This window comes from Adelges cooleyi, unplaced genomic scaffold, assembly GCF_023614345.1.
Source record: "Adelges cooleyi isolate 19-005CV unplaced genomic scaffold, UGA_ACOO_1.1 ACOO_flye_CR_arks_rails_tigmint_CR_PRNA_51, whole genome shotgun sequence".
NCBI lineage: Eukaryota > Metazoa > Arthropoda > Insecta > Hemiptera > Adelgidae > Adelges > Adelges cooleyi.
The window spans coordinates 443,804-515,892 of NW_026096199.1; the positions used below are offsets into that span (position 1 = coordinate 443,804).

Sequence of the window (72,089 nt, forward strand, 5' to 3'; positions counted from 1 at the left end):
TTCACGTTCAAACGGAAATTTAATTTTTTGAATTACATTACAAACATCTAATTTTAGAAAACCAATTTTCTGTGTATAATATTCCTGAATCGTTGTTCCGCAAACACAACAGCTGATTTAATCCATTACAGTTTTGTATATTTTGTCCATTTAAGAATTTTCCAATTAAAACCTAGTACTTGCCGTTGCCTGATTATGCATGTAAATTATTTTACAACAGATTAAGTGGCGGTCGCCACAATGGAAACCACTGAAAACTCGTTGCGAGAAATACCGAAGTATAACGTTTGATTGAAAAGTTAATTTTCAAGAAAATCTGCACGTCCGGTAAACTTTCCAATCACACAAACTTCGGTCACGTTCGTTTGGGAACCGAATGGAAACTTATGTCCGAAGAACCAGCTGTAATGTGTTACAAAACAACAGCTGAGTTAATGTTAAATGTGAGAAAATTTTAAGTGGCGAAAATTAAAAATGGTATAATTAAATTTTACTCGAGAGAAAAAGTGAGGATTTTAAGACACTCCCAGTTTAATACCGTTTGGGTAAGTTAAGCGATCGTTGTGCATTAATCGGTAAGTTATTCTAATACTATTGGCCCTGAGGATCCCGGACGGTATTCCGGCAAAATACACTTTGAAACGTTAAGTAGAAAATGTGTCCTGAACACAAAGGGGCCGATGCTAAAGCCGTCGGTAATTTATTTTCAGGAATTTCGGTATATAAAACCGCTAAAATGAAGTGCGTTGCAGCACCGCTGTGTGACCTTAACGATATTCTGTAGGTATTCTTTATTTTTTTCGCAATCATATTTTACCTCAGACACTGAACCGGGGCAGGGCCAAAATGTTAGCTCTATATCTAAGCTTGTCGACTTTGTATACTCTTCGGTCCTACCCCTCCACTACCCCTGACCACTCGGCCACGGTTCTACCGGGTTTTCGGGGCAATCGGCACTGATTCGTCCTGTGTCCACGATTATTACAGTAAACGCCAACCTCGGGGGATACGAACTTTGTCAAATATTCATCCCGTATCGGCCCCAAGGGTGTCCCGAGTCAAGAGTTACAACCGTAGTTGGCCGGCCAATCCTTTCCCGGTCCTATTGTTTTTTGGCTGTGCTTGTGTTTTTTCATTTTCCACCGGAAAGTAATAATATAGTTTAGAACAAAACACACACCTGTGTGCGCAGTCAAGGGCCCCCAAACAATTTGCTTACACTCGAAACTATGTCAGATTTATTTTGCTGGTCGTACCCGTGTTCATTGTTAGTACTTTTGCCATGTCCTTATCTAAAAACATAACAATATTTACTTTTGACTTCCAAAGTAAATCCTACCAATAAAATCTTCAATATACTTAATCACCAAAAAAAAAATGTTAACCATTCAACAAGATGCTAAGCTAAATTTGTTCAAAATATTTAATGTTTGCAAACAATTTCCCGCTAAAAAATTGAAATTTATTTTGTATCATTTTTGTTTTTTGACCAAACAAATTTGATGTCATCTTTTGGGTTAAAAATATCTTGATATTAGCAGACGGGAATTGATGGCGGAAAAAAATGGTTTTTTTTTACCAAAAACGACGATGTAATATTTCAAAAAAAAATGTTTATATTATTCATCATATTAATGAATATAAAAACGAGATGAAAGTAGATGAACGTAGATGGCAGATTTCTTTTTTCAGTTGTAATCCTTAACGATTAATTCTCATCAATAATTTTTATACCTACCGCCAAAGATTTTAAGCCCTGCGGCCGAGGTCTGTTGTTGTAATAATGCTAATAATAACGATATTTTATTAAACCTAATATATTTATCTGACAGACTTGAGTTTATTTTGTATTTTTTGTATTATGACGACGGTAACCGCGGTACCTCAGAACCTCACTAATAAGAATGAGAGTGAGGGAAGTCTTGGAAAATTATTAGATTTATTATCGCCTTAGTTATAATATAACATATTTTGTCCATATATTTTATTTTGCCCCCAAAACCTTTGTCACCTATTTATTAGGTCTATTACTTTTCCGGTAATCCGAGTCGTCCGTTTAATCCCCATTGTTTTGCCCTCTGTTTCCACTATAAAATTATTATTTATTATCATCATTATTACTATAAGCCATAACGGTTCATCTTATAGTACAATAGTAGGGCATTTTTTGTTATTTAGCCCGTATTTGGTAATGCCAGGGTTTTGATTGATTCGAATCGCCGTTCTTTTTGCAATTTCAGTTGTATTTTAGCTAGTGTAACATTCAAGTGGCTTAGGGTATACTTTTTTTTATTAATAATGTCGTTGAACTATATTCGACCTTAACGATAAAATATATTCTACTACAAATTTAATGTGGTGTATGCAATATACAAAAAAAAAAATAACAAGCATTAAGTACCTATTATTATTTCGGCGGAACCTTGTAAATTGCCTACACCGCAATTACATTTAATTTAAGAAATTAACAACAAAATGAGTACCTATTAAAAACATTGATCACTTGAGAAAATAATATTTAGGTATTATGTGTGGAACTAACTAAATTTTTTTAGTCAATTACTAATCAATTTGTCGTCTAATGTTCGTGTTAGACGTTATAAACTTAATTATTTGAACGCTGCAAGGAGGAACACAACATTTCATTTTTTTTTTTGCCCCAACTTTTATCGTTTTTGTACAAACACTTATGTTTCTACTTTGAACGGTACGAACATTAAGATTAACCCGGTTGAAGTCAACACATACACTAACTGGTTAGGTTCTGGCAAAAGTAAAATATTATTGCCATGTTTAATTTCGGCATAATTGCTTTATATTGTCGACGTCGAGACCTCCGTCGGTTTCTCGTAACAATTTGTAATATTATTATTTTAATAACCGCCCTTGGTGTCTTACGACCGAGTAGCAACTTATTTTCTACCGACAAAAGGTAAACATTGGCATCGATTGTTCGAAATTGTTATTGCGGTTAGGTATCCGGGCTCGTATTTGCTGAAATAACAAACCATTTACAATAATACGGAAAAATACCCACCGGCCATTTTAATCGTGAACTATATTATTATCATTATTAATATAGAAGTTTTTCTCCTTGCCACCAGCCCTAAACACCAGCCGAGCCCAACAACGCCGTGTGTACACACTACCAGTGTTCGTTTCTCAAGATTAACTATTGGTTGTAAATATAAAACGACTAACTTTTACCTAAGATTCCATCTAACGACTCCACAACCATTTCATAAGTCACCTTTAAATTATTTTGATTCTTTAATTTTACTAAACAACCAAGCATACTTTACTATTGTAACTCTCTATCTCAACCACAAGCTACGCTTTAACTATATATTTTGAGTCAAGTTCCTTTTGGATAAACCTACGTGAATGATAGCTTTTCAATAGCAACCAATTATTAATTAATAAACGATAGTCAATCAAATATCAATTAACCAAAACCATTGTACCTACACTTTTTGAAATTGTTATTTTGTACTTGTATTAAGTTGAAGTTGAAGTTAAAACTATAATTTTAGTCATAAAAGAAAAACGAACTCTTTCCAGATTTTTGTTCTTTTCAAAAGGAAAAAGTTCCTACACAAGTTACTACTTCCGGGAATCCGTTCATTTTGGAATTTACTCATTCTCAGTATTTCCGGAATTTCCGGGTTATAAAGAAATGTTACAATACTTTAAGAAGTCGTATAAGATGCTGTTCGGCGAACGTTTTTCTTTTCCCGGTACTGATCGCACAAAGATATCGGTTAAACGGTTGAAAAACGTTTTAAAGGAAATTTCGGCTAAAATTGCATTTAGGACTTCGGGCACATAAAACCCAAAACATACACACATCGTTATAAATGCTATCACATCAAAATTAAAAAACAGTTTCTAATTTATTTAGCAACCACTAAGAATTTCAATGCCAACAAATGTGTTTTCACCGACTCGTCCGTTTACTAGTTATTTTTTTTTTAATAATACCGGTATAGGAAAATAACAAAAAAATTGGCTCAGCTCCAGGTCGACTGATGTACATGTTTTTTTAATTGAAAACAAATTACCACATCGAAACGGATTGAATATTTGTAATCTAAATCCAATCATCATGGGTTTTTTTTTTATAAAAAAACTAACCACACGGCTCGAAAAGTCTAATCCGATTGCCGTCGCACCGTAAACAATATATTTTATCACATATTTTGATCTGGTAGTAAACATTATTCAGAGTACTTTACGACTTTGCTTATATTATTTCAATATTTAAAACCACCCAATAATGACTTGAGTATCGTTTTTGTATATTTTACATAATGAGTAATATGATATTAGATTAAAACAGTTTGTTTGTTTATTTTAAATAGAGAAAAATAGCGAGAAAAAAATAATCTGCATAGCAATAACAACAGTTACTGTAATATCAATAATTATGAACTATCGGCTTTTCCACCCCCAACCCCATCCTCATTCCGATTCACTTTTTTCGGTTATGTGCCAGAGCTAAGACATGAAAATGTCAAAAACTATAAACTATAGCCTCTCCAAAAAGGAAGATTTCGAAATTGCAATTATTTTAAGAGGTACCGATCTCGTGTTATCTTGAATGATAACTAGTCTTAAGATTTTGTTTGTTAAAAAATACAAAACGTAAAAAATGCTACACACTAGTAGAGTGAGCTGATAATATTTGTCTGATCATTCGACCGACCGTTTGAAATAATTGTCGCCAATTCATGACTTACTCGAACGGGGAAAGAATAGCGTTATTATTTTTGCTTGGCAATTTTCGATGCAAGCGTGCACGTTTATCTTCTACGTGCGGGTATTCGCGGCAACCGGCCGACCGCTTGTGTTGAATACTAAGTGCCTAATGGTAAAAATAATATGCAAATAATAATTGAATTATCTCCATACTGGCGCCGGCCGTGTGACGATTGAATTCGACGAGTGACAGGAACAGAAATTAAAAGGTAATACCATTGGCAAACCGTTCAAAAACAACACTAACAACCGTTGATATATTTTTTTTTTAATAATATACCATAATATTTTCATAGGAATGCCACAGCTCCAGCCACTCTACTGGCTCGATCCCACGCGCAAATTGAAACAAATTAGCGTGGCAAACTTGATTTAGCATAAAAAAAAATTGGGGAAATCGTGTTAGAACTCGAATGACGATATAATATATTTATATATAATAATTTACAATACAATTAACTCTGCAATTACCCCAAGAAACCAATATGATATAATACATTTATGTAAAGTTAAAATAATGATGACATAACAACATAATGAACAACTGGAATATGTTGTATTCACAACGTTCAAATTAGAACTGAAAAATAAATTCAATAATTTAAGAGGTCATATTTCTATAAATTGTTTTAGGTCAAATATTATGAATACACTAAAATATTAGCTAGAAACTTGATATGATCACTAGCCACCTTAGATACTAGCTTGTTACTGCTTGTTAATATACTATTTCATTATCTATAACTTCACCACTACTCTAAATTTTTTCGGTACTTCAAAGAGACATGAAAATGTTCTTTCGTGGTTGCTGACTCGACTGAAAAATGATTTTTCTTTTAACTAGGCAGACTGGTTTTGGTCCTACCGTTTTGCGTCACATTAAAACTACTATAGCCTCTCCCGGGCCTATACCGGTTTTATGTCGAAACAACGGGGGGGGGGATGGATCTTGAAGTAATAGTTTCCGATTCCGACTCAGAAATTTTGGTTTACGTATTATTTTTTAAGGGTACTATTCGGTTTCAGTCTCTGAATTATAATGAGGTGTTGCATCTTAAGCGACGATAATACCATTGAATGTAACACATTACCGGTTGTCTTTATTGTTATAATTTATCAATAGGGTTTTATTTAACGACAAAGGAATTATTTATGTTACACGTGCAACGGTTTTTTTATTTCAATCCAATTCGGTCTTGCAGTCCCTTGGGAATATCCCCTGTTCTCTCTGTTCATCCCAATCATTCACCCACGAGTTTGGGCACATTCTCGTGTAGGTTTTCCTGAATATTTCGCAGCTAGGTTCCTCTTCGCCCAACAGATGCCGGCATCTGTGATAGTCTATGTAGTGATTGTAACAATAGCGTGTGGTATGGACGTTCGGAAATCTCGGGTCGGGCCGATTTTCCTCCATCGCTTTTTTGATCATATCATCTTCATCAGGGTTAGCCATTTCAACCGCCTTGCTCGGAGCAAATACAACAGCTGCTAAATGACAAAAAATACAGATAACAACGAACGACAAATAGCGATTTAATTGAATATATTAGGTATTATGTCTAAGACATCGGAGACTTGGGATAAATCAATATTTGAATTGAACGCGTTTTACATTTCTATGGCAATATATTTGTAAAAAAACGTTTCTATAATATATGTTTATAAGCCAACTCGATTCTTCAAACCTGTGTTTGGTACACAGGGCGATCCATATAACATAAGACACTCATTTTGAAAAAAAATGTCTTCCTTTACTTGTAGGTACATATTTTAATATTTAACTATTTGAATAAATACCTAAACAAAATCACCCATTTATTTCAATGCAGTTTTGGATAATTACTAATAAAGTTTTAGTAACTTTAAAGTGCTGGGTTTAAAATTTTGGATGGGAGGTGCAGTGCGGTAGTATTATATAAGCGGACACAAATAATACTACACTCCCCCCTTTTACCCGTCTTAAATTTTAAACTTTAATAGCTTAAAAAGTAATTATTCAAAGCTGGTTATTGGCTAGTAGACGTTTTAAGGAAATTATTTGTAGTTTTTAAAGTTAATAAAATATACAACTATAGTTGCCATTTCGGAGTTCGAAGAATTTTGTAAAAAATGTGAAATTTTTAACGAATAAGCCGAAGTTATCTTCGCCTGTGAGCGCAAACGAAAATGGACGCGACACCTGAATGTATTGAAATAATAATGAATTTCCGACGAACCTCGACTAGAGCGATGGCAGAGCTTTGTTCCGGCTGACGTTTGAATAGATCAACTCGGTTGACGGTGGCGGCGCCGTTGAAGGGCCAAAAACCTTTTGGGAAAAAGGGTTTACTCCCGTTGGAAACGACAGGAGCTCGGGCTATTAGTTTTGGGAAAAATGACAAGGACCGCCGGCGCAACAAGAAGAAGAATGAGGAAAATTAAACACCGACACGGAGTACTCCAGGTCGTCGCCACCACTTTTCCCGTCCGCTGAGAATAACGGTTTCAATTTAAGAGCGGCGTAATGAACGAGGTCTGGGCAAGTGCACACACACACACACAGACAGACTAAACGGCACAGATCGACCGGACGGGGCAGTGGGGTAGACGGTCGCAGTGTCCGCACCCTACCCGGCTCCTGTGCAACTCACTCTCTCTCTTTCTGTCGAGGCAGAGAAATGGGGTAAAATAATACTTCATCCCCCGACGACGTTTTCTAATTGCATTATGCCAGGCGAATCTCGAAAAGACGAGATTTTGTACATTTTTTACACCCCCCCCACCACTGCCCTTTGCCCACGACTCGGAAAATACAACCTTTGTTGTTTATCTCTTCACTTTCAGTGCCGGGAAACACTCATAACGATAAATTGCTAGTCGCCCTTGCAGTGCGAACGTTCGTCGGAATATAGATTTCGCATGTAAATCATTACAGGTACACAAATCCATGAAATACACCAGGAGAGCAAGATTTAGTACCACTAATGCCTAACAGAAGATAGGGCTGAGAAAGACACGTATAAGGGTGCAGGATCAAATGATCCGAGAACTGACGAAAATGGATACCGAAGATTTGGTCTCCAAAAGCTAGGACGCCCAACACAAATACCTATGGATAAACCTTAGAAGGACCTAAACGTGTTGGAAAAAAACGATGGCGAAGAAGTAGTGACTGATAACCTAAATAAAAAAAAAAATCACTTATTTATTTACTATTATGAAAAATAATATTAAAACCTTCTAACGTAATATTATAATAAAAATTGTCCCAGAAATTACAGCGTCAGCAAAACATTGCGATCACTGGCACATACGGGTGTGTGCGTGTATATGTGTATATATCGTCTCGGGTACCGTCTGAGATTGTACATGTTACATTATTGTTCTCCGTTAAAATCATGATCATCACTTTTAAATACGTTGTTTTAAATTTCTGTTCTAACGGCCAACGAATCGTATTATAATATTTTATAATCGTGTCAAATTTAAATAATAATATGAAGTGCGAGTCGGGGATTGGTGTCCAAGGATTGTCAGAAAATAAGACTCGGACATGTCCATGATTCATTTCTGACAACGCAATAACAGAAAAAGGCATTGCCTTACAATCGAACGTTTATAATTACGGGATAGCAGTTAGTTTGAAATTATAAAACCTGCAACGGCAGTTGTCTGCCTCCAAGGAAATATGTTTTTTTTTTTTTTTCTAGATGTATTCCTAGTAATCACACCGTGAGAAATGTGAATTACAATTTATATTTATATTTTTAAAGACGCTACCTAACAGAAGTAAATAATTTATATATTCGCGCATAATATAATTATATATATGATTCCCTCAAAAAAAAAAAATTATACTTTTACAAAAGAAAAATAGAAATTTATTTTTCCTTTTCCTTATACTGCCTCTTGGAATTTCCATCAAGAGACAGAAGAAAACAGAGGAATTGGAGTTTCAACATAATTTTGAGTTCCTAGGTTATGGTCAAAGTTACCTATGTTATGTTGCTGGTTAGTAATAAATGGTCTGCTAGTATAATTGGGTCTCTGTCTATTGATAATACCCTTTCTAGATTGATCATTAAAAGTAGAACTATTACAGTTATATTCAAACTTCCTATTTCTAGTTCCATTATAATAATTATGGGTTGTCCTATTTTTCCCATTGAATAGAGCCCTAGAATGATTATTATTTAACCCACGGGGGTGTCTATAATATTTATAATAATTAAAGTTACCCAACTTAATATTCTTATTAGCGCTATGATTACTATGCACACAATTCTTAAAATTCCTTTTACCTTTATTAATCCTAGTATTCTGGCTAATCCTACTATTTTTATTATTCACATTCTTATTAGCTATATAATAACCATTGTTGTTATTATCTTCAACCCTATTTATATTAATTCGATTACCATCATTTTTAAAAAAATCGATGTGTATTTCCTTATTATTCACGTTAAGTTGTATTTTTGACTTAACAAAGTTAACTACGCCCTTATATTTAATTAGAAAATCAACTCCAAGAAGACTATTACAATTCAAATTTCGTACGACCGCGCATTGTATTTCTACAGGAATATTATTAAAATATACTTTAACAGTTGACCTGCCAACTAAATCTAATTTTGAACCATTGGCTGTATATAATTTTGTCTCCCCGTAAGAACTAATTACATGATTTTTGGGAAGCATATTTTCGTTAATAACGCTAGTAGTCGCGCCTGAGTCAACAGTAAAATGATGTGATACATTACCTAAAACACCTATGATTACTGGGTTATTCCCTTTATAGTTTTCATTATTAATGACACAACTACCTATGTTTTCTACTCGGGGTGGAGTATTATAATTTTTTCTCTCTTGTCTATCATTATTCCTAAAACGCGCGTTGTAATTGTTTTCACTATGGTTATCAAAATCGTCTTCCTCACTACTACCATAATCAGAATTACTCCTAGGTCTATTTCGTCCATATCTGCTATCGGATGCGGCGTCGTCATTATGATAACTTCTATTATTATTATCGCGCTTGTTAAAATGTTTACCTTCACCGTTATTATTAGATCTCCTGCCATTATTTCTATAACTATTAAAATGTCTTCTAAAATTACCATTACTTTTAAACGGTCTATTATTCATGTTAGCTTTAAGTTCCTCAAGCTCTTCTCTTAAACTTCTTACTTCATCACTAATATCGTTATCTTTGCTAACTTTAAGTACCTCAATCTCTCTTTTCAAGAACTCAATCTCCTTTGCAGGGTTCTTACGAATCGCCTTAGCAACTTCATACGCCTTTACATTTTTCGTTATTTTCTCTACTGACGAATTATCTAATGTATATATTTTCCAATAAACATCCTCTGGTAATCCCTTCAATACTAATTTCGTAATCTCCTCTTCACTCATTGTATCGTTCACTCGACTGCATTCGGTAACTACATTCAGAATATACTCCTGTAAACTTTCTTCCTCCCGTTTTTCTCTCTTATTCAAATTTTCTCTCAAATGTATACGTTGCTCCTCTGAATTATAATACTCTAAAAATTCCTTTTTCAAATCTGCCCATTTTAAATCTGCGCTTTTAGATTCTATTCTTTTATACAACTTTTTCGCTTGTTCTCTTAAATATAGCGGAAACATTATTAGCCTTTGCGCCTCACTCCAGTCGTTTGCAGCCGATATCCTATCGTAAGTTTCTAGGTAATCATCAATATCTTCGGTCAATCGACTGGAAAAGCATTGTGAAGTGATATTCATAATTAATTTTTAATTGAATAAAAAAATAACGTATTTTAAGTTAAATAAAATCTACTTTAAAATTCCAGAGCAATTTGTACCGTAAAATAAAACACCTTAACACAAACTGAGAGCGAATTAAATAATCAGTGCAGTTTTATAGGGTCGTGGCCGTAGCTTATTCCCTTGCAAAATGGGTTCTCCCCCAAGGTAAAAAATAAAACTAACGGCAATCGGCGCCTCCACCAAGTTGTAACGGACCTACTTGTCTAGCTGGCTAGACTAGGCAAAGTGGCCGTCGATAAGGCTAAAATAGACGGATCCCCACGGGAAAACGGTTGGCTAGGCCGTTGTCTACGTCTAATTGGCCTTAAAGTCTCCCTTATTAACTTAATATATCGCCCGAGGAGCTAGAACGGGCGGTCACACTGTTAAATAATCTAACTCTCAGCTGCAGGCTACAAGATGTTTTATTCTAAATTAGGGTTTCTAAATAAAATACAAAATTATACAATATATATATATATATATATATACACTCTGACCTGGGTTGGACGATGAAATGGTTGGTCAAAGCGGAGTTGAAACGGACGCACACAAAAGATAGTCGGATGGGCGGCTTGTAGTAAAACGACAAAAATATAGAGCGCAAGGTCGAGGATATTGGCGGTCCGTGATGGTAAAGTCAACTGGTTAATTAGATGATATGCGACGTGCATTGTCCTGTGTGTGCGACCGTTCCCCTACCTATAGTCGGGGGTGCTGTGTCAGTAGGTTTGGGACGCGAAGTAACGGTCAGGTGAAATATGATCGTTACACTAGTATGACTAGGTAGTTCCCAATGGGTATTAATATTTTATGCACGCTAGCAGGCATATAATACCAAGGGTACCTACAGTTAAACAAATAACCTTGCAGTATCCAATATGTATTGATCAAATGTCTTTATATTAATATTATAACCACTTGCGATTGCAGATAAAACTGTCTCACAACGTTTTATTAAAGATCAATGTAGACTCGTTATTTCTGTGTTTTTGAAAAATCTCCTAGCGGTGTTCCTATCATTTATGTGGCCCATCCCGGTTTTTCAAGAATTCATTAGTTTTGGTAAAAAATAAATAATATTTATTAATATTTACCTTACCAAACAACATCGTCTAGTAATTTTAATACAGGACGGAACCGATCCTGAATATATTTTTTTTAGCAAATTGTATTGTATGCCCAGGTGATTTAACCTTTGTAAAAAACAAAATATTAAGTATAATTTTTAGAAATACCAAATTGTTTTTATCAAACCTATCGAAATTTATCCATGTTTTGAATTCCAAGCGATAAGAAACGTTAAGTAGCATTCAAAAAACCGAATCCAAGTATGGAGTGTAGGCAATCCAAACGTGAATGTATCCTTTTTAACGTCGTATGTTTTCACCTGGTCAATATTGTTCAAATGTTTAGGTGATGATCTACAAATAAAACATTTTTGACTTGACGAACTTGTCAGCATAACTTTGTATTAATATTAGTATTAGGATAAAATAGAATAATTATATAATTACTAAAATCTACTTTGCCATCGACCATGGTAAACATTAAACTATGTGAAACAAAAAACTATTTTTTAATTATTATACTTGTCGGAGTCACCTGTTTTATTTGTTCCTCGATAGCATTGAATTATATTTATGTTGTTTCTTTTTGAAACTCAAACTTAATAGGTCGAAAAAACGAGTTGATGATTAATTATTTTTCCAAATTACATTTTTATTATTATTAAAATATAATATAATATAATTATTATTTAATTATATTTGTCATATTAACACTTTGCAATTAGTGAAGTTAAAAATTGTTGAAAAGGAACAATGTAAAAAAGAAAGAGATTAGTGTTTGTACAAGGCACGTCTGTACTAGAATTATTATATTTTTGTTTCTACATAGGTTGGCCACTGCTGCCATCGCATCCCCCCATTATATAATATTTTTAAATTTTCTGTACATTTTCTTCTAATTTAATTCATAAATTAAAAATAATCTTTTGGTCGTATGATCTTGCATTTTGACCTCACGAGTTTCTGTAATAATGCAATTGTCCGGATACATTTCTTTTTGGCCGATGTAATAATATCATATGTGACATATATATTGGCATTTCTTATCTTCGCAGACAACCGATTATTGATATATTGTTGTTTTGTAAAATTATTATCAACAAAAAAAGCTAATGCTTCGTCCGCAATATAAGTAATGGGTTTTATGTCATTAGACTTTTTATACGTAATATTGTTCGCACGTTTGGGTGATACACTGTAGCTTCCTTAAATAGTTGGACTACACTGTAGTAAAAGAGATATTAATTCGGGATAATGTTAATCCAATATTACTCGTTAGTGTTTTTATTTTGAGCCGTTTAGTTATTTCTGTACATTTGTGAAATGGTAGAGAGCGTCGACCTGTTTTTAAAACGGAATCTTTGGATTCATTTGAAGGCATTTGAAATTCTATGTCAAGCCACTTGGAATACAATCTGTTAAACTTATTTATATTACGACGAGATTTAAACCATTTTTTCGATAATGCCACCGTAAAATAAAAAATCTCACGATTTACTAAATTTATAAATGATGTGGACCAATTTAAACCGAAGAATCTTTGTTGGATAAACGTAAACATTTCTTGCATTAACCGTGGCTATAGACTGTAAAAAAACTGTATTCCATAGTCAAAAAAATTCTCGATTCAATATAGGTGTGCGTACAGACACTTCGTTAACCAAAAAAAAAGTAAAATAATGTTTTATAAATACCAATTTTAAAGTTGTTAACCAGGCTCGAACCACGCCTAGAAGAAAATTATAACTTCGACGGTAATGTATATATTTAATTATTTTGTAACATTTTAGGTTCCAGGCTTCGACTCTGATTGTTCATATTTACTAGTTCATAGTGTTTAAGTAAAAACTTACTTTCTTTATGACTCTCCATAGTGATTTGTAAGGTATAACAGTGAAAATTATAATATTTAAAGACAACAAATATTAGTAAACTTTATAAAAAGTAGTATGTATTCGTTGCAGTACCATTTATTGTCTTGGGGTTTTCTTTAGTACTTGTATATTTCCTTGGATTTGTTCATAGGTGGCTGATCAAAATGATCATCTCTTAGAAGTCATTTGTCGCTCACACGTCTCTTGTTTCGAAGACAATATTTAATTGGACCTTTAGATTTGGAATTGCTAATTGACCAATAACTGGCCGATATAACCACGCTCTGCTACCAAACGTTGCACCGACAGGCTCCTTCAAGAACAGCGGATGTGAACACTGATGTTCTTCTGATGAATCATTGATTGGTACGCTGATGCTCAACATGACAGATACCCAGAGTTGAAACATTATACTAGCAGGCGTCGGACATAGCTACACCACAAACGTTATAGTTCTAAAGTAAACGAACGGCGAACCAATATATAATGACGTTTTCTGACGGACGACGACGACAATAATAAAACAACAAAAACAAAAACATGGACACGTTGTCGTAGAGCTGTAAACAAACGAACGCATGCAACACCACAATAACAAATATGCTGTCCGACTCAGGTGCATTCCAATTTTTTAAGCTAGCTATCGCTTTATCAGTTTCTTCTTAAGTTACTTCATTCAACATTGGTTCGGCTCTTTGGAAGGTTGTACCTACTGTTGGATTTACTGGTACCTCCGCATTCAATAGTTCTTTAAAGTACCACCTTATAGCTTCTTTTAGCTCTGGTTTCATAATTATTTCTCCATCACGATTTTTAATAGCTTTCAAGCTTGGGTTGAATGATTGATATTGCCTGATGGTTCTGAAGAAGTCCCTTATACTACCTTGCGAACGGACTTTTTCAGCTTCCTGTAGTATACCGTTTAAAAAGTTCCTCTTTTCTCTTTGTATAATTCTCTTGCAATTTTTTCTCTCTATTTCATATATTATTTTCGTGTTGCGTCGTTACATTTTACGTAGTTATCCGGAGCCATACGTCGTTTCTCTATCGCTTCCCAGCATTTCTCGTTAAACCATTTTTTCTTCCTACTTTTTAGTCTGCCAATTACTTGTTCTGCAACTTTTTTAATAGCTTCACTGATCTTGCTCCATTCTCCCTCTATATCCTCTTCTTCAATATTCTCAACATATTCTCTCATCTTAACTGAATATTCTTGTTGGATCTTGTCATCCTTCAAACACTCCAAGTTATAAGGTACATTATTTTTGCTCTCCAGCCGTTTTTGACTATATAATTTTAGTTTAAATTTCACTACGACTAGAAAATGGTCCGTGTCACAGTCCGCTCCCCTATAACTACGTACGTCTCTAATGCATGAGCGGAATCTTTTTTGGATGAGAACGTGATCTATCTGGTTAATTGTTACACTATCTGGTGACTTCCGTGTACCTTTATAGATTTTCTTATGTGGTAACGTTGTGCTACTTATTATCATATATTTCCCTGCCGCGAATGTTATTAGCCTAATCCCATTCCCATTGCTCGTCTCATGTAGAGTTTCTTTTCCTAACTAGGGGAGAACTGCATTTTTTCCCCACATTTAGCGTTTAAGTCGTCCAATACTATTTTAATTGCATTCCCTGGCAATTTGTCATATGCTTGGATCAGGTCCTCATAAAAGGCGTCCTTAATATCCTCGTCAGCTGATTCCCTTGGTGCATAAGTGCATATCAAGGCAATGTTTATATGTTCAGTGTCAATTCTTAGTACCGCTAATCTCTCTGATATTGGGTTGAATTCCATTATGTACGGTTCTATGGTCTCGTGTATGGCAAATCCACACCCAAACTGGTATAACATACTTTCCTACTTTTATCTGTGCGTTCTAGCCCATCTTACTTCTTGAATACCTGCTACTTTGATTTTATATACGTCCAATACTTCTAATAGGTTTTGGCACGCTGCAGTTCTAAAAACACTCATTACATTCCAGGCCGCTATCTTAAACTCCATTGTCCGTTTTCCGTGTCCAATCTGTTATCTGTTTCTCTGTGTCCGAGGCTGATTTAATGATGGTATGATAACAATATATTTTTTAACGAGGCAGGGTTGTTAGCCCTGCGCTCAACCCCCAACCTGAAGGACCAGACTACCCCGACCACCTAAGGTTATGGTAGAGCTACTGCAGTGCATCGATACGTCTGCACTGGGCGATGGAAACGCCACTTCCCTTACGCCCGTTAACTGGGGTCCGCGAGTTTGTCACACCCGTTACCAACTAAGGAACCGCATGTGGGGGTATAAAATAATAAATAAAGTAAATACTATAAATTTCACAGAGGTCATAAGGTTCACTATGTAGTGTTAACACTAAGTAAATGAAATATTAAAATATTATAGATGCGTCTTGTATACATTAATGAACATTTTGGATATTACTACCTACATTAGTTAAAATATTTGTTAATGAACAAAACATTTTTTTAGTTAAATTGCGCTTCTACATGGGTTGAATTTCTATTAGAAAATAGCATGATGTCATAATAAAAATTACATTAATAAAATACTATACATTAATACATAAAATATAGAGTAAAGCGAGTGGAATTTGGTGTTTAAATAAATAACACAACACGAATAAATTAAGTGATTAACGCACTACTATTGATAAACACATATAGTAATTACAAAATTAGATTATATTATTACATAGAATATAATAAACAGTGGAACAATAACACACTAGTCTACTTCTAATAATATAAATTATAATGTATAAATTGTACAGATAGAATAAGCCCCGTACCCTGATTAAAAATGCTTTTTATATTAACCTACAAGGTTGTACACGCTCGGACAATTGCACGTGTGTTTTGTTTTTAAATAACATTAACTAGGTATTTTTATTATGAAGATAAATAACATATTTATGTGATTCTGTTTCTTAGAGATCAGATAATAAAACTGATTTTACTAGTACAAAATAAAACGAATTTAATACACAGTTTACATTGAAATAACATTTTATATAGAAAAACACAATCAACGAAAAGATATCATGAAATAGCAACTAGATGGCATCGGTCAACAGTGTTACCACTGTTACATTTATATATATTACGACATACTTCCTGGTATATAAAATATTAGTTATTATTTTAACACAGCCCCTTAATTAATATTTTCTTATCATAATCTTAATTTATTGTGACCCTCAAGACGATCCCGAGCCAATGGTTTAGTAAAGATGTTGGCGAGCTGATCATCAGTTTCCTTATACTGTAGTTGAAATACGCCTACTTCCAACTTCTCCCGAATGGAATGGTAACGAACATCAATATGTGTTGACCTTTTGTGAAAAACTGCATTCTTAATCAATTGAATAGTACTTAGATTATCTATATACAAAATAGTTTTATACAATCATTTTTCATTTGTTCATTCAGTTAACAATCTTTTAAAACAAATAAGTTTCTAATAGCTTCACAAATTGTGACAAATTCAGCTTCGGTTGAACTTATGACCGAAACTATGTGACCAAGAGATTATTAAAAAGTGTGACGAGCCTAGTTAATGGCAACATCCTTTAGTGATTTTGGAAAAGCCAGACAAGTCTTTAAGAATGTGTTTAGATCCTAGAGCTTTAAATAAATATATAGTCAGGGAAATGGTACAAATTCCGTCTATTGAAAAAGTAAGAAATAAGTTAACAAACAAATAGTATTTTACACTATGTGATCTGAAAGACGGATTTTATCAGTGTGAGCTAGAGAGTGAGTCTAAAAAATATTGCGCTTTTAGCACACCGTTTGGCTCATATCAGTTCAGGAGATTACCTTTTGGTCTAGCTAAATGCCCCGGAAAAGTTCCAACAATTAACATCAAAATATTTTGGTTGTATTAGTATTGTTAGTGTATATTTTGATGACATACTTGTGAGTGAGGAAACACAACAGGAACATGATGAGACATTAAAACAGGTAGTTGAACAGGCGAGGAAGCTAAATATTAAATTTAATCTTAAAAAATTGCAATTTAAAAAAAGTGAAGTGAGATTTTTAGGTATGATATTTAGTGTGAAAGGAATAGAACCTGATCAAGAAAGAGTTAAATCTATTGTTGAATTAAAAATACCACAAAATGTTAAGCAACTCCAATCGTTTTTAGGAATGGTTAACTATCTAAGAATTTTTATACCTAATATGTCTGAATTAGTTGAACCATTAAGAGGTCTTCTGAGAAAAGATATTTTGTGGACTTGGGATAAAAATTGTGATAGTGCATTAATAAACTTAAAAATGTGTTAACTGAATTGGCGGCTCTTAGTAATTATAATGCTAAAGATAATTTTACAATACAGTGTGACGCGTCTGGAAAGGCGTTGGGGTGCTGTCTTTTTCAGAATAATAGACCTGTTTATTACGCTTCAAGATGTCTAAGCGACACTGAACAGATGTATGCGCAAGTAGAAAAAGAAATGTTGGGAATGGTGTTTGCATGTAAAACGTTTCACAAGTTAATATATGGGCAAAGTGTAGTTAAAATATTTACAGATCACCAACCATTTGTGTCTGTGATGAAAAAGAAGATTAATAAAATACCCAATAATAGGTTGAGGCGAATGAGACTAAAATAAATGATTTATACCACTGATGTGCAATATTGTCTAGGAAAGTATATGTACATAGCGGATTTACTAAGTAGAAATTATATTTAAAGAACTGAGTTGTCTGATGAAAGTTTAAATGATGTAGTACATGTAATTAATGAGGTTGAAGTACAGTTTAAAAATAATAGAATAGAACAGTTTAGAGAAGAAACACATAAAGATGAAAATTTAGGTAAAATATTTAGATATAGGATGGCCCAAAAAGATTGTGGAGTGTGGTGATATTAGACATTATTTTAAAATAAAAAATGACTTAAAGAAAAGGATGTGATTTATTATGGAGATAGGATAGTTGTACCTAAAATATTAAGGAAGTATATCATTGAACTTCGTGAGACACACAAAGGAATTACAAAAACATTAAAAAAGAGTAAACAAATTTTCTATTGGCCAGGAATGTCACCAGATATTGAAAATTTTATTGAGAAATATGAAATATGTAAGAGGTTTAGCAGTAGTAAGATAAAAGAACCATTGATGCAACATAAAGTTCCTGAATTACGGTTCCAAAAAATAGGTATAGATATAGCTGAGGTAGAACGCTCAAATTACTTAGTTGTTATGGACTATTTAGATGGTTAGAGGTATTAAATATGAAGAATAAAACTAGTGAGACAGTAATAGAAATATTAAAAATGTTATTTAGTCGTTTTGGAATACCTGAAGAAATTGTGTGTGATAACAACCCGCGTGGAAGTAGGGAATTTTTAAAATATGCAGTAGAGTGGCATTTCAAGGTAACATTATCGAGTCCCAATTATCCTAAAAGTAATAGTCTAGCAGAAAAAGCTGCAGGAATAGCAAAAAATATGATAAAAAAAGGCTAAAAGTGAGGGAAAAGACTTATGTTTGTATTTGTTAAACTATAGAAACAGCCCTGTGGCCGGATTACCTTGGTCTCCAGCACAGATGCTACAAAGCAGAGAGTAAAAGCAATAGTTTAAATAATACAATTTTAAAACCAAAAATATTAGACTGTTCTACAGAAAATAAAGTACAAAAAATAAAACAGAAAGAGTGGTATGATACAATTGAAATTAATTTGTCAAATTTAAAGAAAATTGTAGCATTTTTTATGTGTTTACCTGGAACTAATGCTAGTGTAGAACTGGGACTGATGAAAAAATAGATTTCGAGACTATCACAGCCCTGAAGATAGGACTCCGAAACGGCGTCTTAAAACTGTATATCTGAAACTCATCCGCATGAGAACCCAACTCAATAATTTGTCTACATTTTTCAGCTCTATCTGATGAATCATTAACATGAATCATAATAATTTTTCCAAAAACAGTTTTGAAAAAGATTTACTCGTAGTTTTTTAGTTGGTTTGTTCGGAATTAGGATGAAACCAGTATAAAGCATGTCTTTATCTACTGATTAGTAGGTAGTAAAGGATGGTAGTATTACTTAAAAAATAATTTTAATATCATCCTATTGACAAGTAGTAAAATTTTTAATTTAAAATCAGTTTTTCGTATTAAAAAAAAAGTCTTGTACGGCGGTAATTTGTAAATTTGAACGTCCGGTAGTTGTTTCTGTTATTATTTGCGCCACTGGTTGGTTAACTTTTGGACATTGTCGGCACGGCCGTTTTTTGTGGACCGTTTGGACTGATCACCTTTTGGTAGTCTTCGAACAAATGACGCGCTACCACGCGACTGCCGTCCGACTGGTCGAACGACGAGCCCAGCAACACCGGGTCAGCTTCGATCCAAACGTTATTTCTACTGGCAAACGAATCCGGCGCAGGCCCGTCGTCCAAATCCAGCCTGGCCGACTTGACGAATTCCGCGTAACTGTTGCAAGACCGAACGCTGTCGGTGCCGTCCGACGATTTCGATGAAAAGGACGCCTGCAAATTGTCACCGTTGACGGCCTGGTGACCGCTGGACCTCAACACTTCGACCATTTTCTTGTACACGCAACTCGACGTTTTCCCGTGGCCGGCCGACAGATACTCGCGCAACAACGACCGATAGTAATCGCATCGCGCGTTATCGCACAAACACCGCATCGCCGTTCTCGTCCGTTGCTCGGCAGTGGCCGTCGCCACGGTAATCCGTTCCCCGGACCGTCGTTTGCCGTCGCCGCAATGGCTGTTGTCGTCGCTGCTTGCGGCCGACTGACTTTCGCGGTAATCCACTGCAATCGCGGGCATCACCCTGACCGGACCGGCGGTTATCACGGCGCGGTTGTTTTCCATAGCCGCCGGATTCTCGGCCATCGTGATCCAGACCGTTTCACGACCTTTCGGTGTCGACCGCCGGCGCATCACCACGTCGTACAGTCCACGGCCGCACGTGCCCAACCTAACCGCGCCGGGCATATACCGTTCCGTGCGACCCAGGCAACAGCGTCCGGGCTCCTTGTCGGTATTCAAGTCTGGCGGATTGTCGCCAATCGTGATCCAGCATTTCGGCACTCCTTGGCGTATTAGTTCATCTTGTATTTTCCGGGCCCGGTCGGCCGGCAGGACAATCACGTAGGCCAATTCCAGTGACGTATCCAGGCCGTTGATAATTTTCATTTTTCCAATAAACAAAAATCTCGGTAAACTATGTCTACTTAAGCATTTAAAATCACTTTTAATTTTATACTTAAACGTTTTAAACATTGTTTAAATGTAACCATAGTCACTGAAATCACTCTTATTCGTCATTAGGCTAATATTTTCTTCTTCCGCAGCCGCAAATGACGCGGCGGCAGGTTCACTCGACTCTTTTCTTGTCGAACCGGTAATTGTTTGTCAAGTTTGGAAGTTTTCCATTTTAAGTGTCCTGACGTGTGAGACCTTATTCGTGTTTGGAGTGTCCTTCAAAACTCCTGACACCCGACTAACACCTCCGACAGGTGTCAGTCTACTGTGACAATTTTAATTGTTAATTCGGGTATGGACCAGAGAAATAAGTAATATGTTTTAATGTTGTTTTGCATAATCCGTGGCTGATATTATTTTGTGCAAAACACTAAGAGCATTGTAAGCAAAACACGTTGATTGATAAACCGCATTTGTACCCTTTCCAGAGATTTTTGATAATACTTTCGTACGCTCTCGCCGATATGGGTAATAACAGACGTAATTTTTTTAAAATTATTTCAGCATCGTAAACTGCAGCAATTTCATTCCATGCGTCTTTTATTTTATTATTCAGTTTATACTATTTGTGAGTACTGTCCCACAGAATCAGATGCTTTTCAAATTCACCAATTTCGTGAGAATAATCCATTTTTTTAGTCTTGATGTAAAAATATACGATTTCTAGAATAATAAAAATAATATCGAAATATATGGAAGGCCGTGTAGGCCGATCGGTAATCATTTGCTGACCGACCATTGTTTTGGAGACCTAATTTTTTATTATTAAACTACGATAAACTATAAATACACTAAAACCACGTCCAATAGTCGATATAAATTCTTTTGAAATACCGCAAACACATGATTCGGAAGTTTATCCTGTGTGTGATGTTTTTGAGTGTACTGTAGGGGTCATGTTCGCATACTATGTGGACGCACATCGAAGCATTGCAATAAAAGAAATGATGATTTCTCAGTACACGATATTTATTATATACCTAGGTAGTACATTTTTTTTATAGATTTAGGTGTATAATTTGTTAGCACTTTATTGCAATTGTATTTCCTAACCCGAGCGAAGCCGGGTACACCGGCAGCTAGTTAATGTTTAAATAAGAATTACACTAGTGTTTCCCCAATTGTGTGTGGATTTCCATCTTTGGCAATAACTAAATTCGCTAAATATGATGCTTTGACGATACTTTCATTAAAGTTCATAAAATTAGTCATGCATTTCGATTCCTTCCTGAAAAAAGTAACTTTTCTCTCAAAAAATTCAATCGGTTTGTTTTCGGTTTCTGGATGCTTCGATAATTGGTGGCGTTTAAGTAGCGGTGACTTCATACTTTGATTCGAAAGTGTTTCTTGAAAAATTACACATTGAGGTAACGGAGTAGAATTTTCCGAACCAAATTTTATAATGAATCCGAATTGCAAGTAACTATCGTCATATTTATGATTCGACTGTGTTCTCTGTTTCTTAGTATTTGAGCTACTTCCGCCTTCTAAAAATTAAATTAAACTGGTTTAAATGTTCTTAATTTAAATACAGGAGCCAAATATGAATAGCATAACCTCATGGATTATTTTTTTTTGTTAATTTAAACAAATCTGACGAATCTATAAAATTGTTGAAAAAAATAGAATAGGACTTAATTGACCCGCGTTTTTAAGTCCGGCAATGCGATAACTTTATATTTATTATTGACTGTATTATCGTGAACTGTTTATTATATTAATATTTTGTCATTTTAAAATTAGTACCAACCCCTTTTAATAAAAAAATACTTTTTAATTTGTTAAAAAAAAAAAATAAACATTTTAATGGTTTTTAATGATTATGACGTAAGAACGTGTTAACAATTTTACTTAGTTTTTATAATAATTTTAATTTATAATACTTTTTTTTTAAATTAACTTACTTTCTCTTACAGCGTCTGGAACATGAGCGTTATCCATTAATACCGGAAGTACATAGGTCAAAAAATTTGAATACATTTCACCGTTAAGACGGCTTGGGAAAAAATGTGGACCGATAACAAAGTCATTTAAAACTCCCAACCATACATTAACACTAAATCTATATTGATTGCCTCGAGTTAAAATTGCATGCGGATTTTCGGTTTTCGGATTAATTTTTTGTATTTTGAATAGGATCTCTCGAAAATGTTGACTCATCAGACGTCATTAAAAAAAAGTGAAATTTGTTTTCATCATTTTCGTGCTTGTTACGAACCCACCCTTATCAGGGATAACAGATACATATATATATATTACACTGTACAATTTTTTATGGTTAAATATTAGCTAAAATATGAGTATGTAACACATGTCGATTTCACATTGAAACCAAAAAGTCATAATAACGCAATTGCGAAAGCAGACTTGTAATTCTGTTCAAAGCCGTTGACCTCGACAGCGAGGCTAACCACTAAAAGGAACGTAACGTTTTTGGCAACTACCGTGCGAATCTCACCTCGAAGCTAGCCAATTTCGACCATGCGAAAGCTGCACTCTCATGCCCCTACCCTCCCTCCACCGTTGACATAAGCGGATGTCATGGGCGAATAAGGTCATTCACAAGCAGACTTCCAATAATTGCGCGAGTTCCCACGATCATTCAGCCAACGGATTAGTATATAAGGAAGAGCTTGCACCAGACCAAGGCAGATGTTCTGGGACCGCCTCACACTATACTTGAAGTTTCTACCTATCATCTTCTTTTGAAGTCTTAAGCGGCTTATAATTGTCTTGATCGTCATATTTATGAAGCATACTGAACTTATGCTACTAACTGTTTGACGTTGTACATGTTTTATAAGTATATTAAATTAAATGTTTGTGATTTACCTTGTAGTTATTCTATTAAATATCTAAAAACCTATCACCATGATTAAGACAAGACTCAAACAGCAAACAGCCTGCAATACATACGTACAGGGCTACAGGGTCTTAACATGCTTTAAAAGCAGCCACTGACAAAATGTTATAAGTATTTCATTGTCACCTGGGTACAGAGTTTGGACGAATTGCAAATTTAGTGAATTGTATTGCGCGATATGGATCAAGTTCTACTATTCTTAAAACTCTTTCATGATTTATCGATCCTTATATTTCTTTTGTATTCAGTTCGACCTCTAGTCGTAATAATAGTAAAATTACCGTTCGTCTTAAGTCGGTTACTTGCGGCTAAAAACGTTTTTGTACAGGGTATCGGTCGATTACGATATCTCTCCTCATACAAACGACGAGCTTCATTTGCGTTACAGTAGTACTCCATATAACAATTATACATGTTAACATAATCAGAATTTAAGAATCAAGGCATAATGTAAATATAAAAGACATAAACTACTGAAAATAACTGAGCTGCTGATTTTATTCAACAAATCTACCTATTATCATTTCGTTTATGACGGTAAAAAAAATGGAGCCATTTTAAAAGCAGAACTTATAACCATTACCGTGTTTAACTTAATTAACATAACCCGATTTATGCACGAAAATGGTTCTCGGTGGTAATTATTGTTTTATTACAATACATCGACCTTATCATTATTTAATGAAACTTTTACGATCGGGAATTCCAAACAAAATAAATATCACACTATATTTCATTGTATTTGTAATTTCATTGCAAGTAGTTAAAACAAATTTATTGTTAGGACAAGCGTCTTGTTTATTTCTTTGTAATATGTAAAACATTTAAAATTAAATTTTTGATTATTTTATTTATTTATTTTTTTTTTAATTAGCCTTTATTTGCAATATGACGGCGCAACGATTAAAAATATACAATCTGTAATATAAATTACAATGCAGTGAAAATTAATATAAACATTAATTAATTGTAGTATATAAAACTAACATTAATAATATGTACAAAACAAGGAAACGTAGGCTAGAAAAACAAAAAATAAATTAAATAAAGAGATTCAAATAGTGCAACCAGCGCTCAAAAGGAAAGAAATAGTAGCAGTAATAAATAATAGGGACTGAACGAGAATTGTGGATGTTATATGGATCAGGATTTTAAATGCCATGGGATGCAATACAATTAAAGAGAAGGGTTCTATTAGGAACAAGAGAAGGGCAGTCAAATATAAAATGAGAAAAATCTCCAACAGCTACCTCATCATGCAAATGGCAGAAAGGAACGGAATTAAGGGAAAGTTTATAGGCAAAGTAGGGTAAACGATTATGACCTACTCTGAGACGTGAGAAGAAGGAAATCATTCTGCGAGATAGATCTAGTTTATGAAACCAAGGACAATTACGGGGTGAAGGAATTATAAGCCGATGCCAATGTGCAAAATTAGGAGGGAGGGAAGACCACTTGTCAAGCCAGGCGTTAGAGAGGATTGATTTAAAGGAATGAAAAGCATCATAATTTATAAGATGAAAAGGGGGGGGGGTAAATAGAAAAGAGGATGAGGATTTAGCTAGAGTGTCGGCCATTTCATTGCCACTGATCCCTATATGACCAGGGTCCCAATGAAAATGGACGTCTTTACCTGAAGAGAGAATTTGAAAAAGGAGCGATTTGATCGAAAGAACAATAGAGGAAATGTGGGAACTAAAAGGACTAGAAGTAATAGCCAGAAGACTCGCCTGTGAGTCTGAACAAATAAGGAAAGAAGTATCATGAGAGGAGACAATGTAATGCAGAGCATGCAAAATGGCAGCACATTCAGCAGAGGAGAAAGTGGAAAAAGGGTGTAAGACGGAGGAGTAAGAAATGCTAAGACTTGGGATATAAAATGCACATACTGACTTTGATAAAGAGACAGAGCCATCAGTAAAAATTAAACAGAAACGAGGAAAGTTGGTAAGGGTGTATTGTGAGAAAAGATTGTTAACGATAGATGAAGATAGAGTTGGAAGAATAGAAGGGGAAAAGCCAAGAAAATTTGGGGGGATATGAATAGTTGAAGAGAGAATTAATGCCTCAAAAGGGCAGTCGTAAATGGACAGGCATCCAAAGGACTTATGAATATGTGTAGGTATAGAGGAAAAAGAAGAACATAAGGATGCGAGGATGGGTAACGATTTAGGAACATAACGCCAAGATTGTAAGACAGAGTTGAAGGTATTGAATAAATTAGACGAAGGAGAGGCCATGGATTTAAGAAGAAATTTGTCCGCTATGCGGCGACTTCTAATTTCGATGGGCGGACTGCTGCATTCGATTTCAAGGCTAACAACGGGAGTAGATGGGAGCGCACCAATAATGGAACGTAGGCATGAAGCTAAGATTGAGTTAAGTCTTTTGCGGTGGCACAAAGAGGCAGAGAAGAGAAAGGAGCCATAATCAATCCTTGCTCGAACGATTGAATTAAAAATTAATAGGAGAGAAGAGGGGTGAGAACCCCAAGTTGTACCAGTAATAGAACGAAGGAAGTTGGACCAACGGGATACAAAAGAAAAGAGGGATTGTAGATGAGGAACCCATCTTAGCTTGGAATCCAGATTGAGCCCTAAGTAAATTACAGTATCTGCGAGAGGAATCAAGTGGCCTTCAAAGGATACATGGGGAATTTCAAGAGGCAGATTTTTCCTTGTGAAAATTATGAATTGACTTTTTTCAGGGGCTGGGGTAAAATATGAAGAAAGGAGGTTACAAGACAGAGCTAACAAGGACTCATTAAGCGTGGTAACAGCCCCAGAAGTGAGCTGCTTGAGGAAAAAAGAACGATATCATCGGCGTAAAATAGGGAGGAAAGATTAATACAGTAAAAGGCATGGTTAAAGGGTGCGTGATAGAATAAAATGTGTCTGGTATGGGTATAGAGGAGGGATGGATTCAGTCATAGAGGGAACGTAGGGCGGGGCAACTTTATTACAGAATGAGAAGAACCAAGATTCATTCAGGAAAAAGGAGCGGCGATTGATACAATTTTTAAATTTTTTTGCAGTAGTCCACAGAACATGAAGCGATGAGGAAGGATTTAAGGATGAGCAGAAAGAGTGCCAAGCAAGCTTTTTTGCCTGTTTAAGCGTGCGAGTAGTGGAAGAACAAATGCGCTGATAAGAGAAAAAATCAGAGACTGATCCAGAAGATCTGTACTGGCGAAATGCTTGGGAGCGCTCTTTCACAGCAGTAGTACAAGCAGAGTTCCACCAAAGAGGAGAAGGAGGGAACCTTATTTTAAGACTTTTTTTCTTGGGGAGAGAGGCATTAGCGGCGTTATGTAAAATAGAAACAAAGGAGTCATAATCAGATAAAGGAGAAGGTGTAGCAGAGAAGTTAGACAAAAGAACAGAAACATAAGCGGAATATAAACCCCAGTCAGCTTTATGACAGTCTGGGTGACTGGGTGAAGCAGGATAAGGAGAGGGATCAATGGTATGATCGGAGAAAGAGGAGGGATGAGAAATGATTATAGGGAAGTGATTACTACTATAAATAGAGTCTAAAACAGACCAGGTAAGTGACCAAAAAAGAGAAGTAGAAGTAATAGAAATGTCGACAGCTGTGTCCTCATAAGGAGGGCGATTAGCGAGTGTTGGAGTGCCGTTATTTATTATACTTAGATGGCGAGAGCAGATAGAAGAAAAAATTAAATTTCCACGGTAATTGCTGTTAGCAGAGCCCCACGCAGGGTGATGACCATTGACATCGCCGCCTAGAATGGAATTGGGAGAAATTAAACCGAAAATAGAGTTGATAAGAGTAGAGGGAGGGTTGGCGGAAGGGGAAATATATAAGGACCAAAGAGAAATAGGAGAGAATAAATTGGAAAAGGCTATGATACCAACAAGATCTATAGAATGATGACGAAGAGAGTTGTTAAGATTGTCATCAACAATACCATTTTCAGAATGATAAGAAGAGTCCAAAAAAGTGTTAGCATTAAGGACTGTGTCTAATGTAATTTTAACACGTTTGGCGCTGACAGGTTTAATATTTTGAATACCAATGAACTTTTTGGTAAACACTTTACCTAATTGTACAGGGTGTAAATTACCAATGTTGCTTTCATTAGAGTCTAATGATTAGACGATACAACAAGAACACATAATGGCCCGTAGTAGTTATCTGGGAAACGAGTAACAGCGTGTTGTGAAATATTCAGTGACGCATGAGCTGAAAGGTCGTTAGCAGGTATACTAACTTCGTGATGAGATGCAATAACGTTGTCGACATTATAATTGGCTTTATCGGCCGACGCCGTAGTATCCATCGGAGAGAGAGGTGAGGTAGCGGTGGCGGTTTTATGTTTTTTTACTAGTGGACCGGCTGGTGACTTAGCTTTACTTTTAGACGAATTCTTACCGGACGATGACAAACTCTCAATAGAGGCAGACGGGCTGTTTATAGAGATAGAACTTGGCCGATTTTGTGGGGAGGAATGGCCTTCCCCGCTGGGACCCGGTTAGACATAACCGAAGAACAGTATAGGTGGAGCGAAAGAGTAACGACGGCGAACAAAACAAACCGACTAAATAAAATAAAAATAACCCGACAAAGGCGATTGTAATAGGTGCACAGAAAAACGATAATAACATCCGTACTTGTCGGCAGGTAGAACACGACTGAAATTTTTTATTATTAAAATGATAAATAAATAAAGAAAAAAACATATCATAGATACTTTAAACAAAGTTCAGTGTGTATTGTATAATACATTTGAATACGTTTGTCTGTTGAATATTGTTCGGTACTTTAATTTATGAAATAACACTTTTTTAAGTCTAACCTATTATACTCTTAGATATATTAATTCATTATTTTTCAATGTATTAAATTTAAATAGTACACTTAACCAATAGGGTGTAAGTAACTTTTACAAGAATATGAAATACAAATTTTTACTTCTAACGTATTAATTTATTTTAAAATAAAAAAATGTATTTATGAAATCAAACAAAGCCTAATTTATAGCTTGTTATAAATGTCTGATTATGGAGGGGGTACCGATGGTCATACACGGAGAACACTAGAAAATAATTAGAAACAAACTTATTAAATAAAATTACATTTTTAACAAAAAAATGATACTTATATCTAAAATATTAAATATAAAACAATTCTACCGCTGAATTGAGAATACAATTGTAACCCAAAATGATGTGTCGCATGCCATATGTTGATTTCGATCACATGCCGGCCACTCGGTGGCCACCCTGTGGACGCATATGTGGCCAGAAACCAAAAAAATCATGTTACATATCAATCGTCTCGAGATTTAGTGCCAATGTCGACAAAGGTCTATATAATGTTTTTTTAGATTGTACAATAATAATACATTTTCATTTTAGTAGATAAATTAATAGAATTTTACGCAATTCTAGTAGCAATAGTATTAGGTGCTTGTTGTTGGTACGGCGGTCGACACTCGAAACTCATCATTATGCTTGATGGCGTTTAAGATTTTTTCTGCTTCGCGGACCCCGCTCATTTTTGCGGCTCTAACGCTAGACGGCATACCGGGACACGTGTAGTCACCGCCGAAAAACATGACCGGCTTCACTCCTTCGATTACCGGTTCCGGTTCGGAGAGTACCTTTTGCACTTGGGCGTTCGATCCGGTCATCGCGCCTCGGCAGTACGGGTCGCTGGACCACTTGGACCGGACCACTTGCCAGACTAGCGGTACCCGCTTCAATTTGGGGTGTGCCTCGGCCACGATCGCGGTGAGTCCGTCCACTATTTCGCCGTCGGAAAGTCGCTCCATGAGTTCGGCTCCCTCGCCCGCCACTATTGCCTCCAGTACGTGGTCGCTGTCCGGTAGCTTCCGGATGGTTTTTACATCGTTGGACCACCCGCACGCTTCGACATTGTGTACGTCGGTTCGGTACCAGTGGCGCAACGGTTCCGCGTACGACAGATACACCAAGTTGACGTGCTCGATGGCCATGTCGTCGATGGCGTCCAACTTGGCCGCGCTGAGCGAAGGGAGGAACATAGATTTTGCGTTGGCCTTGAGCACGCCCAGCGGCAGTGTGATTAGCGCGTAGTCAGCCACGTGTTCGTCGCCCTGTTCGGTTTTGACCATCACGGCCGGCGGCCCCGACATACCTCGATTGGGGCACAGCGAACATCCCCAAACCACTCTGGAAACGGGCGACTCCAAACGGATTTTCGATTCGGGAACGTGCTCCAAATAGGGCGCGATGGACCCGTAGTAGCCGACGGTCACTTTAATGTCGCTGTCGCGTACTTCCATGTACACGCCGCCGCCGTCTCTTGTTTCGCGCAACGGCGGCTGGCCCGCGCAGGCCGCTTTCACGACGGCCGTGTACAGACGGGCCACTTGTTCCTGGTCTTCGACCGGGAACGACTGGATCACGCTCCTCAAACGCACCCCGGCCACACTCTCCATGTTGCCGTACACGTTGCTGTTGTTGGTCGATCGGATGTTTTCCATGGACCTCAGCACATCGTCGATGATGTGCAACACTCGCGACACGGTGGCCGTTGACATTCCGTCCAGATCCAACCTGGTCAATGTTCTTTTTACGTCGTCGGTGTCCAGCCACCGCCGGAAGCTTGGGTCGACACCCGCCAAGTGTACAGCCGGGTTCGGCATGCCACATGGAAAACCGTGCTTCTTGGCTCCCAGCTCGACCGTTACGTCGCCAATGCACTTGGTTGTTACGCGGCCGCCTAACCTGTAGCATTCACAATGGCATTCATTTGTTCATAATTTCAAAAGTTAATTGTACGTGCATTATAATGAAACCGTGTATATAGATATAGCTATGGTTAACAACTGGATAAATGTAAATACAATTTCAATTAATTAGGAAAATATCAAATAATATTTATTAACACTTAATCGAGAATTTGCGTGCAACAAAAATAGCATCGGTTTCAGCAGCACTCAGTAAATGACTTATGGTTGAATTTCGAAAGTAATTAGTAGAAGAATGGGGAACGGAAGATCACGAATGGGTTTTTAATCGGGTATGGATAGAAATATTGGCATCATAGCCGGTGTTGATAGTTGCTAGCAAAACCCAAATGCCTTCGACCACTTCATTTTAAATGTTCGTAATTTGTTCTTTTTTATTCGGATTAAAGCAATAACTGTTATTAATGGTTAAGCTTCAAATATTGACATGTCCTCTCCCTTGAAGAGTGAGACTGTCAAATGTGGATGATTACCGGTTTCTCGCTTCTAAAATCAGAATATCGTCAATTCCGTTGCACAATAAATGCTTTGCTGCGCTCAGGCCCGAAAATCCTCCACCGATTATTATCACTTTAGGCGACTTAGTAACAACGTTATTGATCACATTGTCTTCCTGAGTGTTACTCGTAGTGCTCCGAATCATATTTCGTGATATCCGAGCCCTAAATCGCAATGAGAAAAATCCTTAGAGATTCATCCAACGTATGTTATAATTGGTAATATTGAGTATTAAAAAAAAAAAATTATTAGTATATAGGTATGTTTTTGTTTTTATTATTCAACTAACTTACAGTTAGTTAGTCAGTTATAGTTAGTCAACTAACTTGCAGTTATACTAAATATTTACACTTGATTACATTTAAATAATAACGACATACTATACTTGTTAAATTATACAGGGTTTAGTTGGGTTTATTAAGTTATAATACTATAATGGACTAATTGTCTCTTTTTAGACCTCTTTTTTTTAACTGTTGCGCTCCTTTGCGCAGCCTGAGCTGTTCTTTAAAGTTGATTGATAATATATTAATGTAATTTTGGATTGTATGTATTCGAAAATCCTAACAAACCCTGTAGCGTTAGAAATATTGTGCAATATCTTTGACGGGAAAAATTGTGTTTTGTTGATATAAGATTTCGCAGCACATCCCCACAATGGCGCTGCATATGATAGGAGAGGGCGAAGAATAAGCATGTTAGAGACAAGTATTTAAAATTTCTAAACATACAATTTTTATTTCTGTGATTGATTCTATATTGATGTGAGTATGCCATTGTGTTCTATATTTTTTTATATGAACAGGAGAATGTTGACATTGAAACTTACTTGCAAGCGCTTCGGTTCAGTAACCTTGAAATATTGCGTAGCATGCTTATATTTTAATAAAGGTTTAAATTGAGATAAATTAGTATGTAATTGTAGGGTTTTTAATGTTTGTTTGCTTACCTATTTTGGTTGTTTAGCAACATTTTAATCATTTATAAGTGAAGAGAGTTTACATAGTATTTCGCTAAGTTGAAAGCTAGTGATAACTTTTTAACCACTAGACCAATTTTGTTAAAACGGTATCATGCTATCGCATAATATCCAGCACCATCTTCTTTTGCATCTTTTTCCATTTACACCGGACGCAACCATAGTGGTGGCAACACTACCGCGATCCAGCAATTTATTCTTTTTTTCTCAATTTAATGTATACAGAGTGATCCAACTAACTTAAGACACTCATTTTTCGGAAATCATTATTATTTTGAAAAAAAATATCCTATTCCTTATGGTTCATATTTTACTTTATTTTTTAATTATTATCTCCAACCCTTATATGTAAAACAAGTATCCTCATTTCACTTTGAGTATACCCTAGGACAGTATATTAATTTTACAAAGTTTCATCGGGATCGGAGACCAAAAAATTTTTAGGTGGTTACACTTGGCATTTCATATATCTAATATAATTTTTTTATAAAACAAAACAATTTTTCGTTTCACTAAGATCTAAAATGGTCCAAGTAAAAAACCGTTAAATTTACTAATTTAAACATTCATTTTTAGTTTTTTGGCTTCTGGCGAACATTTTCAACGGATTCATTATAATCTTAGATTAGGAGCTACCACTGCCGGTAAAACTGTCTATGATACATGTTGTGCAATATGGAAAATACTATCACCACAGTTCATGCCTCTACCTTCGGCTGATAGTTGGTTGAAAATTGAAAAAGACTTTGACAAATGCTGGAATTTCCCTAACTGCGTTGGGGCCATAGATGGTAAGCATATATCTATTCAATGTCCATCAAATTCAGGATCTAGTTATTTGAACTATAAAGGACACCACTCTATTGTTCTTCAAGCAGTAGTTGACACTAACGCAAAATTTATATTCATAGATGTAGGTGATTTTGGTCGTAACAGTGACGGAGGAATTTTAAAAGAATCAAATTTTGGAAAATTATTAGATAACAATAAATTAATTTTACCTCCGCCGAGAAAAATTCATGAAGATGTTGAAGATGAATTTCCATTTGTGTTTGTTGCGGATGAAGCGTATCCATTAAAAAAAAATTTGATGAGGCCATTTGCAAGAAAACAATCGACAAATTCGAAGCTAATTTATAACTATCTCCAATCACGTGCGAGAAGAATAGTAGAGTGTGCTTTCGGTATATTAACAAAAAGATTTAACGTATTTGAAAATAAAATGTTAGTTAATCCTGAAAAAGCAACAGTTATAACTCAAGCTGCTTGTGTACTTTAATTTAATCATGGACAAAGAACATAATTCAACTGACATTCACAATGAAATGGAAACAACCTCATCACGAGTATACCAAGAAGATAATATCAACAAACCTACAAATCGCAGACCACCAAGAGAAGCCATCGATATTCGTGAAAAGTTTATGAAATATTTCAACTCAGAAATAGGATCCGTTCCATGGCAAAATGCATATATTGTTTAAAATACCTAAGCTAAATCTGTTCGTTTTAATAAATGAAATACTACTTTAATAAATACTATTGTGTTGTACAGACTAAAGAGTTGTAAACATTTATTAATACTTATAACGTTTTATAAAAATACTTATGAAATTCTATTTTATTATAGGTATACATTTGTCTATTTTTAACTTAATGTTTTCAACTCTGTACAAGTATAAAATTTGGGATTTTGTATGTAATAAGTATTCAGATAATAGCTACAGTATATAATTATTTACAGTTTTAATTACAATTTTTAATACATTAATAAAAATTACCATCAACATTTATTTCTTTGCTTATTTCTTCCCATAACTTGTCTTGAACAATTTTATTGCTATGCTCCTTGTCATTAAAATCATAAATGGAAGATCTCATTTCCACTAAATTAACTAAAATTTCTCCATCACAAGACATTATATTAAGTTTATATAAATAATGTTCATTAAAAATAAATACGAAAAATAGACACTGTTGTCTAGTTGTGACAAACGAAAAATGTGGACACTTCAGACAGTATCAGTCATGACTAATTGTGTTTAAAGCAAAAACGTTTTGTTTTGTCTTTGTCTTATCAGTGTGCGTATACAATGTAATTTCCTATACTCTATTTTTAGCAAGACAGTGTTAGGCTGACTAACCAGGTAATAATTTGTGTAGACAAAAGCAGTGGGGTCACTGTTATTTCTGTCACAAATTACCAGACCAGATTTAGCGTTTGCAGTAAATTATGCAAAACCAACTAACGCACATTTTTTGTTTTCGTGATGTAGTACGGCGCTACGAGGGACACTTCGCCTTTGCGGATCGTCCTTCCCTCCGTATCCACATCGTTTATTGACCACGATGAAAAATTCACAAACTACTAATATTATTATATCAGTATTTACAAAAATATAGAGGGCTCTATCCCTCTAAGTTTGCCTTCGGCTACATTATAAACAACTTAAATAGGTTTATTAATTCTTGAGCTGGGCGTCGACCCGGTTTATACACCGGCACACCTCGCTGCCTTCGTCTCTCCTCTTCCTCTCTGATAGACAGGACCTCATCTGCATACGCCTTCACCAAGTCGCAATTTGTCCGACTCATAAGCATCCGTCCCACTACGGTCTCTGGTTCAAGGTCTCCACCGATCCGCACCTCCAATTCCCTGCGTCTTCTCCACCAGCGATCGCATCAAAAAAGTGAATGCTCCGCATCATCTGCCCTCGCCTGACAGTCAATACATGAAGGATTTTCAACCTTCTTAAAGCGGTGCAAATACTGACCAAATCACCCATGGCCGGTGAGCATCTGCGCGAGATGGAAATTTATGGTGCTAAATTTTCTTTTACACTAAACTTGCACGTCTGAAATCAGCCTCCTAGTCCATCTGCCAGATCCGGCCCGTTCCCACTCCTAACTAACGCACATTTGCAAATGGTCAAGCGTATAATTCGTTATATTAAACATACATAAGATTATGGTTTGTTTTAAAAATCAATAAGATGATAATTAATTGTTGAGTGTCTACAGCGATTCGGATTATGCCAGCGATATTCAAACATCAACGTCGTGGCACTTGAGGTTAAGCTGTGGCCGTTGCTGCTCGAACCCGTATGGGTGACCACCCGGATTTTTAGCGGCGACCCACACCATTAACCCTCGATAAGCATGGCAGAAACGCCATGCGCCCTCGGGGGACCGAACTGGCATAAAATTAGCTTTAGCCCTCTCGTTCAATAACGCCATACGAATATTATATTATTATTTTTTATTTAAACACCAAATTCCACTAGCTTTACTCGTGTAGAAGCGCAATTTAACTAAAAAAATGTTTAGTTCATTAACAAACATTTTAACTAATGTCGGTAGTAATATCCAAAATGTTAATTATGTACACAAGCCGCATCTATAATATTTCATTTACTTAGTGTTAACATTACATAGTGAACCTTGTGACCTCTGTGAAACGTATAGTATTTACTTTATTTATTATTTACGTATACTTGATAATGTGAGATTTTGCTTGAGAACATAATTTTGTGTAAACTGCAATTAAGAATTGTAACGGAGCAACACACCAACGATCACACCACGCGGCCGTAACGAATAGTGAACACGACGACCAAAAACCACTAACAAAAAAATCGACCAATGGGATTGCGGGGTTTTTATGAAACAAGCATAAATACCGACCGCAATCCCAAATTCTACACAGTCTTCTTCCAACCATCCGGGTATTATCATACACTGGATCACACCTGTGTATTCCCGGTAGGATAACATAGCTCTCCATCTGTGAGGTACCTAGTGCCCGTTTTCCCAGCGTGAGTGGCGAACTTATGTGAGTCCCGCCCTCACCGACACATATTGTAATAAATAATATCTATAAAAAATAAAGAACAACCGTGATAACGAACATCAGCTTTGTTATTGAAATCACGATACGGCGAGGCACCCGCCACCCGTATCAGAATATAAAATACATATTAGTCTGTAGTAACACTATCCTGAAATATGTTATCATACTTGATTTATTATCATACGTTTCATTATTTATTGACGAATTAAACAGTTATGTTTTATGAGTATTGCTGTACAATTAGTGTTTTTTTGTAGCATCAACTTATGTTGACAAATCATACACTTCCTTTAATAAGTTATCTTAGTACTGGAGTTATATTTTAATCGAGTCCTTTACAGAGGGAAATTGGAATGACTGTTGAATTGTTTTGTTAGAGACGAACCAGGGTGAGCCACTTATGGTTCTAAGTATTCAATATTTTGTACCAATTCGGTTTTTGTCCAGTGTAATGGTGCTTGTAGAGGGCCCCAGGCCTGTCTGCCGCACCTAAGTATCGTTCTAAATTCTGATGTACATTTTATAGAAAGCGAGTTTAGTGTTTTAATTGGAATAGGGTTGCGTCGGTTAAACACTGGGTATAGAGCATCCCTGACTCTAATTGCTTTTTGAACTGTTCCTTTAATGTGGTCAGCAAAATTTAATCGGTAATTCATTTTGACTCCCAAATACTTCGTATGAGCAATTGATTTTTTGATTTTTAATTCTGATCTTAAGTTTTTCGGTTGGAAGGCGGTTCAACATAACAGCTATTGTTTTTTGTGTATTAACTGGGAGTCACCATTTATCGAACCACTCAATTGCCGCATTCAGTTGACGATGAAGTTGAATAGTGCAACTATTTGTACTTCCGCACAACGTCTGAATAATGTTTACCTAAACTCCTTATATTTGCGTGGAGTAACAAAGGGGTGTCCGTTGAGCTGATAAGAACAGATTGCTTGCTTTATTAAAATGTTATGCAGTGGGTTATGAATTGTATTATTATAAACGAAGACGCGTAGGACCTTTTTACACCTTACCTCCACCACCAATGATAAGCATAGGTACACAATTTTTCATTTATATGTATTTACTTAACCTCATCATACATAAATTGTAGAGAAAAATAACATAATTACATTTTTTAATTGATAAAATCAAAACATTTCCTTTAATGTTATAACAGATTATGAATAAACTTATAATTAATAAAATAACAGATGCATTATCTTTAATTTTTAATAAAATTTTAAATTTAACTTTTAAGCAAATTAAAATTAATAGTTACATATTTCCTATAAATTATGTTTACCTGTTAATTTTAATAATTTTGTTTAATTAATTTTTTAATTATAACAGTTTATTAAAACTTGATAAAAAACTACTTTACATTTGTACTAGAATTAAATTCTTGTTCTTTACTACAGGATTCTTGGGTGATGATAACATTTTGATTTGGAATTTGTTTATATTTTTGGGAGCTATGGCTTTTTTTGTAAGTCTTCATTTTTTAGGAGCAGATTATGAAATTCACGATAAGTTTCTTTGACAAATATTTTTACTATTAACATTTCCTTTACAGTATTAATGTACATGGAATCTATTTTTTCTTCAGTCCCAGTTCTACACTAGCATTAGTTCCAGGTAAACACATAATAAATGCTACAATTTTAGTAGTGTATAGTTGGGTAAGGATCATCCTCTCTTATCAGTGATCCTCGAGGATGATCCTCCTTATCAAAAAAATTGTTATCAGTGATAAGAAAAATTTTGGCGTCAAAAAAATGGACGATTGTGAGTATTCATGTGGTATTACAGATTGTTATCAATGATAAGAAAATTTTGGCGGCAAAAAAATGTGAGTATCCATGTGGTATCACAGAATAACCAGAAGGGAAAGTTAAAAAAAATTACATGGGTTCTTATGAGCTGCCGAAAAAGGCCGCCTGCCATATTGTTTTTTCGGCAGGGAGCCAGATCACTATAAATAATTTCAGTTCTTGGATATTTCTAGACACACTGTCACAGAAAAAAACGTGATAACTGATTAAAAAAAAATAGTTCTTGAATATTTAATTTTTTACCAAATTTTAGTAGAATCGTTATGACTTATGGCCAATAATTAATTATTAAGGCCCCTGTAGACGATCAAATTGTTTGCTAGTATGCAGGCTTGTTTGACGCGTGTGTAATTAATGTAATTAATTAATGTAAGTGTTTGATGGAAATCTGGCTTGACGGCGTGTTTGAAGCGAACGTCACGCCATGCGGCAAGGAGAAAACCGAAATTACGGGCAAGTTTGACAAATTTGTTTGATCTTTGGTTGAATCGTTTGAGCTATTGTATAGGACCGGAGGATTACTTCATCTCCTTAGACTTCCTGTTTGCATATTAAAATAATGTTTTACATATCTTCTTTTAATGTTTGACAATTATATATTTAGTTTTTCGTCAAAACCTATAAAATAATAATAAAGTTATAATAATAATAGTAATAATAGTTGAAATAATAATAATAGTTGTCAATAATAATCATAATAATTGTTGTCATTATAATAGTTATAGTAATAATTATATTATCTACAAATGTTTTAATATTGCCAGTTTTCTATTTATCTTTTTCTTTTCGGCAATCAAAGATTTATTTAAAAACGAAAGTGTTGAAAATATTCTAAATCTCGTAAATAAATTTAATAAAAATGTTATTTCAAATTGTTCGCAGGGATGTTTAAAATGCACTGTGCAGAATAAATCTTTAATCTTGGTCCCAACGTCATCTTCAAGTGCGATTGAAGGAAAGTTTTCAATAAAAATATTTTCTAATTTCAAAATGAAATTGTAAAATTTGTCATGAGGCATTGTTAATTTTCCAAATGATGAAGCACTAGCATTGTCATCAGTATGGTATGATTTGAAGAAAGAAAGAAGAAACGATTGCTCTAAAGACTTTTGATAGTTTGCATAACTCATACAAACTTGGCAAACGTGTTTCTCTAAACATTTTTTCATAAGATAACCGCAAACATAAGTAAAAGAGTTTTGTTCTGGTAGATTTAGATTTCTATAATCCACTGTACCGATTTTTATAGGATTTAAATTAAAAAAGTTTGGTTTAGGAGTTATTAGATCAGGAATTTTGGAAGATAATTGTGGATCACTTATACTACATAAAATTTGGTCAAGATCTTCAATACAATTAGCTCCGAGGGAATGTTGGAAATAATTGAGACAAAAAACTTTCTTAAAACCTTTAACAAATTGTATTGAGGATGGATTCATGTTATTACCATTTTGGTTACGCATGGTCCCAAATAAATTTTCTAAGCAGTCTTGATTCAACCTACCAGTGCAAAGAGCATAATCTTTATTTTGGCTTGGGTTTAAGGAATGATATAGCATTTGCAAACCAGATATTGAAACCAACCATCCATTAATAAAGTTTACGCGTTTAGTAACGTCAGTTCCATTTAATTTGGTTATTACCTTCATGTTATTTAATACTTCAAACATTTCAGTTAAATGATTTGTTTGAGGAGAAATATTTTTGAAGGGGTTATTGTAAATTTTACTATTAGGAGTAGTTGACGAATTGAAAATATCGAATAATTTGTCCATATTATAAATAAAATATATTGTATGTTTTGCACTGGGAGGTAAAATCCCACAATTCATAGCGGTGGACATGCCGGCAGCAACACTTGAACTAAATACCTGGGCTGCTAACCGTACTTTCATTTTTTCAAATGGCCCTGGATACACATGTGAATATGTTAATTTTGGGACAATGCGTAGATTACATTTCGAATCAAAATTGTAAAAAGTATCTAAGTAATTCTTTTCAATTAAATCACCATTAATCTCAAAATTATGTTTAAAAAACATATTACGCGCCGATTTTAATAAGTGAGGGGGATCAAATATATATATCACTTTTTCTTCGTCAACTTCAAAGTAAGGGTGAGTTGGAGTAACATGATTAATATTAGAAAATTGAATAAAATTTGAACCCTGATCAGTAATAAAAGCTTTTACTCTAATATTAATACTTCGAAGTCGGCGAATAGCTGAAAAAATAATTTCATTTAAATCCCTACCAGAACATGTATTAGAGATTAAGTAGTATGCAATTGGTTGCTTCCAATTGCAGTTTAATCCTCTAATCATGAGTACCAGAGCATGGTTAGCAGGTTCATATGTTTTGCCGGTTTTCGATTGATTTAAGCCAATAATTTTATCTTTGGAGACATTGTAAAAAATATGTGATTTTATTGCCATCTCATCGGCACAAAGAAAGCAATCTAGAGCTTCAGGACGAAAGTTTCTCGTTTTAAAAGATAAGAAATTAAACATAAAATCATTTAGACCGGGTTTGAGCTCATATCGAGAAGTTATGTTTCTCAGCGTTCGAATATCGGGAAGGTAAAATGATTTTTGTAAAAACCTATAGACTTTAGGACCAAGAAAATTAATTGTTAATGCCAGCTGTTTAATTTGTTTAGAATATCTTCTTGCACGTGGAGCCCTATCTGTATTAACAATATTATTTTTTACCAACATAAAAACTGATGGCGATAAATACTGTTCGCAAAGCTCAAGGCATTTATCAGTAGTGTTTGTTTGCTCCAGCATTAATTTCAGGCGCGATACAGTTTTTTCCAGTTCTTTCTGTGTCTGAAGGGCTTCAACAAGCTGATTTCTAAGTCCAAGTTTCCTTGGAGTTCTGGAAGACAAATCTTTAGAAGTTTGAACACTTGTTGAGGCTAATTCAATTCCTGTTGTTGTTGATGCATCCGACATGGAAGAAGAACAATGAATATATGAGTGATCTAAGACAAAAGTAATTAAGAAGTAAATATTAAAAAGTTCTTAATGTTTTAATGTAAAACTATAATGTTATACCAGGCGTTGAACTATGTGATGGTTCATCGATTTGAAAATTACTTTCTCCTGACACAAGACTTGTACGGCCATCTTGTACATCCAAAGACAGTTCAGTGGTAGTATAGTTTGCCAAGGAATCATCTGAAAATACGACATACTTATAATATACATTATACCTCGATTGCATATTATACCAAAAAAATTGTCCATTTCATGAATTGGACAATTTCACCTCTGGCGTGTAACATATATACAATATAAACCTTACACAATAAGGTAATTCATCATCATCATGTAGCTTGACGGGCCATGAAGGCCGAACGCTGCCATCATGAGATGGTTTCTTGACGAATTTGCTTCCGGGACAAGTCGTCAATCCGTCGTCAATAAGGTAATTATTTAAATTAAATATATAACAACTATTTCATTACTAACTGTGAAATATTGTAGGTATTGCATGCTGAAAAAGCCTATTTTTTTGAAAGTTGCTGAACATTTTACCTTCAAAATGTAAAGAGCATAGCTTGTGTTTTTTCGCAAGCTCAATTGGATCGGCGGTTGGAAGAAATATAGGGTTGCATTTCTCAACCCACAGAGCACATCTCACTGGATCTTTGGGGAAACTGAAGTATGATGTGTCATCATCGCTATTTACATAAACACTTTTGCAAAAAACAAGAGCGCATCGAGTGCCACCACTGTTGTATTTAACATACTTAGCCATTTTAATACTAAAAATGTACAATAAAAAAATCACTAAAAACTAATTGTTGGTTATTGCGTAGTAAAGTCCACTTTAATGAATTCGAAAATAAAATGACTTTCGTAAAAATGTTTTGTCATTGACATGTAATTATGACGTCAATGTTATCATAGACTCAATAAACTTTTTATACAGGGTAATCAGTATTACTTAAGATACTATTTTTTTTTTTTTGAAAATACAGTTTTGCAGTTTTTCTTTTTAAAATTATTGTTACTGTTAAATATTAGACAACATTTTTAATTTTCTTTAAATCTTTTTTTTTTTAATTTTCATCTCTTAAATTCTAAAGCTCTGTCAACATTTGAAACTTACATTATTACATCTTGAAATTAAGAACAATTAACTAAAAATGATGACTGTTAGCTAACCAGTTTTGATTAAATATTTTTTAATGTTTAAAATTTAGGACAGGAAGAATAGTGGGGTTAGGTAAATACTAATAATTTGTTTAAACTTTTTCAATACTGTTTATCAACCAGTTTCAGCAAATTATTCTTAATTTTAAAAGGCCATTAAGTATATTAATAATTTACATGTAAAACAAACAATTTTTTTTTTTAAAGAAAAACTACAAAACAGTTAATACTCCGTTTTTAAGGAGTAAAAGTATGGGCAATTTTTTACAAAATTATAACTTTAAGGTTAAACTGTGAAGTGTAATTATTAGTTAAGTAGGTAGGACTTTTTTTGGTAGTTAAATTATTTTTCGGGCTATCACAGCATCCTTGACAGCGATTTTAAAAAAAAGTTCTTTTGAGTTGAGTTTTACGCGGATTAATTTTTCTCATAGATAGTTAAGGAAAGAAATTCAAAAATATTATATATGACAAAACTATCTGTGCTCCAGCATCCATATTTTTTCGATATACCTAATGCAACCGATGCTATATCATTTTTAAAAATGTCAAAAAAGTCTTTTCTTGATTAATTAATTATTCATTAACTGGTTGAAATATTTTTAAAAAATTCCATCGTAGAGCACAGACAATGTTGTTGTCTATATTATGTTAAAATTTGGTTTCTTAGTTTTGATTACAGCCTTGGTAAAATTAATCCGCGCAAGGCGGGTTTTTTGAAAAAAATAACGAGTGTGTGACGTCCACTCAAGAATTTTAAATTTAAAAGATCATCCTGTACTTTATTTAGAAATTTAAAAAGAATTCTACCCGCTGAATAAACAGTGTAACCAGAAAAACAGACATCGGTGGTATTATGATAATTTTCTATAACTGGTCACCTGCCGAAAAAACAATATGTCGGACACTTATCAGTTCCGGCCTAACTTTCCCTTCTGGTTATTCTGTGGTGGTATTACAGATTGTTATCAGTGATAAGAAAAAATGTGTGAGTATCCATGTGTTATTACAGATTGTTATCAGTGATAAGAAAAAAATGTTGGTATCCATGCGGTATGATAGATTTAGCTATAATGTGGTGATAATAATACAACGGTCGTTTTGATAGCGTACTAGGCCCAGTTGACCAAAGTGAGCTGAGTCAAATATTACAGCTAAACTTTGGACAACTAAGTTTAGACAAACCATGATGCGTCCAATGATTATAATGCATAGACTGAGGGTGTACACAGCAGATGGTTGCAACAGCGCGCGCGGTTTTTAAAACGATATGATTGGACAACGGTAAACGGATGATGTCTGTGTGTAAATGCGTATAAATACTGTAAAAGAATACGGTACAAACAGTGACCAGTTCAGCGCACATAAGAAAACTTCCAGTGGTGGTGGTGGTTGTGATGAATAAAGCAAACTACGACAACGCAGAGGTGAGTGATAAAATAATAACTCGATTGTCAGCTGCATTATTATAATTAAAACTTTTTCGACAGATGAATGTAATTACAAGCAACCTGCTCAATCAAAAAAGCGATGATTGGCTGAAGACGCATCGGCAGCATATATCAGAATTGCAGATTAACGTACCGTACAAAGTGTTGGGCTTCAAATCGGTGAAAACGAAATTTAGCAGTTTCACACCGGTGGTTGTAGTGCAATTGGGCTTTGAAAAACCGTTGGAAGTGTATTTGCCACCGAGGTATGAAATGAGCGAAGACGAGATAAGAAGAGGCGTCGATCCGAATTTGAAACTACGATACCGTGGGAAAATGCCAGGGACTAATGTACATGATATTATATTTGAATAAAAAAAAAAAATGTAATTTACAATCGTTGAATAAAATTGTGTGTGTATCTTTACAAACTCAAACATTTTATTTTTTTTAAACCACCGAGTACTAGGTAAAAAATTATAATAATAATAATAATTTAACGATGCGATAGAACGTCCTATTCGGACCGGTGAGCGTGTATAACTGTAGAGTCATCATCGTACGACATGTGTACAGTCGTCGGTTGATGTGAATGCAAAAAAACCAGGTGCCTGCAGGGGAAACATTGTACGACGACGATGCGAACACATACGTCTGATGGTTGTAATAGTAAATAAAAAAAAAACCGGTGCAGGTGGCCTGTAGACACACACAAACGCACGCTGAATGGTAAAAAAAAGTATAATAACTCGACGTCTTAGTCTGATATTAGTCAACTATAATATTGCATAATCCACTGACCGCGTCGAAGACACAGTGTATCGTTGAATAAAATATGGAGAATATTAACTGGTTATTACAAGGTAAAGTATGAATAAAAGCCCGTAATTGTTTTTGTTTTTTTATCTAACAATGATGTGATAGTATACAACAATTTAGAAAACGGGGTTCAAATCGAAACCGTTAGCCCCGATGGACATATATATCATATTCAAGGTACTGGAGCTCAGCCCAGTTATTATACTATTTAGGTAACGTCCGAAATTAATATTATTAAAAAAAAAGCGATTTTAATTTTCTGAAACAATAATTTAAGAATGCGAAGGCGCCGCCGCCAATCGAACAATGTAGGATCGACGGATAATGATAGCAGCTGCGGCGGCAGCAGCAGCAAGGCCAAGCAATAAGGTTACCGATATAAAATTGAAAAATGTATTATTGGTTGTTCAATAAATTATAAAATAAAATATCCGAGTTATTTGTTAACTTATCCTAAGCGTAGAATAATTTAAAAAATTACTAAAAGATAAAACAACGCCCGGTGTCCGTCAGGCACCTGCAATTGCAAAAGACAGATGTAATTGCAAAAGTGGTAACAAAAAAAAACGGTTATAGTTTAAACAAGAGAATGAGGATCGGTTACCGGAAACGAGTGTGTGGTTAAAAGGGGAATACAAGGGGGCGATTACTAGTAATACGTTCGACTAGGAGCTAGAGCGAGGTTCAAGCCAGTAACAACGATGTTTCCTTGCGGCTTATGTGATAAAACTTATACGATCAATAGCAATCGCCAACGACACATGCGAACGGCTCATGACCCGGAAAAGACGGTATTCAGATGTCACAAATGCCACCAAACATTCAACAGACCCGAGCACCTATCGAGACATCTCGCAGAAGTCGTACATCCTCAGGGTGAGTTAAAATTAATCAAATAAACGCGCGCGCGGTGAAATAATAATAATACAACAACAGTACTTTATGCTTTTAGACGCGATAGAAAACGTCGAACGCGATACGGTTACGGTCTACATCGTGACAACCGTAAGTAAAAAAAATGTTAATAACTTTAATACTCAAAAATAGTAATAATAATAATCATACAGAGTACGAGACGCAACGCGAACAGACGTATGAAATAGTTGAAGTTGTACCTGACTTTTGGCCAAACCAAGACGAGCAAATATCGGACGACTAGTTAGGTCTGGACGATATGCAGACTGAGAGAGCGGGTGATGTAGGCCCAAGCGGCGGCGGGGCAGCGGTAAACTATACAAGTGAGTTGCAAAATATTGTGCAAATAATAAAAAATAAAAAAAATGCTAAACAGAAAAAATCGAGTTATAGGTATTGAATTAGTCGACTCGGCGTTTGGCGATAAAATAGAATTGTACAAAGTGACAAATACAAATTCACACTTTGGCGTGGCCGAGTTTATGGACAATTGTGGCAACCAGGTGATCGAGTTATTGGACAGAACGACCAAACAGCACGTTGCGATTAAGGCGAGCGTTGAACTGTACGCACTGTTTGAAAAAACGAGAGTTCCGGACGACAACACAGCCAAAACAACTGAAACGGACAGCAGCGTTTTCAGCTTTAACGTACCACCGGTGTCGATAACCCAAGGAACTGATATTCACAACATCTACAAGGACTTCACCGAGAGTATAAAGCGCGACGCTGAGGAATTCGCCGAACGAGATACTGGATGGGCCTTGCGAGAAGTCGTCCACATGGAAGTGTCAATTTGTCAGTACGACCCACTCAAAGGTTCGTGTTGGATAAAGCTTCCTAAGGACATTAGAAAAAAAAACGGTGTTCTGTCAATAGCCAATTTGGATCAAGCGTGTTTTTTCTGGTCTATTGTGGCTAAACTACATCCGGTAAATTCGAAAACTATACAAGCCGAATTAACTACATCATACCCACATTATAGCGACGTGCTGGACACAACCGGTATTTCGACTCCCGTGCAATTAAAAAGCATACCGAAATTCGAACAACAAAACAACATAAGCGTTAACGTGTACACGCTGCAAAACAAAAAATTAGTCGGCCCGCTTTACTACACTCAAGAAAAACGCTCGCAGCACGTAAACTTGCTATACATGACCACTGACCGCCGAAGTGACGGGCATTACGCGCTAATTACTGACATCGATCGGTTAATTAGTAAACAGGCCAGCCAGCACCGAACGAGAAAATATCTGTGCGACGGGTATCTCTTGTATTTTTACTCCAGGACGCAATTCATCAACCACGAATGTCGCAAACGCAAAGTCACTCTGCCGGAAGTCGGGAAAAATAACATAATGAAATTCAAAAATCATCAGTACCAGATACCAGCTCCGTTTGTAATTTACGCCGACACCGAAGTCTTTTTAAAACCAATTGAGCCGCCGCACGATATTAATGAAGGTGAGTCGTATACATATGACATTGCGTCTCACGAACCAATGAGCTTTGCGTATTTTATTAAGTGCTGGTACGACGACCGATTGGATAAATTTGAAGTGTATACCGGGCCCAATTGTATGGATGAATTCGTTAAGCGGCTGCAACGAGATATCAATGAGATAGCGAAAATTATAGCAAAACCGATGCCAATGTTGCCGTTAACGAGTGATGAACAAGAGGCCTTTAAATCGGTGACAACGTATTATGTGTGTGCTGACCCGTTGCACCATAGCGAAGCGGTCAGGGATCACGACCATTTTACAGGTAATATATATATACGCTAAACAACAGCAGACAACGGAAAATACATTTTTTTTTATGTTTACAGGCCGGTACCGAGGAGCAGCGCATAACGAGTGCAACTTAAAGCTTCGAACCCCGTCGTACGTCCCGATTTTTTTACACAACTTTTGTAGTTACGATTCACACCTAATTACCGAAGCTTTGAACAACGACAAAAGTCCGATTAAGGTGCTGGCCAAGACTAAGGAAAAGTACATAAGTTTGTCAAAGTACTTAAGGTGCGGCGGCGGCGATGATAAAACCAACCGGACCATGATTATGCGGTTTGTCGACTCGTACCGCTTCCTGCCCGGGTCCCTAGACAAAATAACGAAAACACTAACGGACGAACAATTGGTTCTAACGCGCAGGCAGTATCCGGATGACGAGCAGTTCAAGCTAGCCAAAACGAAGGGTATTATGCCGTACGAGTATTTTACCGACCCGAGCGTGTTGAGCGAGACAAGTCTGCCGGCCAAGGAAAAGTTCTACAACCGAATGACAATGAGTCATGTGTCAGACGAAGAATATCAACGTGCGCAGAACGTGTGGCGAACGTTTGGTTGTGAGACGTTGGGGGACTACGCCGAACTGTACCTGAAAACTGACGTGTTCCTGTTGGCCGACGTCTTTCAAAACTTTAGGCACTTTTGCCTAAAGCATTACGGTCTTGACCCCTGCCACTACCTTACAGCGCCGAGTCTTTCGTTTGATTGTATGAAAAAGTATACAAAAGTCGAACTTGAATTGATGACAGACGTTGAAATGACCCAGTTTATACTTCGAAATATAAGGGGTGGTCTGTCACAATGCAACGTTCATTATGCCGAAGCGAACAACAAATATATGGCCGATTACGATCCGGAGAAAAGTTCAAAGTTCTTGCTTCAACTAGATTTTAATAACTTATACGGGTCGAGTCTTTCTGAAAAACTACCGATTGACAGTTTTAAATTTCTAACGCCCGATGAAGTAAGCGCTTTGGATATTTTAAATGTTCCGGACGACGGGGACGACGGCTATATTGTTGAGGTCGATTTAGACTATCCAGCTGCGATACACGACACACACGCCGACCTACCGTTCTTTGCGGAAAACATGGAGCCACCAGCCGGCACACCCCAAGGACGAGGCGGCGGCGGCGGCGGGAAGCGATATAAAAAATTAATAGCAAACCTGTACAATAAAACAAAGTAAGAACGATACGGTACACCAACCAACCAACATTTGTTACATTTTCTGTTTTACCTTGTTTCAGATTTGTGACGCACTTCTTCTTCTTTGAGTGCCGTATTCGTTATCGAACGTTGGCAATCATGTTAGCTATTTGGTCTCTATTAACTGCTGTTCTGAATAGAGAGATCGTAGATATATTGAACCACTCTCGGAGATTGTCCATCCAAGAAATTTGAGGTTTTTCACGGCTCCTTCTTCCAACTATTTTGCCTTGTAGTATTAGTTGTAGTAAACTATACTTTTCTGGATGCCGCATAAAATGTCCCAGGTATTGAAGTTTACGCCTTTTTATTGTTGTCACTAATTCCAGATTCTTGTTCATTCGTTCCAATACTGTGACATTCGTTATGTGATCGCACCAACTAATTTTTAATATTCTTCGGTATATCCACATTTCGAACGCTTGGATTCGGTTGATCGGAACTTTGGATAAAGTCCAAGTCTCTACTCCATAAAAAAATACAGTAAATACATAGCAACGAATCATTCTTATTCGGAGATTAATGCTTAGTTGATGGCTACAGAATATATTCCTCATTTTCATAAAAGCCGCTCTTGCTTTCACTATACGACATTTTATTTCGTGCGAATGATCCCAGTTATCTATCAATGATTGTCCAAGATAAGTAATTTTATGTACTCTATCTAAGGGGACATTGTTAAGTCTAAGCACATTTATCGGGCTTTGTTCTTTATCGATTATCATATATTTGGTTTTTCGGGCATTTAAATGTAGACCTAAGTTTTCACTAGCTGTTATTACTCTGTCCAATACCTTTTGCAGGTCTTCGATGCTGCCAGCTATCAACACGGTGTCATCTGCATATCTCAAGTTGTTTATAATTTTCCCATTTATAACAATGCCCTCCTCTGCCTCTTCCAAGGCCTCTGACATTATTTCTTCTGAATATAGATTGAAAAGCAATGGCGAAAGGATACACCCTTGTCGAACTCCTCTTCGAATTTTAAAGTCATTAGAAAGTGTGTTATTTATTCTAATATTAGCTTGTTGATGCCAATACAAATTCGTTATGAATTGTAGGTCTTTTCCATCTATACCAATTTTTCGTAAAACCTCTAATAGTCTCTCATGTCTCACCTTGTCAAATGTTTTCTCGAAATCGATGAAACACAAATAAACCTTTTGGTTGATGTCTCGGCATCGTTGAACCAGTATTTGGATGCTAAATAAAGCCTCCCTAGTTCCAAGCCCATTGCGGAAGCCAAATTGTTCTTGACTCATATATTCTTCCGCTTTTTTGTAAATTCTGGCGTGAATAATTTTTAAAAATATTTTGTGACGCACTACCGATGTTTAAAGCAAGCTGTGGCCAACGGGATGATTTTACGGAAAGTGCATCGCGTATTACGGTTCAGACAAACTGCGTGGATGGCTGAATTTATTCAATTCAACACGAGACTTCGGGCAAGTGCGCGCACAAAGTTTGAAATTGAACTAATTAAATTTTTAACTAATTCCATATTCGGCAAAACCTTGGAAAACCCCGAGAAAAGAATAAACGTTAGACTCGTTGGCGATTGGGCAAATTTAAGGCAAAAACAGGGGGCCAGTGTCTTGATCGCAAAACCTACTTACGACAGCTGCACAATTTTTAACAATAACTTGGTCGCGATACAAATGCGACGAACCGAAATTTGCTGCGATTGGCCTTGTTATGTAGGTTTTGTGTGTTTAGAATTAACCAAACTAATTCTTTACGATTTCCATTATAAATTCATTAAACAAAAGTACGGCGATAAAGCTGTGCTTTTGTACACAGTTACGGACTCCCTATATTACTCAATTGAAACGCCGGACGTTTACAAAGACATTCGGGATAATTTAAATTTATTCGACACTAGCAATTATCCGCCTCAAAATAAATACAATATTCCGCTGGTGAACAAAAAGTGTTTGTACAAAATAAAAGATGAATTAGGCGGCACGTTGTTTTTAATTTTTATCGGCATTCGAAGCAAGTCATATTATATACGGGCTGACGGGGTGGGGGCTGAAAAAAAAATTTTAAAAGACATTCAAAAGGCTGTCGTTCAGAAAACTATTGCCGAACGCGATTATTTAAATTGCATATCACTCGAGAGTGTCAGCACTATGCGTAAAATGTGCTTGTTTAAATCGAAAAAGCATAAAATATACACGCAGATTGTATCGAAAGTAGCCATGACTCACGATGATGATAAACGGTTCCAATTACCTGATAGTCATTTCACTCTTCCGTGGGGTCATTATTCTATTGACGACGACGTCGAACTTATGGATATCCAAACGGTTTAATAAAAAAAAAAAATTGCTAACGGAAAAACATTTATTCTATAAACAACGGAACATAAACGGTTTCGAGCGCGCACAGTACTGACGGTCACACAGAAAAATAAATCTGGTCTGGCCACGCGACGCTTGCATAAGAATTTCATCGGTGGTAGGATCGTTCCTATAATAAAAGTCTGGGTTGCCGCCGCCGCCGTGAAATAACACACAGACTGGTTTTCAGCCGACACACCCTCCGATTTGTATTACCTGTTTTGTTGTCGGTAAATAACGTTTATATTCAGTAGTCGTAAGATTTTGTGTAGATAATTTTTTCATTGTATGCCCATAGAAAAAAAATAAAGTGAAATTTTTATTATGTGCTGTGAAAAAAATATTTTATATATATATACTATACAAATGTATGTTGTTGTTATAAGGACAGGTGAATCTTACATGTAAAAAAAAAACGACTGGTTTTCGGTCGACACATACGATATTTTTTTTATTATTCGTATAACGTTGTACAGACAATTTATATATATTATACGGTATGCCCTTGTACCGTAGAAAAAATTAACTGAAATAGTTATACATATATATATATATATATATATGTGTGTGTGTGTTGAGAAATAGAAAAATATTTTATGTACTATAAATGTTGCTTGATATTATTATTATTATTAAATATAAAATACACACGCAAGATTACATAATTTGTGTGTGTGTGAAAAAAACTTAAAATAATTGCGGGTTATCTAAAATCCATTGTCTCAGTGTCCAGACGAGGGCGCTGGTGCAAATGGCAATACGCTAAATTTTGTGAAACGTGCACTGATTGCATTGACCATTGCGGCTTGACACGACGTTGACAAGTACATCACGTTTAGGACAACCCAATTGCTCTAAATCAATTATCTCGGTGGAAATGTATTTCGACAACAACCGTTTTTTCTGTCGCCCTTTGACAAACACCAAATCGTGTCCGTCACAACACGATGTTAGTATAGATTGTAAGTCACTGTACGGTATGTATCCGTCAGAATAACGCAAACCGTGGAACTTAGTTTTCAACCAACGATTAACGCGATGACTTTTCGGAGTAAGCATAAAATTATCGGTCGGCAAGAAAATCCAATGTTTTACATCCGAAAATCCGCGCACCGGCAGTGCACTTAACTCTTTTATGACTAGCTCGCATGACTGATTTAAACAACACTGAACATCCAGAACAATTGCTGACATATTGACGACTGACTTGCAAAAGTTAAACAACGTCTTTTTCATTTATCCATGCGTTATGACTTTCGGTCAAACCGAGAAACTTAACGAAACATTTGTCACCGTTTCGACGCAGTATTTTTTCGACTAAATACGTGTCTGGGTATTGCGTACGTTGTAATTCTTCAGCATAATAACTGCCTCTTATAGACGTACCGGTTTTATCTTTTAATTTATACGTTACGGGCAATGTATTAGCTACATGCTCTACAGTATAAAGCTGAGGGGACCAGGAAATTTTGTACGATTTCTGAAAGACCATTTTATAAAATGACACTCGGACTGCGTCGCCCACGGCGAATAATGCCGGTTTAGTTTTAGGCCTCACTTGTCTAAAAAATTTGACGCTACCCGGCGAGCGATGTGCTTTAAATGGTGTCATGCGTATAGCCGAATGTTTACGAGTATTATACTGTAAGACGATATCTTGTAGTATCGGTAGCCACACGGATGACCCGGACGCGGTAAAATGTTGCCATACCATTCGTTTAATAGTCCGAATGAACCGTTCTACAGGCGACGCTTTGACGGGCGTAAAAGTCGAATACTGTTTGATATTATACTTTTTATACACTGCTCGGATATGTTTAGAATAAAATTCAGTGCCTCTATCACTAAAGAAAAGCTTACACGCTTCACCGTTTCGCTTTATAATCGCCTCAAGTGCGGCAGCCATAATCGGTCCACTTTTATTTTTAATTGGTTCGCAAAACGCGAATTTAGTATACACGTCTACAATCGCTAAAATAAACGTGTAGTTTTTATTACCCCGTTTCTTGGACAGTGACCTCATATCAATCAAATCAGCAGCCCAAAGATCCGACTTAAAATACGCTAGAATCGGACGTCTTGTAAACACCCTACGGGCCGGCTTATGCAATTCTGCCGCAATGGCCTCTCTGATCGATCCGGCGGACATTGCTTTAATAAATAATACGGGCTTCACGTAATTCTTCGACACACGATAGTATTTCGGGGTAAACACTAGTGTTACCTGCGTTGAGAGAACCGTGCAACAATGCTAATCGTTCAACGACTTCATTGATATCGTCATAATATATAAATTCTTTCAAACGATTTGAAACAGATTTGAACCTAAGACCCCTGCCGACCACCTGGTCTTCAACAAGATCCAGCTGTTTATCGGTAGGGCGCTCAATGTTTTCAACGTCTTGCGGTTCCGTCTGTTGCTCGTCGGGGTCACTGACTCCCTTTTCTGTGCATCCGGGCGGACTGTGTGGGTCACTGACTTGCTTTTTTTCCACGCGTTTGTCCGGGCTGACCGCTTCCGTTAAGAATGTATCTAGATTTTGACCGCTTTTGGAAAATAACGGCCGAATGTTTGTACTTGAACCCTGCGTTAGATTTCAATTTACCGTTGGCTTTCACGTGAGCCCGCGTATGTATTAAAAAGTTTCTATATTCTGATAAATCCTGAGTTGTTACAACGTCCATACGGGGGGTTGAACTAAAGACCAATTCTTGTAGACCTTTAGTAAATTTAGTAACGGGTAAACTGCCGACTTTAATATCATGTCCGTCGAGTTGAACTGTCTTATCACCCATCAACCAAGATCCGTCTTTTTGATATTTTACGCCATAAGACGGGCTGGATTCTGTGTAAAATTGGACGTCTGTCTCACTCACAATCGATTCGGAGTCGGTCAATGCACTCTGTTCTACTTGATCGTCTGGATGAGGTGGAGGGGGAGACGGTGTAGATACGGCGACGGACGGTTTATTTAACTGGGATGCTATGTCTTCCAGTGGCCTTACTAACGCAGCTGCGTGTGTCCGTAAAAACTGGTTTGATTCGGACAAACCACGCCGCAAGGCGTCTAATTTTCATTTGATATTTTTTTTAGCTTCAATAATTTCCCGAGTAAGCGCCACCGGGTGTTTGGCTGTTGGGCCACCGCCGACCATGTGTGTGTGTGTGTGTGTGTGTGTGATATTACCTGATATTCACAGCAACTGAACGTTTACAACGGGGGGCCGTCCACACAATTATAACGATTTTTTCGCTGCATCAGACCTTTTTATAAAAACGTCAATACCTTGCCTATACCGGCCCGAGTCTATAGGAAAGTCTTTGGCTATTGTTAAAAACCCGTACGGTCCAGAATTCCAGCACAAACCGCACATTTCTTTGAACTCGGCAAACGTAAAATTATCACCACAACAATGGTCATCGAAAATATGTTTAATGTTCGTTTCGTCTTGTTTGTATACAATTATTAAGTTAGCGTTATCCCGGATAAGCTGCTTAGGGACCTTAGTATATGTTTGGGTCAAATAAAACGAGTCTAGATTGTTGTGGCGACCTCGGGTGAAAAAATGACTAATATTTTTTTGTTTTTCGCCGACTTTGTCGTCAAAGATGCAAACGCTAAAGTGTTTAAGTTCCTCGGGTGGCATTACGGCATCGTTTTCCTTGAAAATTGTCTTATATGACCAACAAAATAATTGGCAAAAATGAACCGGTCATTCACACTGTCGTTTCAAGGAAAAAAGAGCGAAATGACTTATACAATTTTCCCGCCTATAGAACTGCACGGACAAGCTGAAATAGCTCTGTTGAGTTTACAGGCTTACAGTTCGTACCCGAATATCCATGATGGAAATAATGTTTTACGCGTAATTATACCCGACGGAATAGCAAAACATTCCTATAAAAATGATTATATAGATATTACAGTCCCCGTCGGGTCATACGAGATACGCGACATTGAATCGTTTTTGCAAAATCAATTTAAAGAGCAATTACCGCCGGGCGACGGTATTTGGGTTACAGCTAACGCAACCAGTTTGAAAACCGAAGTGCCGAGTTCACGTGATATCGACTTTGACGTGCCAAACTCCATAGCACCGTTTCTCGGGTTTGAAAAAAAACGGTTAAAATCCGAGCGAGTCCACGTTTCAGATCACTTAGCCGCAGTGAACGCATTATTGTGTATTCGTGTCGGCTGTAGTATCGCCACGGGGGTTATGTCAACGGCACCAACACACACGATATATATGAATTTTATCCTTCACAACCGCCCGGGTATAAAATAATCGAATCCAGTTTACACTTGATTTATTACCCCGTTTTAGTAAGGCAAATCGATTGTGTAACGCTCACTTTGACCGATCAAAACGGGCGATTAATTGATTTTCGCGGTGAACCAATTTCGGTGAGACTACACGTTAGAACCGTATTATAATGGCTCTAGTGTTTTGTAAAAAGAATCGTAGACGTGCTCCATCCCAACAAAAAGTCTATTTTTCACCCGTTAAAAAGCGTCACGCTTTTAGCAAACCGAACAGTCGACCTTCAACTCGACCAGCGTTAACAGCAGACAGTGTTAAGACGTTAGTGCAATTAGGCTACAATGTCCGCAGCACTGCGAGACTCACTGGACGTAAATCACAAGCCCGCGTTTGACGAGAGCATTACGAAACGTCAGTATCACAGTTATCAGCCTTATTCTAACGTAGCTTTGGGCAATAACGACGAAATTCGAATCGCAATTAATCAACAGGATTTATACACTTTCCCGGCTGAATCATATTTATACATGCAAGGGACTATCAATAAACCGGCCACAGTAACGGAAGAAGTACTTTTTGTCAACAACGGCGCTATGTTTCTTTTTGACGAAATCCGCTACGAATTAAACTCTATTGAAATAGATAAAATTAGAAACCCGGGGATCACGACTACGATTAAAGGATATATTTTAATCCCGCACGGTTCAGTGCACCGTTATCAAAACGCCGGTTAGGATAGCGATGACAATAAAACCGGTTCCTTTGAACTTTGCATACCCTTGAGTCATATTTTCGGGTACGCCGAAGACCATAGAAAATTGATTATTAACGCCCGGCAAGACCTAATTTTGCATCGAGCCGCGTCGGATGTAAACGCGCTGAAAACGTCAAAGGACGGGTGTACTGTTACACTGAATAAACTACTGTGGAGAGTGCCACACGTACACGTTAGCAAGTTTGATCATTGTTCGATAACCTCACTGAAAGTTTTTCTAAACAGTGACAGTTATCCGTATGACCCCCTATCTATCGACTTTTCTACTGATAAATACTCAGTTTTATACGACATGTACGCTGCTTTTCAAGAATCATATTACTCGGGTGACAGATCTGAAAATTCACCTTTGCTGTCAAAGGCCTTGTTCAAGTCTGAAGCACCCATTTTTCTATTTGATGTTAAATTAGCACAAGAGGCAGTGAAAACTACGACGTCAGATTTAGGTTTGGAGATTGAATCGAATTCAAACATACCGGAATCAACATCAGCTTATTGCATTGTCTTACACGATAAACTATTCGAGTATAATCCGTTAAGCGATCAAGTTAATAAACTCCTATAGATCACTCCTATAGATCATAGAGAACTCCTATAGGTTTTTAACAACAACAACAACAATGCATTGTACATACGTTTACCGTATACAGAAACCAGATATTAAATTTAAGTCAGCACCTTTTTTTTGGTTTAGCAATATATATCAACATGTGTATAAGGTATGTGTAAAAAAATTATCCAACACAATTGTTTGATATATAAAATTGTTTTTAATAATAATAATAATAAATATATATATGTTTTTTTACAAATCGCATTTTTTTTTTTTAAAAATTTAATTTCCGCCTGGCCGACGGGTTTTTACTATTTATTCGCCTGGGTTGAGCTGCTGTTTGCCGCGCCTCGTCCGATGAAATAGCTTGTTCAATTTGCTGCTCCAACTGCACAACTTCATCATCCAGGCCCCTGGCTTGGCTGGGGTCAAAATCTGGACTCGGAGGGCTGGGCGATATATTAGCAGCAGCAGCAGCAGCATCAGCATCATCAGCAGCAGTAGTATTGGCAAACGGGTCTTCTTGATCTATATTTAAAATATATATATATTTAGATTCTCAGAACGTATAATTATATGTTTTTTTTGTTTACCAAATATCGCATCGATGGTTGCCTGCTCCTCCTCCTCATTTGGTTGGATTGTTGATATGCGTGGAACATAATCCCATTCTTCGGCTGTAGTGCAAAAAATTAACTATACTCTATTTCAGTACTCTTTATCGGTTTTTAACTTACCAAATACTTTCTCTAAAACGCCCTGGTCTTCGACGTAAATGGGCTGCCTCTCGGTCACATCATCATCCGAGTCATCGCAGAGGTCAATTATTCCCGAAGAAATATCCGACCCCACGCCTGGCAAACATGTCGGGCGAGTTTGTGGAAAAAGACAGCTCTATTGGACGAGCATACTCTTCGTCATCGGTCTAAACATCAACCATACAGTTCATCAAGCTGTTTATATTAAAATATGTGTGTACTTACGCTATAGTCGTCGAAGTAATTTCGGCGCCTCCTGTATCTGTGTGGCGTGTCGCTTTCGTCAGACATTGTTGAAACAAACTGTACGTCATTCGACCGTTTTCGCTAGTTATATAGTGCATTTTTTAGCCATCTGTTCGTGGCAAAAAATTACCCAACCGAAGGTGGAATTTTTTTTTAACTATGCTATTGTTATAACAATTTTTTATCGGACAAATGCAAAATTTCATGTTTATTGCGTTATCGGCGCCCCCGAATAATTATCAGGTTCGCCGTCTTGAGACACGAGCCGGCTGATATAATATTTCACCTGGTCGCAATTTTGTTCAGACCACTTTTTAATTAGGTTTAAATTAATTGTAACCCGCAACGGACATTGTTCACAGTCGTCGTGAATTTCATAGCAGTCGTAGCATCTGCCATCGTTGTCGGCGTCACCGTGGCTAGGAGGCCCGAATCGTTTACCACACTTTGTATTGTATTCCGGGCGGGTTTGTAAAAACCCGATTAGCGGGCAACCTAATTGATCAATACAGTAAACTTTAAATTCGTTCGGCAGTAATCGCCTGACGAAATCGCGTTTTCGACAGTCCGTCGTAAATACGGTTACTTTACAAACTCCTATTGCAGGTGTCAAATTCCACCTGATTGAACGTTTTGCATGCTCCAGACTACCGTATTTAAACGTCGTTGCGAAAGACAGGTTTTCAAACAATGATATTATTTGAAGGTTACAAAAATTTGGAGCGGTATTCCCGCAAAAAAAATCAACAACACCATACTCTGTGAATATCATAATATTATTCAACGCCGCCGCCGCCGTTATTATCGCCTCGAACGTTTTACCAATACTATCACGACTTTTGCATTCACTTTTAACCATCTGCCTGTCAGATGTACTCGCACGGCATGACGTACAGTAGCACCCTCGAGTGTTTAGCATACCGTCAGCACCAGGTGGTTTTTCGCCACCGGCCGGAATGCGAAAATTATTCAAACTGCTTTACGGGTAACCCAAAGTAACCGTAGATCTCCTGACCGGTTGATTTTTTTACCGTTAAGCCAAAAATTCCGAGGATCAACTTTTTTTTTTAATTCTTTACCCCCCAAAAACACCTGTGTGTGTGTGTTGTTCTGTATTTGCTAATAAGGACTAATTTCAAAATTGGTGGGAGAGAATTTTTCTCTGAAATCATCGGGGGCCCGATTCACAGTGGAGATCGGTTTTTAGTTTCAGTACAGTATCCACAATCATGAACGATTCCCAAAAGCAGCGTGCGGTTCAATACCTCGCCGACGGTAAGTTGCAATTTTTTTTTTATGTTTTCAATTTTAATTTCGATTAAAATTTTTTTCAATTTTTTTTTTCCTTTAGGATACAAAGGTCTTGGAATGGGTATAACTATTGAAATGGAAATGCTGGGGACGAGTTTTCTCGTCGTTGGCCAGTCGCCGCCGGGGGGTAAGTCAATTTTTTTTTTTATCTATTTTCTTATAATTAATATTTTTCTTCTACGCTATACAGAGGAGCTGCCGGCGTTGGTTACCGTGGACTGGGAGGTCCACTCCACCCAGGCTACTCAAGACGGCCCGACAACTAGTGCTCAGCCACCGTCGTCACCATCGGCTTAACGTCCTCCCAACCGATGTCCATAGCCATTTTTTTTTTTACAATATTCGTATTATTTTTTTTAATATTATTATTATTATTATTATTATATCATCATCATCTAAGTATTACTCTATTCATTTTTATATTTTTTTTATTCACCTTTACTTAATTGATCTAATCATTTTTTTTATATTTTCTTATGGGTTGTGTGTGTGTGTGTGTATACAAGTGTACACATTTGAGTATGTTTTATAATGATATTATATATCAATCAAACGGATAAAGGTAACCAACTCTTTTTTGTAAAAGGTATATACTACATTTTACGGGTTGCGTGTATACAAGTGTACGCATTTGAGTATGTTTCATAATGCTATTATATCAATCAAACGGTCAAAAGGATAAAGGTAACCAACACTTTTTTTTTTGTAAAAGGTATGTACTCCATTTATTGTGATACAGGTAAACAATTTTTTTTTTTTACAGTAAACTATTGCAAATGGTTTTAGATAATTAACAGGCGAGTCATATTTTTTTTTAAAGTTAACTATTGCAAATGGTTTTAGATAATTAACAGGCTAGTCATATAACAGATATTCTAAAAAAAATATTTTATCAATCGAATAAAAAAACAAACACCAATACACATCCGTCCAATGGTCTGGCATATTGTTTTACATTTTTTTTTCAAATAACGTGTTCCATTTCTACATCGCCCACTGTGTCGGCCACCGCGACCAGTTGAGTTGTTGCAGCTGCCCTGTAAACACGTTATTTTTAGTTTAATATATATTTTCAACATTCTTAATTTTACATACTTATCAATTTGTTCAATAAGTTTGCTCACATCAGTCAAATGATCCCTTATTTCCTTTTTCTCTTTGTTTTCCCCTTTGCTTTGGTCGGCTGCGTCGCCGTCGTTGTCGCCAACACTTTTCCACATCCTGTAATACAATTAATTATTTAAAATAATTTCATCGAAACATCAGCAGCAGCAGCAGCAGCAGCCGAAAGAGAGAGACATTACCTGGCATAATCGTCGTCTACTACGTCGTCAAACAGTCGTTGAAAGTCCCAGCTATGGATTGGCGCGTCCATTGCTTTTGCTTCTAAGCTTTGCGGTGTCGATTCTTCCGCGGATAGAGACCGTAAGTACTCGTCCCATATAAATGCTACTATTCGTTGGTGATCATAAATCAAAAGCTCCTTGTAAAACGGATGTTTTTTTCTCGGCATTAGGTTAATTGGCCAATTTATTATTATATTGTATATACCCTGTATGGGCGCGGTTAGATATCTTATAATAACCTCGGTTTTTATAACGTTTATTAACGCTTTACATTGGTCAGTTAACATTTCACTAATTACCGATTTTTTCGTCACTGCCCGACGCATTATTTCACGTTGCCGTTTAATCGACGTCAAGTTATCCTTAGTCAATGATATTCGGTGGCCAGCGTATTCGATTACCATATACGAGTTTGAAAAACAACGCGTTTTTTTAATAGTCAGCCCCGGTATGGGGATTACCGCTCTCTTACCGTCGTTGCCATTATCGTCAGACATTATTTTAATAAGATTGTCCAAAGCACCCAACAATCCGATAAACTTATCGTGCTCCATACACAAACACGCTGTAGCACGTACTATAAGTATTGCTTGTTTGTATGCACTGTTCATTTTTGACCATTCGCATCCGATGTGAATAAATTTTCTCTCGTTCAGGTTAACCGTAAACACCGCAGCCGATATCAACTGAGTATCAACTGTGTTGATACGTCTTCTCGGCAAAATTCTTATTTCTTTTTTCCCGTAGCCACTCATAGTACACACACGCACGCGATATCACTTCACAACTAGATAACCGTTCTACAAGAACTCTTCACGACGTACTACTGGTGGCCCCATTTAAAAGCCCCCTTTTATGTATCTAAGCGTTGCATCCAACAGCCAATGATATTACAGTCTGTGTCCCGCGCAAATGCATTTCTCATAAATATTTTGTTGCCAGCTGCTGCTGCTGATATTTATCATTATTCAACTACACTAAAATGGCGCGCTTTTTTTATTCGTTATCATACCACCGTGGATACCTTCACAGTCCAATTCTTTTCTTATCACTGATAACAATCTGTAATACCACATCATTTTTTTCTTATCACTGATAACAATCTGTAATACCACATGGATACTCACAATCGTCCATTTTTTTGACGCCAAAATTTGTATTGTCACTGATAACAAAAATTGATAACAATTTTTTTCGATAAGGAGGATCATCCTCGAGGATCACTGATAAGAGAGGATGATCCTTACCCAACTATACACTACTAATTTTCTTTAAATTTGACAAATTAATTTCAATTTAGGGTGTTCCTTAGCCATATGAGAAAAAAAAATAATGATATATTTTTAGTCTCACCTCCTAAATCGATTTGTATATATATAAAAATGAACTGCAAGAAATTTTAGGTCTATCAAATAAAGTTAACCCGTGCGGACTTGAAGTTGAAGTTTGAGCTTAATACATTTTTAAATAATTCTAGACATTTTTGGTATTTCTGTAAATATATCCTAAACCGTTATGAAAATCGTAATTTTTCATCAAATGTTTTTTCAAGTAAATTAAATTTCCAATATATTTTATAATATAACATTTTTTGATACATCTATTTATTTATAAGATGCATAAGCTTTACTCTTAAAATACACAATTTCTCCACAAATGTATTATTTACATTACATTTATAATACTATAGTATTTCACTGTAGGTTTAATAATAATAATCATAGGAAACTTACAATATTGAGTTAAATGATAAAAATGTTCACAGTAATATTAAATACTTCTTATCTACTTTTTTGTGTAATTGATTCCTAATTTGTTCATATTATATAAATAATAAACGATAAGATTGTGAAATAAGATTAACCACTATGTGTTGAAATACGTATTATTTATCTACAACTTATCGCATTAAGTTTTGGTAGGTACTAGTCTTGCTTTATAATTTTTAATAGATATTAGTTTGTTTGTGATACTCATTTATTCCAGTTCTGTCAACGTCTTAATGTATTTAAGGTTATTATTGTGTTTGTCGTTAGCAATCCATAATAGTTTAATAGGAAAAATGTCAATAAAACTGAGAAGTGATTTTCAAATATTTTTAATTGGATCTCAAATAACACAAATTCATGGCTCAAAACTTCCATCCAACGGGCAAGTACTTTCTGTATTTTTCCACAATATGAGAACCGTTAATCTTACTACTAGAGAAAGTGCAGCGTTAGCTGTACGAGAGTGTTGCATTTTTTAGGAAAAAGCCCGGATCCCTATTCGAGCTGTTCAAATTTGCATAATTAAGTTAATTAACATGTATGATGAATGGTTTCCTATTTCCGTTTAGTTTTCCAGGGTCATCAATCCGTCTCCGAGGCTTCATGGGTGATTTCAAAACAGGGTTTTTTTTTACGATGTAGGGTTGTTAGCCCACTGCATAAGAAAGAAGACAAATTAGAGTGTAACAACTACAGAGGAATTGCCCTACTAAATACAGTGTACAAGGTGTTTTCAAGGATATTGTTGAAGCGATTGCAACCTATAGCAGAGAAATGCATTGGAGATTACTAATGTGGGTTCCGGAAAGGTAAATCAACGATTGACCAGCTGTCAGTAATCGTACGAATTATAGAAAAGAAATATGAATTTCGACAGAATATATGGCAAGTATTGTCTATTTTAAAAAAGCTTACGATAGCATACACCGGGAGAGCTTGTATAATATAATGGCCGAATTTGGGTTCCCAGCAAAACTAATAGCATTAACAAAAATGTGTATGGAAGATACGAAGTACCAGGTAAGGGTAGACTAAACCGCATCCGAAGAGTTTCAAGTAATTACAGGTCTTAAACAGGGAGATGCACTTTCTCCCTTGCTATTCAATATAGCGCTAGAGAATTTGATAAGAAGTGTACAACAAAACGGATATGGACTAGAGGTCGGTGCATCGAAGTTGGATGTGTTAGGGTTTGCTGATGACTTAAACCTAATTGGCAATAGCAAAGAAACTGTAGTGAATAATGCAGACACATTAATTGACAAAGCTAAAACAGTGGGCTTAACAGTAAATCAAGAAAAAACCAAAGTAATGGAATTATTAGGAAACGACCATGAAATATTTGCAGTGGAAGGACTGGTTTTTGAAAAAATAAACCAGTTTAAATACCTTGGAGCTACCATCAAGAGAAATAATGACTGGAGCGTAGAAATAAGAAACCGCATACACAAAGCGGAAAAGGCTTATTATGCATTATTAAAGTTTTTCAAATCCAAATTATTCTCGAGAAGGACGAAATTAAGACTGTATATGGCTGTAGTTAGACCGACGCTGACGTATGGCTGCGAGGTGTGGACGATAACAGCGCAAATGGAGAATAGGTTACTCTCCTTTGAGAATAAGGTATTGAGAAGAATTTGCGGTGCGATATATGATGACGAATTGGGGTGCTGGCGAAGGACAAACGCCGAAATCCGAGAAATTTCACAAAGCCTGAAGGTAACCAACTACATAAAGGCACAACGATTGCAATGGTTCGGACACGCTATGCGAAGGGATGAATCAAAGACTGTGAGGGCAGCCATAGAGTACCAACCAAGTGGGAAAAGACCGAGGGGTAGACCAAGGAAGCGATGGTTCGACGGGGTAAGTCAGGGGTCAAGAACACTGGACGTAGTAGATTGGAAGGATATAACCCAGGATAGGGAAAGATGGAACGCTTTGACGGTGGCGGCGAAGACTCTTGGAGAGTCATAAAGGCGTAATCTCCAAAAAAACGCTCAAAAAGTAGGTGAATCTTATCGCTTAAAAGAAAATGATTTAAAAAAACAATTTGTTATTTGATATTTCTCATTCTGATGCGTTGAAATTAATTAAAATTGAAGTTGATAAACATCTTCTTTCAAACCAGCATTTACCTGGGCGTCCTGGTTGTCTCGGAGGTATAGATATTAAAGGAGCAATAAAACAAAATATTCACGTTCAACGAAAGTTGAATGAATCGAAAAGAAAAAAAACTTATAATACAAATTGTGCTTCAACTTCGACATCACTCCATAATACATTTGAGGAAACTTTAGAAACTGATAGTCTCGAGAATAGCGATGTATCGGAATTAGAGACCAGCAATTCTTTAGAGTTAGAACCCCCAAATAAAAAGAAGGAATGCCGTGGAAAAATAAATGTCATAACACCAAAACTGGCCGGAGCGTTAGATAGATGTCAGTTAAGTATTCGAGATTCTGTATATGTTCTACAGGTTACTTGAGAAGCTTTAAATTGTAATACAGACGATTATGTAATAAACCAGAAATTGTGCGAAGAACAAGCTGCAGCTGTGTGTAATGCATTACGAGATTGGGGGTTATGCGATATTGTTGAAGCTTTGTGTTGTGACACAACTGCGTCCAATACAGGTCGTTTAAATGGAGCATGTGTGTTAATTGAAAAAAATGTAGGTAGAGACCTACTATATCTTCCGTGTAGACATCATATTTACGAGCTTATTTTAAGAGCCGTTTTTGAAATTAAAATACCTCAAGTTACAACAAGCCCATGTATTCCATAATTTAAAAACTTTCAAAAACAATGGTACGAAATACATATTAATAAATATAATAGTGGGATTGAAGATCAAACATGTGGTGCTATTTTAGAAAATGTGAAGGAAGATATTCTCAATTTTGTCAAAAATAAACTAAAAATTAAACACTCTAGTGGAGATTACCGTGAGTTTTTAGAATTAGTACTAATGTTGCTTGGTGGTGATTTGGAATACAATATTACAATTCATCCACCTGGTGCTATGCATCAAGCTCGGTGGATGGCACGGGCAATTTATTGCTTGAAAATATTTTTGTTTAGAAATTATTATAATTGCTGAGTCCACTAAAAAGGCACTTGGAGAGTTTTGTGTTTTTATCATTATATTTTATGTTAAAGCTTGGTTTAATTGCCCATTACCAGCAAAAGCTCCTAATCAAGACTTACAATTTATAAAAGATTTGAAATCATTTGAAACAATTGATAAAAACATATCTAAAGTATCGATTAAAAAAATATGTAATCATTTATGGTACTTAACCGGAGAAACTGCTGCATTACCTTTTTTTGATGATTCTATACCACTTGAGATAAAGCGTCAGATGGTAAAAACTTAAAAAAAAACCAGCCAAAAACCCAACCAAACGATTAATTATTCAAACAAACCAAATAAATAATACATTTTTAGGTAAGTAAAACATCTAGTTTATTGAATAGATTTAAAAACATTAAAAATTAATATAAAACAATAAAAATCAATTTTCCATCTTTTCAGAAAAAAATATTGATGCATTTCTATCACAGAGTAGCTTGAAACTATTTTCTAGATTTAAAATTGACATTGAATTCTTAAAAATCGATCCAACATCTTGGGAATCAAATAAAACTTTCATAAACGCAAAAAATATAATAAATTCACAAACAATAATCAATGATACTGCAGAAAGGGCAGTGAAATTGATGGAAGATTTTAATGCATCATTAACATTAGACGAGGAGCAAAAACAAAATGTCTTACTGTGTGTACAAGAACATCGAAAAACCTACCCAAATTGTAAAAAAAAGTACACTTCAACAACAATATGACGTATAATTAAAATTATGATGCCTATATTCATAATATTTATTTTATCGATTTTACTCGATATTGTAAGTTATAATTATTATTATTAAACCTACAGTGAAATACTATAGTATTATAAATGTAATGTAAATAATACATTTGTGGAGAAATTGTGTATTTTAAGAGTAAAGCTTATGCATCTTATAAATAAATAGATGTATCAAAAAATGTTATATTATAAAATATATTGGAAATTTAATTTACTTGAAAAAACATTTGATGAAAAATTACGATTTTCATAACGGTTTAGGATATATTTACAGAAATACCAAAAATGTCTAGAATTATTTAAAAATATATTAAGCTCAAACTTCAACTTCAAGTCGGCACGGGTTAACTTTATTTAATTGACCTAAAATTTCTTGCAGTTCATTTTTATATGTATACACACCGATTTAGGGGGTGAGACCAAAAATATTTTGAAATTGAAAATTAAGGAACACCATATTGTTTATATTCTAAACAAGTACAAAAATTCCTATAGTTTTCATATTATTTTGTTGTTGTTAAACCGTCATCTCTTAAATCGTAGAAATTAACGAGTCTACTAAATATTTTACTTCAATGACATATTCGTCCTGCTTCTTATTTTGATAACTGAATAAAATAGTTCACTTTGTATGTGAAGAAATTGAGATATGCTTCTAGCATTTTGTGTTTTAGAATGACCAAGTATTGATTTTATAACGTTTAGAAAAAGTCTTTTGTTACGCCAATTCATATGTCAGGTGATAAACATAACGTTTCTAACTATAGGCCAATTAGCAAAATGTCTCTTATACCAAAAATATTCCAATCAATATTAATTAAAAAACTGACAGCAATTATGTCAACCTACATTAGTATAAAACAGCATGGATTTAGACCTAAAATATCAATTTCATCAAATGTATTACTTTATCAATCTAAAATTGTTGAAGCCTTTAATGATCGTGTCAATTGGATTCTATTTACACAGATTTTCAAAAGGCGTTTGATAAAGTGAAACATTAGCTACTTGTTAATAAATTAGTTTCATTTGGTATCCATGGTAAATTTTTAAAATGGATAGAGTCTTATTTAACTTCTCGCTTACAGGCAATAAAAGTGTCTTATCATATTTCTGAATATTTCTTAGTTAGTTCTGGTGTTCCCCACGGTTCACATCTAGGGCACCTTTTATTCATATTATTCAGAAATGATCTACCTTCTATTTTTAAAAGCTCAGTAAATATTCTTCTATTTGCTGATGATGCTAAAATATTTTCACCTTTTAAATCTCTATCCGACACGTTAATTTTACAGTCAAATTTGTCATTTGGAGTGGTCAAAATTACCTTCCACTGAATGTAAATAAATGTTGTGTTATTACGTTCTCTCGTTTGGATAATGTTATAAGTTATAATTATAAAATTGATAATCATACTATCACCCGTGTTAATTCTATAAGAGACCTAGGGGTTATTATTGAAAGTAATATGTCATTTCTATTACATATTAATACTGTAATTAAAAAAACATTTAAAATGTTGGGATTCATATATAGGAATACGGGTAATTTTAAAAATATTAATTCTTTTAAAACATGTTATTTTTCTCTAGTGAGATCTCATCTCGAGTTTGGCTTAATCGTCTGGTCACCTAGTTATTCTTCATACAAAAATATTATTGAAAATATTCAATATAATTTTTTTAAAATTATTATGTTATAAATTAAATATGGCCATTGCAAGAGACTTTTATAATGTCCAAATCCCTCAACTAGATTTCACAAATTGCGAATTAAAGAGAAATGCTGTTGACATTATGTTTTTATACGATTTATTAAATGGTCATACTTATTCTCCTGAATTATTATCTATGATTAATTTTAATGTACCCCCAATCACACTTTACGAAAATCGAAATTATTCTTTGTTCCATTTTATAAAAACAACTATAGTTCCGCATTATTTTTTCCTAGAGTTTTGTCATTAGTTAACCTTATTACTGATCATATGGATATTTTTTTTCATATCACGAAGTATGTTTAAACAAAATGTATATACAGTATTGAGTCTTGTTATTTAAATTGTATATTATTATTTAATTAAGGTTTAAAATAAGTAACTAATTATTTATTTATTGATACCATTTATTTTATAATTGTTATGGTCAATGTTAAAAACTACTATTACTTTATTATTTCTTATTCTTATTATTGTTTTCCTTATAGTTTTTAGCTATTTTTATGATTTTTTGTTAAATTAAGATTTTACTTAACTATTACTTAACAAAGGGTAACACCCGTTTATAATAATAAAATTAAAAAATAATCAGTGTCTAAAAATTCACAAAAAGTTTTTAATGACTCAACTCTACTATAAATATATAAATGTTGAAATTATTGTTTGTACATCAAATGGTAATGTATCTGCAGCTGTTTGTATAGTATAATTAATTATGTGAGCTGAGCAACCAATTCCTACTAAATCATGACCAATAGAGTCTTTTAATCTAGAATAAACATTATTTTTATCACGTCTTGAAGATCCACTTAAATTTGTATTGGCATTATCGACAGAGAGAGCAATTTCGTTAAAATATTATTTGGCCAAAAAAAGCTAGCCAATTTGACTAATATTCATTCACTTAAACATCAGTCATTGACTTCAGTCATTTAAACATCACAACTGTCTCGATGCATAAATGTGTATTTATTTATTAGTACATAAGTATGTTGATACGTTTTACAAACATAAAACATGTCTCAACATTTTTAAATTTGCAAAGTAGTGTTCGCTCAATCGTTACCAGAAAGACAACGTTACCTCCCGTCGTAGGGCCCTGCACAAAATATGAAAAACCGGAGGAAAGATATACTTGCACAGGAGCCGAAACTAATAGCCGCGGTATAGTGCTGGGAGTGTATGAGCCGGCTAAAGCCGCAAACAACTTTATACAGATAAATTTCACGCGTTCGTCACAGGCATACAACACCGTCGTTTGCGGCAAACTCAGCGACCAGATGAAACGCAACAAAATCCCGGTTTTGGGTGAAGCTGCGATATACAACGACTTGGACGTTTCGGCTGCGCTCGTGGCTCTAGTGGGCCTTGGCAGCGAGCACGCCGGCTACGACAACGTCAGAAAGTACTGCCGGAAAAAGGAGAACACCAGGATTGCCGCGGGCGTCGGAACCAAAGAATTGCAAGACCGGGGCATTTCGCAGATATTCATTGAGGAGATGGACGATTTTCAGTCGGCGTTCGAAGGCGCGAAACTCGCCAGCTATAACAATGATGAGCAGAAGAAGGATTGCGATAAAGAGATACCGCACTTTTCAACCGCCGGCTTCGCAACGTGCTATCTAGACGATAAAAGGTAAAAAACATCGAAAAATCGCTCGCAAACGAAAATAGTAACGTATGGACGTTTTTCCAGTTGTATATGCTTAGAAGACATGGACAACCTGCAAAAAGACAAAGCCACGCTAGGTATGCTCTACGCGGAAACGCAAAATTTCGTTAGACGACTAATGACCGTGCCCACCAACGTGATGAATCCGGAGTACTTCGTCCACGAAGCAATAAAAGTCCAGAACAAGGTCAAGGCCATCTCGGTGACGACACTCCCGGAAAAAACGCTCACAGAATTGAACATGAACGGCATATTGGCACTAAGTGCTGGGTCATGTCAGCCAGCTAAATTCTTAGACATCAGCTACAACGGGTGCGCCTGCTCCGAGACAGCGCCTGTCGTACTGGTCGGTCAAGGCGTAACGTACGCGAGTGACGATTGCCATGCGGCACGCAATCCCCAGCTGCGAGGTCAGACCCATATTGGTGGCGGAGCAATCGTACTAAGTGTTATTAAAACTCTGGCGGAAATGGGAGCGCCAATCAACGTCAGAGGTTTGATACCGCTTTTCGAAATCACCAACGGTATCTGCCCGGGAGATGTAATCGTCAGTGCTGACAAGACTTCCATAGAGGTGGCCTTGCCTAAGCGTTTTAACACCTTGGCCCTGATGGATGCCTTGCAATACGCCCGTACGCTTAAACCTCATTCCATCGTCAGTCTGGCTAACACGCCCGGGGTAGGTCCAATGGAATACGGGTCGAGAGCCACACAGGTCTGGTGCAACGACGAAGCAATTTGGGAAACGTTCAAGTCATCCAGCGCTCACACCGGAGACATAGTGCATAGATACCCTTTGGATAGCCAGTACGACCCTTATATACAAGGACAGTGCGAGAATCGTTGGAAGAATGCGTCTGACATTGACCCTCTGTGCACCGATGCTAGAATTTTGTCTAAATTCGTCGGCTACGAGATACCGTGGATCCACATGGAACTCCAGTACGTTAACTACGACCCGCACAGAATACCGTACTTGCGTCAGAACACAATACCGGGCCGCCCCACTAGAACAGTTCTCGAAGGGCTTTTGGAGATGATACGGGAAACCCGTCAACAATAATTCCGGTATACACCATAAGATATGGTATTCCATGTCTAGATCAAAAGTGAAAAATTAGTATAATTAAATTTATATTTACACTCCAATACTAGTAATACACAAAATATACACAAGTTTTTTTATAATTAAGTTTTACATTTTATTTATACGTTTTGCGAGCAAGAAAATGTCGTATCTAATCTTTATTTTTAGGCGGGCGATTGGTTTGCGTGGAAAGATATTACATATTTTTATTTTTATAAAGGGAACGAAAAAAAAATTATCGGCTGTCTCTTATATTTTATGGTTGCATAGTTGTTTCATTAAATCTTTATGAAACCACAGTCTATTACAGATAGAGGTGTCCGAATTGGTTTTCTGTACAATTATCGTTAAAATGTTTGTGAACAAACTTATGTACTTAAAAATTGCTATACGTGTTAGTTGACGTTTACCATTACAATTCATAGTGACAGATTCTAATAATGAAGCTGCTTTAATAAAAATATCTTTAATTTATCGTTAATTGACACTAACTATATATTTTGTATTGCTAAGGAAATTTATTAGTAGCCACTCATATAAAAATAATTAATGAAATAATGGGTAATAAAAAAATGCCACTTATGCGCTGATGATAAATAAATAATCACTATTACAGCCGCCTTGCCGCTTAATAGGTTTAATCAGTTTAAAAAAACTTAGTTATTAAAACCTAGGTATAATAACAATAAATTAATTTCATTTCATTTGAAAATAACAATTTTAGGTGTATTTTTTTATTTCATTCCAATTCAATCCTAATATAATTCGGTCGAATGACTTTGAAAGAAGTTAACTTCATCCACGCGTACTCGTAACACACAATTCATTTTTTTTTTTGTATAATACAATTTTTGAGTATTAGCTTTAAAGTTTAAGGTTGGTTATAACTTTTGTAACTTTACAGCAATAGTAATAATTACTTAGAAATCATGGCTTTCTAACATTGAACTTCGAAAATGTTTTTCGCGATTCTCAAGACCCAATATACGGTTATTATTCTGTTTATACCTTTAAAGCATAACGTCGAGATTTTCCGGACACATAAGATTATATGAATTTTCTGTTTTAATTTGATTTTAAATTTATGTTTGTTAAATGTTTGTTTAACACTTAAATATTAGCCAGAAACTTGATATGTTTTAATAAAGTAGCCATCTTAGATATTAGCTTGTTACTGCTTGTTAATATACTTTTTCATTATCTATAATTCCACCACTACTCTAAATTTATTCGGTACTTGAACGAGACATGACTATGCTATTTCGTGGTTGCAGACTCGTCTAAAAAATGTTTAAATCTATTTCTAACTAGTATAAAATCTATTGGGTATCTTCCGAGATTTAATTTTACAGGTGTACCGCCTTCTTTTACGATTGTTGAATAAAATGTTAGAGATAACCAACTCATGTTGTCTACAAAACTCCAAAAATCGGTCACCTCTATCATTCCTCTTTCTTATCCATAATTTCCAACTTCTTTTCTATCTGATCCTTCACCAATGACTCAATTTTAATCACCCATTATGATGAGATTATCCTTTTGTTTTGTTAGTTTTAAAAGTTCTTCTGTATCTTTGTAAACTTTGTAAACTTTTGCAATGTCGTCATTTGATATCCCCGCCTTGAAGCTCTCTTAGAGGCTGTAGCTTCTCCTCAGCCCCTCATAAACGATTAAGCCATTTGCGCAACTACTGTGTTTGAGTAAATATTTTGATGGTACGGATTGAGTGATTGCACAGCGGTTTGAAAGAAAATGTTTGAGACCGAAATATTTAAACCAAAACATAATTTTAGATTGTCTTTTTTAAAAAAATATAATCGTAAACCAACTGATTCAGATTCATGTGTGTATAATAATCATAATTACAATGATTTTTGAACAGTTTTTGTAGCAATAATCGTGGACGATAGTTTAATTGCTTCAAACAGTAATACAAAAACACAGGAACTCGTTTCAAGTCTAGAAAAAAAGTTTGAAATTACAAAAGGTAATTTGAATAATTCGATTACACAGATATGCAGGTGTTATAACAAGGTAATAATTTGTATAGACAAACAGTGGGGTCACTGTCACAAATTACCAGACCAGACTTAGCGTTTGCAGTAAATTGTGCTAATTATCGTTTCCTTACAAAACCGACTAATGCACTCTGACAAATAGTCAAGCGTATAATTCGTTATATTAAACATACATTAGATTCTAGTTTGTCTTATAAATCAGATAATAATTTATTGTTGAATGTCTACAGCAATTCGGATTATGCCAGCGACCTTCAAACATCAACGTCAAGGCACTTATTCGTTGCGGGACTTTGTTGAATAGAGTGGAATTCTCAGCGTCAAACATCAGTTTCACTAAGTTCGACTGAAGCTGAATTTGTCACAATTTGTGAAGCTATAAGAAACATTATTTGGTTTAAAATATTGTTAACTGAATTAACAAATGAAAATTGATTGTATAAACCTATTTTGTATATAGGTAATCAAAGTACTATTCGTTTGAATATTATCACTTTCATTTTGAATATTTCACATGTT

At 35.7% G+C, this 72,089-nt stretch overlaps 3 protein-coding genes across 3 annotated transcripts; 1 reads left to right on the forward strand and 2 right to left on the reverse strand.

Annotated features, from left to right (window-relative positions):
- Positions 1-5,938: 5,938 nt before the first annotated feature.
- On the reverse strand, positions 5,939-10,149 carry LOC126842329 (uncharacterized). Its single transcript, XM_050579257.1, has 2 exons — positions 9,855-10,149; positions 5,939-6,246 (listed from the first exon to the last, which is right to left on the reverse strand). Exons 1-2 carry the CDS (start codon positions 10,147-10,149, stop codon positions 5,939-5,941), a joined length of 603 nt encoding a protein of 200 aa, XP_050435214.1.
- Positions 10,150-29,024: 18,875 nt separating this feature from the next.
- LOC126842330 (protein anon-37Cs-like) lies at positions 29,025-34,619 on the reverse strand. Its single transcript, XM_050579259.1, has 4 exons — positions 34,470-34,619; positions 32,485-32,518; positions 30,830-30,965; positions 29,025-30,333 (listed from the first exon to the last, which is right to left on the reverse strand). Exons 1-4 carry the CDS (start codon positions 34,617-34,619, stop codon positions 29,025-29,027), a joined length of 1,629 nt encoding a protein of 542 aa, XP_050435216.1.
- A 27,530-nt stretch (positions 34,620-62,149) lies between these two features.
- On the forward strand, positions 62,150-69,528 carry LOC126842331 (cytosol aminopeptidase-like). The gene is made up of 4 exons (XM_050579260.1): positions 62,150-62,221; positions 63,333-63,680; positions 68,035-68,429; positions 68,490-69,528. Exons 1-4 carry the CDS (start codon positions 62,150-62,152, stop codon positions 69,526-69,528), a joined length of 1,854 nt encoding a protein of 617 aa, XP_050435217.1.
- Positions 69,529-72,089: the final 2,561 nt, after the last annotated feature.

Bases quoted from the DNA above. Each gene is read 5' to 3' on its own strand.
- LOC126842329 (XM_050579257.1), bottom strand. From the start codon at position 10,149: ATGAGTGAAGAGGAGATTACGAAATTAGTATTGAAGGGATTACCAGAG. The intron at 6,247-9,854 runs GTAATTTTAGAA...TTTGTCATTTAG, and splicing joins TAGACCGTTTAAAAGTAATG to CAGCTGTTGTATTTGCTCCG.
- LOC126842330 (XM_050579259.1), bottom strand. From the start codon at position 34,619: ATGGGTGATTTGGTCAGTATTTGCACCGCTTTAAGAAGGTTGAAAATC. The intron at 32,519-34,469 runs GTGGAGACCTTG...CTGTGGTGATAG, and splicing joins GGAATTGGAGGTGCGGATCG to TATTTTCCATATTGCACAAC. The intron at 30,966-32,484 runs GTTTTACCGGCA...ACACTCAGGAAG, and splicing joins CACAACATGTATCATAGACA to ACAATGTGATCAATAACGTT.
- LOC126842331 (XM_050579260.1), top strand. From the start codon at position 62,150: ATGGCCGAATTTGGGTTCCCAGCAAAACTAATAGCATTAACAAAAATG. The intron at 63,681-68,034 runs GTTACTTGAGAA...CGTTCGTCACAG, and splicing joins ATTCTGTATATGTTCTACAG to GCATACAACACCGTCGTTTG. The intron at 68,430-68,489 runs GTAAAAAACATC...ACGTTTTTCCAG, and splicing joins TGCTATCTAGACGATAAAAG to TTGTATATGCTTAGAAGACA.